Here is a 72,089-nt window from a genome sequence, read left to right on the forward strand (position 1 = left end):
TGAGTTGGGAAACATTTTAACTTGTTTAATTTGGAGAATTTATTTAGATTGATATTATTTCTTTCTAAGTATTTTGTAGAATTCACCAGTGGTATCATCTGTGCCCAGTGTTTTTATTGTAGAAAGGATTTCAACTACTAATTCAAGTTCTTTAATAGATATGGGGCTGTTAGAGTTTTTTTTTTTTATTAAGTTTTGGTAGTTTTTCTTATTGAACTTGATATTTTATCTATATTGTTGAATTTATTGACATTAAGTTTATAATACTGTTTATTACCCTTTAACATCTTAAGAATCTTATGTAATATTTTTAACTCTCATCTTGATTTTAATATTGGTAAATTTCATTTTCTCCCTTTCTCTTTTTCTCATTATTTTGGCTAGAAGTTTATCCATTTGGTTGAAGTTCTCAAAGACCTACCTTTTAGTTCCTTTCATTTGTATCTGTTGTTGTTCTGTGTTATATTTAATTTTCTTTCACTGTTACATTAATTTATCCTTGTGCTCCTTAGTTTGGGGTTAATTTTCTCTTGTTTTTCTAATTTCTTAAGATAGAAGATTAACTCACTGCTCGGCAGTCTTGATATTATAGGCATTTAGTGTTATAAATTTTTTCCTAAGTACTGCATTAGTTGCAGTTCATAAATTTTTATATGTTGTGTTTTCAATTTCCTTCAGTTGAAAATATTATCTATTTCTTTTTTTTGACTCAATGAATATATAGAGATATATTATTTAGTTTCCATATTGAAGGGATTTTTCAGATGAGTTTTTGTTATTGACTTCTAATTTATTTCTATTGCAATCAGAAAATATGCTTTTCTCATTTATGTTATGGTTATGATGAGTGACTTTTCAATTGAATCCTGGACATTTTAGATTTTATGTGAGGAGCTTCTGGATCCAATTTTAATGAATTTAATGAATTTTAGTGAGCAGTCACCCTGTTTAGGTTCAGCAGGTAGGTCTGGCTCACACTTGCGACTAATAGTTTCAATGACAATTTGTTCTTGAACCTTTGTGATGCTATTGTGGTCTGCTTTGCTTACCTGGTATACTGGGGCTTCTGCTCCATCCTTGCTGATACTGACCACTGTGGGAAAGTGTACTTCTTGTGTCTCGTACTGCCAGGTGAGGGGCAGGAGTAGTCTCACCTGTGGTCCAGTGACTGGTTTCCTGAGTCCATCTTCCAGGCTGCCTCCTCTTCTTGGGGCTTGCACTGGATCCCTGCTGGTGTGCACTTTTGGGACAAAAGGTGCTTCCTTGAATCATTTTCTGCTGGGGTTGGGGTCAAAAGTTGTTGGTCTTAAGTCATCCTCTGCTCTTGTGTGGAAGCCCAGGAGACATCAGACTTGTGTTTCCTTCTGCTACCAGTGCAGGTAGAGCAGGCTTGCCTGCTTCCACTTGGGAGTTGAGGAATGAAGATTCCTTCCCGGTATGTCTTGCCCTGCTGGTGCAGGCAGAGTGGGCCACTTGAATTTGCTGAGTGGAGGACAGGTTACAGGCCACACAAAAATGAGTCTAGGCCACACTATCTCACCTGGACAGGAATCATCCCTTTGCCCAGCACATTCATACTGTATATCAGAGGTCCCCAAACTACGGCCTGCGGGCCGCATGCGGCCCCCTGAGGCCATTTATCCGGCCCCCACTGCACTTCCAGAAGGGGCACCTCTTTCATTGGTGGTCAGTGAAAGGAGCATAGTTCCCATTGAAATACTGGTCAGTTTGTTTATTTAAATTTACTTGTTCTTTATTTTAAATATTGTATTTGTTCCCATTTTGTTTTTCTACTTTAAAATAAGATATGTGCAGTGTGCATAGGGATTTGTTCATAGTTTTTTTATAGTCCGGCCCTCCAATGGTCTGAGGGACAGTGAACTGGCCCCCTGTGTAAAAAATTTGGGGAACCCTGTTGTATATGTTACTCCCATTAGTCACTTAGTAGCTGTCCCAATTATTAGATGAATTATGAGAGAGAGAGAGAGAGAGAGAGAGAGAGAGAAGCAGAGCAAGAGAGAGACCATAGTCACATAACTTTAATTATACTATATTGTTATAATTTTTCTATTTTATTATTTGTTATTATTAGTCTATTACTATGACAATTTATACATTAAACTTTATCAAAGATATGTAGGTATAGGAAAAAAATAGTACATATATATAGTGCTCAACACTATTCGTGGTTTCTGGCATTCACAGGGGTCTTGGAATATATCTCCATAGGACAAAAGGGTACTAATGCATTCAAGTTTATTAACCTTTTTTTCTTTAGTGTCTAATCTACTTTTCAGTTATTGTAGTGTATTTGTCATTTCTGATGTATTTTTATCTCTAGATTCAACCTTTTAGTTATATTTTTCATGTGTCTCCTTAGCATCTTCCTACCTTTCTTTACCTTCTTTTCTATATAAGAGACAGTTATGTAACTGTTGTAAAGTGCTCGCCTACTTATTTTATGATCTGTGCTATTTCATTTTGATTAACATGTATGTGTGTGTGTGTGTGTGTGTGTGTGTGTGTGTGTATATATATATATATATATATATATATATATATTCCTTCATGGCCCACATTCTCCTGCTTCTTTTCATGCTTTCTTTTTATAGATGACATTGTAAGTTTTATTTTGTTGGGTGGTGGCTATTTTTGTTATTTATTCAAATATTTTTGCAGTTTGTTCTGAAATAGGCTGAGCTATTTGGAGAATGTTTGATCCTTTTGAACATTGCTTTTAAGCTCTCTAAAGTGGTATCAGGGCATCCTACAGACTTGAGCTAATTTTACCTTTATGCAGAAGAAGTACCCTTCTGAGTGTTCCACCTAATACCACATTGTTATAAGAATTTTCCACTATGGCTGGTGAAATATCCGTTATCCCTTGCCCATTGTGAGCTCTGTAGATTTCATTACATGCTCTTTACTGGAGGCTCTTCTTCCAGCATTGAGTAGTTGCTCACATACATGCTTTGATCACTACTCACCTGAAGACTTAGAAGTGGGAGGTAGACCTCTGCATATCTCTAGAGTTTCTCTCGCTCCCTTTTTCCTTTTCTCTCCCTCCTTTTTTCCTTTTCTCCCTCATTCCTTTCATCCCTCCTTCCACCCCTCCTTCCATCCCTTCTTCCATCCCTCCTTCCCTCCATCCCTCCATCCCTCCATCCCTCCTTTTCTTTCTCCCCACCCCATACCTTCTTCTTCTTCTCCCTATTCTCTTTTTCTTCTCTCTCTCTCTCCATCTCTTTTCCCCTCTCTCCTTTCTGGTAATCTTCCTTGTGAATCTAACTGTATTTGACTTCCTTGGAAACCCAACTCCATATTAAAAAAGGAGACCAATAGTCTCTACTTGAGTTCCTCTTCCCAGTACCCCAGTCTAAAAACACTCTGCAGGTGTAAGCTGAGGGGCAATTATATGTTTTACCTCACCTGTTGTTCCTCTTTTGGAGAACTATATCCTGTACTACTTTCCAATACTTAAAAACGACTGACTGTTTTATATATTTATATTTTTTCCAGTTTTTTAATATTTGGCTAAGGCACTTGGGTAAAGCCAGTCCCAGTTACTTTATCATGGCCAGAAATAAGAATTACAGGTATTGCTTTTTAAAAAATACCTTCAGTGCCCTGGCCGGTTGGCTCAGTGGTAGAGCGTCAGCCTGGTGTGCAGAAGTCCCGGGTTCAATTCCCAGCCAGGGCACACAGGAAAGGCGCCCATCTGCTTCTCCACCCCTCCCCCTCTCCTTCCTCTCTGTCTCTCTCTTCCCTTCCCACAGACGAGGCTCCATTGGAGCAAAAGATGGCCTGGGCGCTGGGGATGGCTCCTTGGACTCTACCCAAGGCACTAGAGTGGCTATGGTTGTGACAGAGAGATGCCCCAGATGGGCGGAGCATCGCCCCCTGGTGGCGTGCTGGGTGGTTCCCCATCGAGCACATGCGGGAGTCTGTCTTACTGCCTCCCCATTTCCAGCGTCAGAAAAATACAAAAAAAAAAAAAGATACCTTCAATGTTTCTTTGGCTGATGTCAAGTTATTTAACTGCTCTTACTTCATTGTGAATAAAGACTTTCTTTATTCCCCATTCCATCCTTTATATCTTTTTTCCTCATTATGCTTCTTTCTTTGTTATTACTGCATAGAGGAAAAAATTTTCAAGTGATCCTCTTACATTTCCTAGGGTTATAGTTAATATCATTACAGAACACAAATGTTATTACTTAATTTCCAAAAATCTTATCTCACATATCCTTTCATTTCATTTCATTTCATTGACAAAATTATTATTGTGAGATCACACCTAGGGAACACAGAGGCCACACACATTGGACTCCAGTGGCCACATCCTCCTTATACACAGGCAAAATGGGAAGGTAGAAAAATGCAACCCAAACTAATCAAGAAAAATCCCCAGAAAAGGACTTAAACAAATCAGATATAACCAAATTACCAGATGCAGAGTTTAAAATAATGATTCTTAGGATCTCAAAGATATTTGAACAACAATAGATAGTCATAACAAACACCTAAATAAAGAGACAGCAAGTATAAAAAAGGACAATGTAATAATAATAAGAATCAGTCAGAAATGACAAATACAATATCAGAAATGAAGACCACAATGGAAGGAATTAACAGCAGGATGGATGAAGCTGAGGATTGACTCAGCGAGTTAGAGGACAAGATAAATGAAGGCATAGAAGCAGCACAACAAAAAGAAGAGACTTCAAAAGTCTGAGGAAACTTGAAGAGAGCTCGGTGACAACATAAAGAGAAATAACATTCACATCATAGGGGTTCCTGAAGAAGAAGAGCAAGAACAAGGAATAGAGACTTTGTTTAAACAAATCATAGCTGAAAACTTCCCTAAATTGATGCAGGAAAAAGTCACACAAGTTCAAGAAGCACAGAGAATTCCATTAAAGAGAAACCCAAAGAAATCTATACCAAGAGATCATAATTAAAATACCAAAGCTAAGCGATAAAAAGAAAACATTAAAGGCTGCTAGAGAAAAAAAGGCTATCACCTACAAAGGAGCCCACATATGGATGACATCTGACTTCTCAAAAGAAACACTTGAGGCCAGAAGGGAATGGCAAGAAATATTCAGAGAAATGCAAAACAAGAGCCTACAACCAAGACTACTTTATCCAGCAAGGCTATTGTTTAAAATTGAAGGATAAATAAAAAGCTCCCAGACAAAAAAACAAAAACCTCAAGGAATTTATTACACCAAACAAATGCTGCAAGAAATGTTAAGAGGCCTGTTGTAAACAAATCAAGGATGAAAAGAATGTAGCAAAAGAGTAATACAGCTTTAAAAAATAAAATGAAAATAAACAACTATATATCAATAATAACCTTACATGTAAATAGATTAAATGATTTAAAAAAGACATAGGGTAGCTGTGTGGATAAGAAAACAGAACCCATACATATGCTGTCTACAAGAGACACACCTCAAAACAAAAGAGGCACATAGATTGAAGGTAAAAGGATGGAAAAAATACTTCATGCAAATGGAAAAGAAAAAAAAGCTGGGGTAGCAATACTTATATCAGACAAAATGGACTTTAAAACAAAGGCTATAGTAAGAGATAAAGAAGGTCACTACATAATGATAAAGGGATCAATCCAACAGGAAGGTTATTTATAATAACCATAATGTTATTTATAATAACCATTATAAATACACACCTAAAATAGGAGCACCTAAATATATAAAGCAGACTTTGATGGATATAAAGGGCGGTATCAACAGTGATACTATAATAGTAGGGGATTTCAATACCCCACTAACATCACTAGATAGATCCTCAAGAAAGAAAATTAACAAAGGAATAGCAGATTTAAAGGATACACTAGATCAACTGGATTTAATAGATATCTTTAGAACCTTTCACCCTAAAGCAGCAGAATATACATTCTTTTCAAGTGCTTATGGTACATTCTCTAGGATAGACCACATGTTAGGGCACAAAAGCAGTCTCAACAAATTTAAGAAGATTGAAATCATATTGAGCATTTTCTCTAATCACAGTGCCATGAAACAAGAAATCAACCACAACCAAAAAACTGAAAAATACATAAACATTTGGAAACTAAATAGCATGTTATTAAATAATGAATGATTAACAATGAGATCAAAGAAGAAATAAAAGAATTCCTAGAAACAAATGATAATGAGCATACAACAACTCAAAATTTATGGGACACAGCAAAAGCAGTCCTGAGAGGGAGATTCATAGCATTACAGGAATACCTTATGAAGCTAAAAAAGCTCAAAACAAAAACAAAAAAAAAAACAACAACTTAACACTGCATCTAAAAGAACTAGAAAAAGAACAACAAGTAAATCCCAGATGTAGTAGAAGGAAGGAAATAATAAAGATCAGAGCGGTAATAAATGACATAAAAGCTAAAGAAACAATACAGAGGATCAATGAAGCTGGTTCTTTGAAAAGGTAAACAAGATCGATGAACCTTTAACCAGACTCACCAAGAAAAAAAGAGAGAGGATTCAAATAAATAAAATTATAAATGAGGGTGGAGAAATAACAACTGACACAACAGAAATACAAAGGACCCTGAGAAAATACTATGAAGAACTGTGTGCCAAAAAACTAGACAACCTAGATGAAATGGATAAATTTCTTGAAACATATCTTTTAAAAATCCACCTGGAAGAATCAGAAAACCTAAACAGACCGATTACAACAAATGAGATTGAAACAGTTATCAAAAAACACCCAACAAACAAAAGCCCTGTGCTGGATGGTTTCACAAGTAAATTCTAGCAAATATTCAAAGAAAAACTAACTCCTGTCCTTCTCAAGCTATTTCAAAAAATTCAAGAGAAAGGAAGACTTCCAAGCTCCTTTTATGAGGTGAGCATAATTCTGATTTTAAAACCAGGCAAAGACAACACAAAGAAAAAAAATTATAGGCTAATATCCCTGATGAATTTAGATGCTAAAATCCTCAACAAGATATTAGCAAACCGGATCCAGCAATATATGAAAAAAAATCATACACCATGATCAAGTGGGATTTATTCTGGGGAGGCAAGGCTGGTACAATATTCACAAATCAATCAGGGTGATTCATCACATAAAAAAAAGGAAGGAGAAAAACCACATAATAATTTCAATAGATGCAGGAAATACATTTGATAAAAATCCAGCACCCATTCATGATCAAAACTCTCAGCAAAGTGGGAATACAGGGAACATACCTCAATGTGATAAAGGCCATCTATGACAAACCCACTGCCAACATCATACTTAATGGACAAAAATTAAAAGCAATTCCCTTAAGATCAGGAACAAGGCAGGGGTGCCCCCTTTCACCACTCTTATTCAACATAGTTCTGGAAGTCCTAGCCACAGCAATCAGACAACAAGAAGAAATAAAAGGCATCCAAATTGGAAAAGAAGAAGTAAAACTATCATTATTAGCAGATGATATGATATTGTATATAGAAAACCCTAAAGTCTCAGTCAAAAAACTACTGGACCTGATAAATGAATTCAGCAAGGTGGCAGGATATAAAATCAATACTCAGAAATCAGAGGCACTTTTATACACCAACAATGAATTATCAGAAAAAGAAATTAAGGAAATAATCCCCTTCAATATTACAGCAAAAAAATAAATAAATAAAGTATCTAGGAGTAAATTTAACCAAGGAGATTAAAGACTTGTATACATACTTGGAAAATTATAAAACATTGATCAAAAACTCAAGGAAGATACAAACAAGTGGAAGCATATACCATGCTCATGGTTAGGAAGAATAAACATCATTAAAATGCCTATATTACCCAAAGCAATTTATAAATTCAATGCAATATCAATTAAAATACCAATGACATACTTCAAAGATATAGAACACATATTCCAAAATTTATATGGAACCAAAAAAGAACACGAATAGCCTCAGCAATCTTGAAAAGGAGGAATAAAGTGAAAGTTATCACACTTCCGGATATCAAGGCCATTGTACTCAACACAGCTTGGTACTGGCATAAGAACAGGCATATAGATCAATGGAACAGAATAGAGAACCCAGAAATAAAATCACACTTTTATGGACAACTGATATTTGACAACAGAGGTAAGAGCATACAATGGAGTAAAGACAGGCTCTGCAACAAATGGTGTTGGGAAAACTGGACAGCTACCTACAAAAAAAAAAATGAAACTAGACCACCAACTTACGCCATTAACAAAAATAACTCAAAATGGATAAAAGACTTAAATGTAAGCTGTGAAACCATAAGCATCTTAGAAGAAAACATAGGCAGTAAGCTCTCCGACATCTCTTGCAGCAATATATTTGCTGATTTATCTCCACAGGCAAGAAGTGAAATAAAAGATAAACAAAAGGGACTATATCAAACTAAAAAGCTTTTGCACAGGTGAAGACAATAAGAACAGAATAAAAAGACAAACTACACAATAGGAGAACATATTCAACAAAACGTCTGATAAGGGATTAATAACCAAAATGTATAAAGAACTCGTAAAACTCAACACCAGGAAGACAAACAATCCAATCAAAAATGGGCAAAAGAAATGAGTAGACACTTCTCCAAAGAGGACATACAGATGGCCAATAGGCATATGAAAAAATGTTCAATATCACTAATCATTATTAGAGAAATGCAAATTAAAACCACATATCATCTCACACTAGGCAGCTTGGGGCTCATCAACAAAACAACATAGAATAAGTGCTGGTGAGGATGTGGAGAAAAGGAAACTTTCCTGCACTGCTGGTGGGAATGCAGTCAATGTGAAAAACAGTGTGGAGATTTCTCAAAAAATTAAAAATCGAACTGCCTTCTGACACAGCTATCCCACTCTTAGGAATATACCTCAGGAACACCGTAGCACTGTTTTAAAAGGAGAAATGCACCCCCATGTTTATGGCAGCATTGTTCACAATAAGCGAAGATGGAAACAGCCCAAGTGTCAGTCAGTGGACAAGTGGATTAAAAAGCAGTGGTACATATACACAATGGAATATTATGGGGCTATGAAAAAGAAAGAAATCTTACCTTTTGTGACAACATGGATGGACATGGAAACTATTATGTTAAGTGAAATAAGCCAGGCAGAGAGAAAAAAAAAAATCATATGACCTCACTCATTTGAGGAATCCAATGAACAATGTGAACTGAGGAACAGAATTGAGACAGGAGAGATAAAAAAGACCAGAGGAAAAGAGGACAGAAGGAAAGGGGATGATAGGATGGGATAAACCTGAAGGGAAGAGGGGAGGGTGCTATGGGGAGGGGGGCAAGGGAGAGGTTGAGGGGAATACAGGGGAGGGAGGATGCATTTGGGGCAACACTAGAATCCATGTAAACACAATAAATTAAAATCAATCAAAAAAAGATTATTATTGTTAAATAATAGCAGTTTGGGGTAATTAAAATATTCTTGATTTACATTTTAATTTTTCTAATATTTCATAATTAAATATGTTTGTTCTAGATTTAAAAAAGAAACTATTTAGTTAATGAATATTTTCTATTCCTAGTGTACTAAGAATGGTGAATTTTCTCAAAACTTTTTTAACATTATCTAAATCACTTTATTTTTTCTCATTTTTAATTATTAATGCTGTGAATTGTGTTTACAGATTTTCTAATGGTAAGCTATATTTATCTTCCTGGTAAAAGTCCTTATTAATTATAAAATGTCATTTATTCTTTTAAAATATAATTGAATTGAATTTTACATTAGTTACCTAGAATATTTGAATATATATTTATGTGACAGTTATATAGCTATATTTGTCACACTGAGATCCACATGCCCAAGTTTTTTATAGATTTTTTTTGCTGTAAAATATTTCCATATTGTGCTCTAGTTTGATGATGTTCTAATGAGACACTTCTGCACATAATCTTGAAAATGTGGTTCACCACCTTACAACTAAGACCCTATCTCTGAATCCAATGAGTTGTACTTTGCCTTTGATCTTAAAACAGAGCTTTCCCCAAGGGTAGAGCAAAGAATGACAAGGTGAAGACTACAAGGACTAGAAAACAGGGAGGAGCTTGGGTCAGTCTTAAAGAACATGTTAATATGGGCAGTCCAGGCCCAGAAGAATTTGATCAAGGCACTTAATAATTCATGAAAGTTCCATGTGCATACACTGTAGGAAGTCCTAGACTTTCCTGACTCTTACATTAGATTAAATAAATTAGAATCTATAAATTTGGAGGTTGGATATCGTATTTATTTTTTAAATCTAATGAGCAGCCAGAAGTGGAAAACACAGATGTAGAATTTGCCTTAAAAAATGTTAATTTGTATCCTGACCAGGTGGTGGCTTGGTGGATAGAGTATTGGCCTGGGATGCTGAGGACCCAGGATCGAAACCCCAAGGTTGCTGGCTTGAGCACAGGCTCACCAGCTTGAGCACAGAGTCGATATCTTGAGTGTGGGATCATAGACATGACTCCATGGTTGCTGGCTTGAGCCCAAAGGTCATTGGCTTGAGCTCAAGGTCATTGGCTTGGTTGGAGCCTCCCCTCCCTAAGTCAAGGCACATACGAGAAAGCAATCAATGAATACTAAGCTGCCATAACTACGTGTTGATGCTTCTCATATCTCTCCCTTCCTGTTTGTCCCTGTCTGTCCTTCTTTCTCTCTCCCTTCTTCTCTCTCTCTCTCTCTCAAAAAAGTATATATATATAAATTTATATATATTTTATATTTATATATTTATATATATATATAAATTTATATATATATATTTATATATATATAAATTTGTAAAAGTAAATGAAGTTATAAATAAGTAATGAAGATTTTGTCTATTCCTATTCCAATAATAAAGGGTAAAATAGCGCTTTATGTGTGCTTTACTATTGCCACAATGCAGTTATTTTCAAGTGAGCTAGACATATCCACAGGTTCATCATATGACACCTGATTGAAATTGGTGTTTGAAGAGTGCAAGATTGCTCATTAGCACAGGTTTTGGAAAATTATGTGTTCTGATGATTTGGAACTAGTAAATCAAACCTTGAAATTATTAGTAATTCTTCTTGAAATGTTTTTATGTGAACAGGCACACTCATTATCAGTTTTATTAAACTTAAAAACAGAAAAAAGTAGAACTTTCTCCTAGCAAATACTATGCTACTTAATGTAATAGTTGAAATTGATGGCTAGGAATATATAAATATTACTTTTTTCACTACTATTTTCATAAGCATGCATTTAAATTGTGTTTCTTTGTTTTGGGGCTTATGGTAAAAGAGCTATAATGAATATAAAGTTTTAACTTACTTTTTGATTCTATATATAAGTAACATTAAATATGTAAATCAAAATAGGGGTCTACAAGATTTTTTTTTAAGGAGATACATATGTTACTAAAATCTGAGAAACTTTCTCTAATAATTTTTTTTCTTGGTATGTGCTGTCTTTGTTTAATATTGTTTTCAGGCTTATCTTACTTTTGATTAAGATGGTTTCTGAATTTTACACAGTGTTTATCATTTACATGCTGTAAAAATAAGGCCCTGGCCAATTTGATCAGTGGTAGAGTGTCTGCCCAGCGTGTGGATGCCCCGGGTTTGATTCCTGGTCAAAGCATGTAGGAGAAGTGACCATCTGCTTCTTCACCCCTTTATCTCCTCCTTCTCCCTCACCCTCTGTCACTCTCCCCACCCCCATTCTCTCTCTCACTCTTCTGCAGTCATGGCTCAATTGGTTTGAGCGCATCAGCCCCAGGCACTGAGTATAGCTCCATGGAGACTCAGGAGTTGAAAATAGTTTGGCTGCGATCATGGCCCCAAATGTGCAGAACGTCGGGCCCAGACGGGTTGCCGGGTGAATCCTGGTCGGGGCACATGTGGGAGTCTGTCTCTCAATCTCTTGTCCTCTCACTTAGAAAAGAAGAAAAAGGAAATAATAATAGAAGTCTTTAGTAAAACACACAGAGTCTAAGTTCTTTTGAAGGAGAGTGTTAAATATCTTATCTCCACCTTAATCCATCCAGGTTTCTATCTTCAACTGCAATTATATCCTCCAGATTTTCTAGTTTAGTATTATACAATATCATTCAATATTTACTTACAATTTGTCAAATAGCTTGTGTATATGTAGTCAGGTTTTTTATTTCCTTAATATTACCGTTTCTTGTTTTCTTTCCCTTTTTCTCAACCATTTTTAGGAGGTTGATCAGATTTACTGGTTGCATTTTAAAATATACACTCCGTATCACTAATTTTTGCTTTACTTTTTAAAGTGTCATTGGCTTTTAACAAATAGTTTGTATGTACATTTTCTCCTATATATGTGTCCTCTCAGTTATTTTCTTCTGTTTTAAATTAAGCTGACGTTATCATTAGCTATGTAGTGTCATTGACTTAAAGTGTATGGGATTTACAATAATTACTTTGCTCTCTGTATTTAAAGGAGAGAGAAAGGATGATGGGAACAAAAACACATGGAGACAGAACATTATTACCAATTAGGAAAGCCTGGTTTAGAGATGTTGAAATAGAGCTCGCAGGGATATAAACAATGTCAAAATAAAGTGTTAGAAAAATAATGGTTTGTTAAATTATTTGTTCAAGAGAGTCTTCTTAAATACCTGCTAAGTCTAAATGCCTTGGTGGAGGGTTGTATCAAAATGTGTTTAGACCAATGTGTGTGATATCAAGAAATTTATACAATAGTAATTGTTGATGTTTATTTGCCAAAATGTATCACAATCAAGAGTAAAGAGTAGAATGATAGAGTTTCAGAAGACAGAAATACAAAGTCAGTTTGAAAACAAACTTTACTCTTATTTTTATAATTCTAAAAACATTTTGGCAAGATATATATATTTAAATGTATTTAAAGGCATTATCAGGACTCACTATAATTTGTATATCAAAATACCCACTGTGTGTTTCTTCAACAAATTAATTGTTGTGAACTGATTTACATATCCTATGTGCCTCATAAATATTAAATGACTAAGCTCTGAAGTGGAAGAATATCAGTATTTAAGAGGTTGCACAACTTACAGTATTTATTATGGTTGGGAAAGAAGAAATCTATAGTGCCCAAATATAATCAGTGGGAAGTTTCTAAATATTCCTCTGATCTGAAAACAGTAGGAAGTTTGTGTGTTGGATTTTTTTGTTTATTGGTTTCAAATAGCCTGGACACTTAGGTAACATTGCTGTGCCCCAAGCGTTTCCATGAGAGGAACTTAAAAAAAAAAAAAAAAAGCATATACGTTAATTGTCCTGACTGGGCAAAAACCGGGCCAGTTTATAATTATCATCACAAATACTTAACACCTGCAAGTAATTCTACTCTAACTACTAACCTAGCCTGTTAATTGGACTGTTGAACACAGAGGGAGCAGAGTTCAGACTACCAGAAGGGTTGTTTCTATTTGTAATTGCTTCCCTACAGAGAGGAACAGGCAACAATTCCTAGTCCTCCCTAACCTTAGTTTCAATAAATGGTTCAGATTGCGTCCCGCTGTGTTAGGAATACCAACTCCTAAAACTGTGCCTTACATAAATAGGCACGTGATGTATACTTATTATGGATTAATTTACTGATAGAGACAACAGGAATGGCCTGAATTCTATGTATTATATAGTAGGACAATAGAGAACATAATGGCAAAAGTTTTATGCTCTTCCTATATGCTACGGTTCAAGTTTTCTTAGAATATCTCTTGACATTTGACTTTAGAATTGTTTTCCAGAGGAGTAAGCCAAAGATCCTGAGATTTGGTCTCTACTTTTTTATTAACTTCTGTATGCTTAAACTTACATTATTAAAAATCATAGTAGCTTAGAGCTTCATAGCCCCTTCCTATGGCTGTCCTTCCCACAAAGAGGAAACTTTGAGCCCCAATTGATGAATTGGCTAAGGTCACACAGGTGCCAGACCTGGCTGTGCTGGTCTTCCCGCTGCAACTTTGAACATAACCTAAGTCAAGGCTTTCACAGAGTCCAGAGCCCAGTGGCTTTATCCTAGCCTAAAACACTAATGTCTTTAACACGATGAAACAATAGATCCCCAAAGCATAAAATGACCTTAAAATTATCCAGTTAACCTCTTTCCTCCTTATTTCACAAATAAGAAAAATGAGGACCACTTAAGAGTAGCAAGTTCTGGCCCTGGCCGGTTGGCTCAGCAGTAGAGCCTCGGCCTGGCGTGCGGGGGACCCGGGTTCAATTCCCGGCCAGGGCACATAGGAGAAGTGCCCATTTGCTTCTCCACCCCCCCCTCCTTCCTCTCTGTCTCTCTCTTCCCCTCCCGCAGCCAAGGCTCCATTGGAGCAAAGATGGCCCGGGCGCTGGGGATGGCTCCTTGGCCTCTACCCCAGGCGCTAGAGTGGCTCTGGTCACGGCAGAGCGACGCCCCGGAGGGGCAGAGCATCGCCCCCTAGTGGGCAGAGCGTCGCCCCTGGTGGGCGTGCCGGGTGGACCCCGGTCGGGCGCATGCGGGAGTCTGTCTGACTGTCTCTCCCGTTTCCAGCTTCAGAAAAATACAAAAAAAAAAAAAGAGTAGCAAGTTCCCCCTGAATATACAATAATTTATATATATGTATATATGTATGTATATAAAATGATGCTATCATCAATGAATAGTGAAATTATGATGTATTTACACTCTGAACTAAGGCAGGAACATATTAAATTAATACATTTTAAATAATTCATTTTCCCATTGATCACTTATATATTTAAAGGTTTATGATATTTCTATTGTGTAAAGATTTAATTGTTTCTATTCTACTCTGAGACATTCCATAATTGAGAAAATGCTGCCATATTCATTGTGGAAATAGCTGAACACAGAAAACTATTTATCTCAAGGGATCTGCAGCTCCATGAAGCCAGCAAGGTATCCTTAAAGCAGTGAATTTCCCGTTTCTGTCAAAAGCATTAAATACAATACACTTCAGACATGTTTCTTCCTCTCTAGATATCACATTTCAAATAACAATAGCAAAATCAGCTTCTTTGCAACGTGTTTATTTTTTTTAGCTCACTACCATTCTCTAGGAATTATTATCCGACTCGCGGTCACCAATATCCACATTTTTTTTCTGTACAATATTTTTCTTTGTGCCATTAAACATGTTAATTGGCGGTGCTTTACTGTTATTTTCCAGGGATTTTCTTTGCTACTAATACCCCGGTTCCTAACTCTGCTGCTGGTTCATTACAAAGACAATGGAAGGTTTTCAGACAATATGTGGTTGTTGGAAGACAAAGACAATATATTCTTTCTCAAAAGATCCTTTAATGGTTTTTTTTACCACAATGTGAAAGCATCTAGTCATGCTATCAGAAATGACCACCAAGTGTGTGCATGCCCATGCAATGACAACTACCGCATTGTGACCTTTCATAGCTTATAGACATTGCAGGCTTTTACCCTGAGGTTTGAGATGTTTGTATTTGAAATAGGAACAAATGAATATCTCTGAAAACACACTGCATTACCCTAGATAGCAAGCCATCCCCATTTATTCTTTATTTATTTATTTTTATTTTATTTATTTATTTTCAGGGACAGAGAGAGAGTCAGAGAGAGGGATAGATAGGGACAGACAGACAGGAATGGAGAGAGAAGAGAAGCATCAATCATCAATTTTTTTGTTGTGAGACCTTAGTTGTTCATTGATTGCTTTCTCATATGTGCCTTGACCGTGGGCCTTCAGCAGACCAAGTAACCCCTTGCTTGAGCCAGCGACCTTGGGTCCAAGCTGGTGAGCTTTTGCTCAAACCAGATGAGTCTGCACTTAAGCTGGTGACCTTGGGGTCTCGAACCTGGGTCCTCCCCATCCCAGTCTGATGCTCTATCCACTGCGCCATCACTTGGTCAGGCCATTTATTCTTTAATAAGGAGAAAAACACATAACAAAAAGAGAACTCTCCACCTTCCCCCACCCACACCCTAGTTCTTGATGAGTCTAACATGTTTCCTCTGTTGTTTGGGGCTTTTTTCCTGAATTCTGGGATGAGTTTTCTTGTGTTATGTTTAAGCAGCCCCATATCAGATTTTTATTTGAATTCAATTTTATGAACTACATCACGCCTTTACTCCAAAATTTCAGACCTCTCAGGGTCAATGCAGCTTTTAAGAAAGCCCCCTATAATGTTAACAGTGTAGCTTATTCTGAGTGGCAGTTCACCAACATTGAGGTTGTAAGCAATTTTAGTTAAATTGACATGTTTTTTTAACTTGTGTGCTCATTAGGCAAAATGTTCTCCTGTTTCTCTATAGAAATTACAAGAAGTTTCTCCAAACTGGAGATTTACTCTTGACTATAAGCCCAATACATTCTCTCTTTGCCCTTGAAATGGTGGTACGAGGACTCCTGGACTCTTTAGAATCAGCTGTTGGTTGGCCCACAGCAGAGCCCCAAGTTGGGGTTGGAATAAGCTGAATGGGAGGAGGCAGAAGATACTGGTGAGCTGTGTATACACTGCCTATTGCACATAACCATAAGCAGACAAAGGATGTGTGTCTTATTCACTGTTTTAGCAAAGAGTTTGATAACATAGGTAAAAAAGTCAAACTGTCTACAATTTAAGCACTTTAGGAAATAAAAAGGTATTATCCTTCCTCTCAACAACATTATTATATATTATGGCAAGATTACTATGTGACCGCAAGAGATGGGCCTCAGAAACTAGGAGTGGCCCTCTGCATATAAGCATAGCAGGTTTTGCAGAATTACTCCTCCATCCGTCCATACCAGTACTTTTGTTGCCAGCGGAAAGTGTTCTTCCACAGTCACGGGAAAAGCATTTCAGGGACCGATGCATAGGAGGATGAGGTGTAGTGGAAAGGTTTATTGAAGTAATCAATAATAAAGGATTTCCTCCCAGGTACCCAATGTTTTACCCACAGCCAGGTGGCTTAGCTCCATCTCACTGCAGGAGAAGTCCTGGGCTTGGTGAGCATGAGTGCCCACCAGGAAGGTAAGGCGTCAGAATGGGAATGCTATCACCCTGGGCTCTGGTAGTCTAGCATAGTGTCTGCTCCTAGCTGAGCTCCTGCTAGTTCTAGGCTGCCCGACCCAGACCCTCCCCGGGGCCCACACTTGGAGCTGTGTGGCTGCTACAGAGAGAGAATTCGTGAATGACTGAGCAAACACACACGTGCTACCAAGAGGAGCCTTTATGAAGCTTTGATTGTATTACCTTTGGGCTTCAGAGAGAGCAGGCTTTCTTTTCAACAAACCAGTCTCTTTCCTAATCCTCTGCGGGTTTATCTTGGACCCTCCTCCTAACCAATCCATTTTCTGGATCTTCCAGGGCTTTGTGTCCCTTATCCTATCCAATCCTTTGCCCAGATTATGCCAGGCTAGACTCCACCCCTTTATGTTGCCTTTGAGGCTCCTATTGCCTGTGCCTTGCGAAGAAATTTCCCCTTCACTGGTTCTCCCTCCCCTCTGAAAATTACTGGAAGGGGTCACTTACCTCCCCCCCACAGGGAAGTTGACAATCTCATTCTTCCTTCCCATTTGGAGAAACAGAGGGATGTTAACCCCTTTGGTGGGGCAATGCTATGATTCCCTGGGGTATGTGGAAACTCTAGCTTCCTAGTTAATCTGGCTTAATGTTTGATTCAGCTCCCTAGTTTATTAGGCTTGATATCTAATTTCATTTGTTCCCCTTGTTAATAACTAGCTAGCTACCTATGGTAATATTTTAAATCCCAGGTAACGATGTTGGGTATATTCTGCTCTTTTTTCTTTACCTAGGGTGTGGGTCATGACGTAGGACTTGCCAATTATATTATTCAATTACAGTAGTCACAGTGATGGTTCAGGAGCAGGCATGTGACTCAGTTGGGTTTATCAGAACCTATTCAAGATGCTGTTAAAACTATGGGGTAAAACATTCTCATGCTTTAGGATTTATAAAATTATAAGGCTGGTATTTTTTCATTTGAGCCCAGAGAGAGTATGTTATGTTACAGTAACAAAAGTCCCCAAATCACTAAATGAACACATATAAGATTTATTTTTGTACTGATCTGTCACACAAAGCCAACAGTAATTCCAAGCAACTCTCCACACGATGACTCACGTATCCAGTCTGATTACATATCCCATCAGAACCGCACCATCTGGAACAAACGGCCTCTTTTGTCAATGCAGCTGGGGAGGTCTGAGCAAGAATTTTTTACTGGTTCAGCCTGATAGTGACACATGCCATTTCCTCTTGCCTCCCACTGTTCACAACCAGTGACAGACGTGTCTAATGGTAAGAAAAGTGTAGGCAAGTATTATGGCTTCTGCCACAGCTTCTGACTTTATGTCACCATCCCATATCTATATTATATGGAAACAGCATGACAGGGAACCCTGGGATCAACTAGCAAAATCAAGAGTGGTAGATGAAGATTTCTGATGAAAGCAGTTGAAGCTGGGACCCAGACAGGCTGTAGCCTTCATATAACTCTGGCTCCCACAGACATCCAAAAAAGCAGAAGCCACTCATGTGTGTCTCATACATAAGAAATAGACATCCACCCTATCGCAGATGAGGCATAAAAAATGTAAAAAGAAAAAAAAACATGACTAAGAAACCCAGTGTTAAAAATTGTCACGAATTCATGCTGCTGTTATAGAAACTTATCTACATGTAGCTTTCTGTTCTGTTACGTGGGTGAATAAGCAAGGTTGGCAGAAGGAAAAGTAGGCTTTTATCATTAATTAGAAACTAGGAAAGCAGAACCCGACTAACCCTTTATTTAAACTTACTTATCTTCTATGGAAACATTTTGGATGTGGCTTGTTGAGATATACTGATATAAGCCGTCAGAAGGAATTATATCAACAAGCTGTTTTCTGACTTTGAAACTATCTTAGAGTGTTTGAGTCTATATAGGATACATTGTAAAGGGAGTTTCTAGTCTGTAAAGTCTAATAATAACAACAATGGCTTTGACTGAGTGCCTACTATTTTCTAGGCACTGTGCTAACTGATTTACTTAAATTCTATCTAACATTTGTAATACTTCAATGTGTTCAAGAATAATATTGTGTTATACAAATCAGAATATGGAGGTATAAAGAGGTTATATAATGTGTAGAACACTGATGAATAATTATGATTTTATGGGTACAAATTAACAATTTGTGTGTAAAACTAGATTACACCCAAATATTTCTATTTTAAAACACCTAACATTACAAATGGCATTGAAGAAATAACTTTTGAAAAATTATATTTCGATTTTTAAATGAAAAGTTTTAAATTTTGAAATAAGAAAGGCAATAAGTAGAAACTTCTCTTTTTTTCCTAGAACTGAAATTTTATAATGTATCCTAGCAGTGAGCAAAATACTGCATAAGATATAAGTAGTACTGCCTGGCTTACCTGTTGAATTCTGGCTTACCCATTTCATTAGCTGCAGGGCTTTTGGCAAATTAGTTAACATTTTAAATCTCAGTTTCCTTGCCTGTAAACTATGGAAATGATAATATGATTATATCTATTTTCAGGCTTACTAGAGTTATTAAATTAGAAGGTGATTCATATAAAAATGCTTATGAACCTGTCGGACACATTACAGAAGCTTACAGAATAATGACTGTCCTCATCCTCACTGTCATCACAGTCGCCATCGCTGTTGTCGTCATTGTCATCATCAGAATCATAATTTTTAGTTATAATTTTTTTCCAACTAAAGATGCTGAAGCTACTGACATGGGTCCGTGATCATCTTTCTAATGATCTGTTTTAATTTCTGGAGGATAGCTAAGTTCTAATTCATTTAAATGTTTTGTGAGGTGCATTCTTCCTTCTCAATTTTGTAAATAGGGACTAAAAAAGAACACAATGATTCAAAATTAAGACACTTAGGCTAATGGGATATAATTGCAACTTAACAGGTAGGAATTAGTGCTTCTTCAGTCATAGACACAGGATAATTAGAATGTTTGGTTCAGAGTTTGGACAGCTCTGTTGTGTTGGGTGAAGTATCAAAGAATTCAAATAATGTGAGGGGAAAGGCTCCTACTGTTTTCTGTAAACAAACAAAAAAGGCATTTATGGTTGTTTACAGGTATTCTTGGAAGTTCAGCTTTATTTAGTTGCAAATCTACTACATTTTTTGGAGTAAAGGAGATAGTAGGCAATTAAACAGAAGAAGGGGGGGGGGAATCAGAACATGGCAGTGATAAAGTAAACTAATGAGGAGTGAATTCCCAGGCACAAAAGTCACCTAGATACCAATAAAGTATTTCTTTGGTGGGAAGTGGTGCTAGACTCCTTCTCTTCATCTTATTTGTGAGGTTAGATTAGGTTTCTTCTACCATTTCCCTTTCTTTCTTCCCCTTTTCTCTCCTTTACAGACACAGTACCGGAGATATATATATATATATATATATATATATATATATATATATATATAGATATAGATATAGATATAGATATAGATATATATAGATATATATAGATAGATAGATAGATATATTTCACAATTACATAATATATATAATTACATATATTACATAATTACATAATATATATATTACATTTCCTCTTTGCCTGTGGGTCATGAATAATTATATGGTGAAGAAAACAGGGAGCAAGTAAATTGGCAATTACACTATAGATGAATGCTCTTGTGGGGGCAAGTCAGTGAGCACATAGGAGTATATGGGGAAGGCTTTCTGGAAGAAGCAAATTCTCTACCCAGGTTCACAGGGTGAGAAATTAAGTATGTTGTGATCAAAGATGAGGAAAGGAAGATGTTAAAGAAAGAGCAAACTGCATGAATAGAAACAGACTGTTCTAGCCTGCTGGGTCCTGGGCACCATCCCTTATTGTTAGAACACAGAGTTTGGGTTTGGTGACGTATTAAAGTTAGAAAGGTAAGGAAAGACAAGTCTGGTGTTGCTCTGACAAGAACACACTTACATTCTAGAAAGGTCATCTTAGCTATACAATGGAGAACGGATTTGAAGGATGTGGAATGAGTTTAGTAATAGGAAGACAAATTAAGGAGCTGTTGCAGTTAACACAAGTAAGTGATATAGTGGTCTGAGCTAAGGTCATGGAAGTAGGAATCCAAAATGTATATGGATTCAATAAATGGTAAGATGGTAGAATCAGTAGAACTTACTGATTGCTTTTCAGGAGTAGGGGGCCGTGATTTCATTTGTGGTGAAGAAGAATAAGAATTCAACCATGCTGCCTAGGTTACTGATTAGAGACAATGGGTGGACCTATTCATGGACACAAAAAGCCCTGGGGGGGGAGGAAAGTGGATGATTTCTCATCATGATGGGAAATCAGGGCTCATGAAAGAATCTGGGTCGGAACAGCCAAAGAGTCAAGAGGTGAAGCAGAACATTGTCAGAGCACCCAGGGATGAGGGTATTTGACAAATATATGAGGGTATGTACATTGCAGATGAGGGTTATAAGGCATTTGTGGGTTCAGAAACAAACAGAATATGAGGAAGAAGAGAGAGTGAGTACAAATGTCTCTTCTCTCTCTAATTCTAAGTGGTATGTAACAAAAGAGATTCCTACTACAGGGTTGTATTCAGAGTGGGGTGCCTGTCCTTGCAAACAAAATGCAGGGAAAGAAACTAAAAACTCTTGGAAAGAAAGGGGATTGTTCAAACATAACCACAAAGCTCATGTGATTACTAATGGACACCTATATAGCTTATGAGTGAGAGAGAAAAAGAAGAGAGAGAACAAGTCCCAGGACTGAGAAGCACAAGTATAAATTTCCATGAAAATATTCTTCACTGCCAAATGCTGGCCACTCTCCTGGCACACTGTCATCTTTCATCCCAGTGGCAAAATCATGCCACCTGGTCTGCTGCTTTAGGAGCTCAGTATCTGGGTTGGCTAGAAACCACTTGGATGGTTAAAAAAAAGTCAGAGATAGATGCTCCAGAGAATAATGTTCTTGTTCCAAAAAGCATACAATTGACTGATAATAGTAATAATAGTAATAAAAAGCATACAATTGACTGATAATAGTCATAGTGCCACTAACACATTTTAATGATAATATTTATTAAGAATTTTACTTGCATTAGCACTTGATGCTTACAACTGCCCAATAATGTAATTACTATTATTAGCTTCATTTTGCAGCTGAGAAGATCAGAAACTGAGGTTTTGGGATATTAGTGAACTTGACCAAGCCCACACTTCTGATCTGTGATAGAATGAGGAGTTGACTCAAGTTCATCTGGCTTTTTCACTTTGACATAGTGATGGGAAGAGTTTGATCATTACAATAAAAGCACTAAGAGACAACTCAAATTTCTCTAACACGTATTATGCTAAGTGCCTTGTAGTTATCATTCCATTTAATCCTTACAACAGCCGCGAGAGGCAGGCACTGTTCTATACCTATTTTATAAGAGTAGACTCAGTAAGGTCAGGGTACTTTTTTTTTTTTTTTTTTTTTTTTTTTTTTTTTTTTTTTAGAGAGAGAGACAGAGAGAGAGAGAAGGGGGAGGAGCAGGAAGCATCAACTCCCATATGTGCCTTGACCGGGCAAGCCCAAGGTTTCGAACCGGCGACCTCAGTGTTCCAGGTCGACGCTTTATCCCACTGCGCCACCACAGGTCAGGCCGGTCAGGGTACTTTTTTAATGTTATAGAGTTAGTGCACTACAGAGCTAGGGTTTTATACAGTCTGTCTGGTATAAACTATCTCCTTGATACTTATTAACCTGTGATCCATATAAGTGAGGGGACTATGGGTTGTGAGTTGGACAGAGGCAGAATGTAGTAGCAATAATCATAAAAAGTGATATCGGTCTTCCTTTGACTGTTGCTGGAAGGTGACACACATCTGCATTGGTTACCTGCTTAAGAGAGATAAAGTATGGCCACAGTTGATCTGAGAACCTCTAATGTGCTATGCATAGTGGTATACTTTTGAAGTGATACGAGTCAGAGAGCCCCTGGGGAAGTAGGGGATTATACCTCTAGAAACTGAGACCACTTTTTCAGCTGAAGGATGTCATGGAATAACCTTAGCATCTAGCTGAGAGCCTGCACAATGGTGTCTGGCTCAGGGTTTAATATTAGAAAGTAAGTGTCTGGATTGGCAGTTGGGACCAATGGAATAGCTAAGACATCCAGTTTTTTTTTTAAAGTGAGATGAAGGGAGATAGACAGATTCCCTCATGCACCCCAAATGATCCACCCAGTAAACCCCATCTAGAGCCGATGCTTAATTATTGAGCTATTTTTAGTGCCTGAGACTGACACTCAGACCAACCAAGCCACTGACTGCAAGAGGGAAAGGGAAAGAAAAGGGGAAGAGAGAGAGGGAAAGAGAAATAGATGGTTACTTCTCATGTGTGCCCTCACCAGGGATCAAATCTGGGAAGTCTATATGCCAGGTAGACAGTCCATCCACTGAGCCCACTGGACAGGGCCCTGAGACATCCTTTCAAGGGTTTTTTTCTTCACTGAGTTTTGAAGAAGGGTACCACTCTTTCACTCCTGGATCAGTCAGTGTTTCAATCATGAAAAACCTCTCTAGATAGTCCTTTCCACTAGAGAAAGAGGAAGGGAAGCTAAAATTCTTCCAAAATCCCTACCACCTGCTGAGAGAGCTATTATTGCCCAGGATGAAATAATTTTTTATCTAAAAACTGAAGCCAGGAGGAAGAAAGCTTTAAAAAATTATTACCATACAATTTACACTAAATAATAAATGAGGAGGGGATTCTGTTAAGGAGGCATATTAGAGATTTTGTTGGCTTAGTTTTCTGGGAGTTCTATGGATATAGCCCATAGATATTTTGGGTTTTTATTCCTTTATGAAATAATAACAGTGGCTTCCAGTACCCAATTCTGCTATATTATCCACCTCTACATCACTTGCAAGAGGCAAAATAATAGGCTTTCAACATGAACTTAGGCTGATATGTTTTCCTTGAACTTCAGAGAGACACACACCAGATAAGGTAGAAAATACATTTAAAAACAATAACTCTAAAGACATTTTTGTCTCACTTTCTCCTGATTTATTTTCTATAATTCAACTGAAATTTATTAAGTACATTATTCTCACCAGGCACGCACTAGGTGCTATGGGTGATAAAACAATGAATTAAATATAGCCCTTAAACTCAAGGAGTTTATAATTTATTGAGGGAGACTATTGAGTACACGTGGTAGCATAATCCAAAGCAGACTATACTAGTTGTTACTATGACAAACACAAATAAAATGATTAAAGGGGCAAAAGAGTAGCAAACAAAATTTGAATGGATGAGTGGGTTGTTAAGACTTATGACCCCATATCTCTAACCACTCAGTTGTTCTGTAACTTTGGGCAATTCTGAACTGCTCTAAACCTCAGTTTCCTCATTTGTAAATTAAAGATAATCAGAGAAACAGTTTGGTTGAAAGTGGTGTGAAGAGTAAGCAGCCAATTACTATTTGGTGTTTCTCTTTAAAGGGGCGTTGGAGAAGGTTTTTCCAGGGTGATGACATTTTCGTTGACTTTTGAAAGGTGATAGTGTTTTTCATAGGGGACAGGTGTGGGGAAGATTTTGAAGTGAAGTATACAGCATGAGCAGAGGACTGGTTGTTCAGATTCAGGTGAAGCTGGAAGACATGATACCCCACTCCTTCCTCCTGCCCCCCCTAGGATTTTGACTAATTGAATGACCTTTGGACTTGTGCAAAGCAGTTACATCTAATGACTAGAATCAAAGCTGACATCTTGTACCTAAAATGTATGGAACTTCTAACCTTCACTTTGGGTTAATTGCTAACCACAAACTCAATCATTTGATCCGTTGAGACAACTGGAGTCATAGGAAGCAGAGTGGAGGGTTAAGTAGAAGCTTTAGGGCAGATGAGTTGAGCTGGAGTTCAACAGGTGAGCAGGGACAGGGATATGGGACAGTCCTCAAGGGTGCCCACAGATAGTTTAAGGTGACTACATGTCTGGTAGACCTGTTTGTTAGAAGGGCCAACAACAAATAGACTACTTTCAAATTCTCTGAAAGGCAAGCTCTGGCCATGTTTATCAACCTTTCTAGATGGATGGACATGGAGCGTGAGAAAGAGGAGAGAATGCTGAAGTCCACGTCATCGGTTATTTTACATGTAGAGCAGACCCACCGTAGCCACAGCCATAAACAACTCTCACTGACTTCAAGTAGACTTTATTTTAATCTGATGTTGAAAATCATCCCCATGGTGACTAACACCCACATTTTCATCTCATTGTCTCCTCTTTCCTTAAAAGGACTTTTCAGTCCAGCCATGGTCATCGAATTGTGCCTCTTGGCTCATGTTGCTCCTCACCTTGGAATGGAGGCTACCTCTTCTCATCGATTGACAAGCTGGATCATGCTGACATTCCCTCCATGTCCTTCCTATCTTTGCTTGGACTCTTTCCCTTATCACCTGCAACTCTTACCTCTGAAGTCAATGTCCGTGTCATTTCTCAGGTTTGAGAATCCACTGCCTCATGGAGGGAATGATCTGTTTACCTTTGCAGCTCTATTTCATTTCTTAAGCTGAAATCTGAATCCCTTGAGATGAGAAAGGGACAGACACCTGTTTTCCTCTTCACAACACTTATCCTAGGGTCCTAGATATGCCCTTGAGGGTTTGCCAATTAATTACAGACAGGATCGAAAACATCAACACAATCAGCAAAATCCCCAGTTTTCTATAAACCCAGTACCCTCCCCTCATTTTCCTCGACACTTAAAATATTTTCTTGCCAATCAATACCTGTCTCTTTTTGTTTATAATCCTTCCCCTTCCTCCTCACTACAATGAAACTTTATTTGCCCACAAATAGAAAATGAAGGAAAATTATTTAACCAGAAAATGCCATTGTAAATGTATGCTTAGCTCCTGCCTGTCTTCTGCATGTTGTTGGTGTACATGAACTTTTTAAACCACCATAGAACAAGCGGGTATGCTCCAGTGCACATTTCCTCCACTAGGGAAGAGAGAAAATAAAGCCCAGAGATGTTAATTAAGTTCCCCAATGTCATAGAGCTGAACCTGGAGCCCAGATTTGTTCAATTCCCATTTCAAGGTTCAACCACTATGCCTTTAGTAAGAAATGACAAACTTGGGGCTGGTGGCAATGTCACAGTTCACATATCCTGTGGAAATGTAGATCTCCTTTCAGCAGGGTGAACAGGAACTGTAAAACAAACTCTTAACACCAGATTCTCAGAGCAACACCAAATTCTCTATAACCCCAATGTATGAGCAACCTGTGTTCATGTAAACCTCATTCATTCTCTCCTCAATGGCCTTGTAGACACTGATTGTCAATTAATGTTTTTGTTGCCAACGGAAGAGGCAAGACCTAAAATTAGCCCCTCACTTCTTATGACTTCAGGGCACCTAGCCAAAGTATTATTTATGACTGTTACAGACCAGTGAACCAAAGACAGCCGTAACACAGAAATGGGTCAAACTGCTCTTCATCCTGGAGGCACCAAAAGAAACCGAATGCTCTTAAAATAGATGACACAGCCTTTCACCAAGTTCTTACCTTTATACATTTAAAGGTTATTAGAAAAGGCAAAAATAAGGAATAAAAATAATAATTATTGAGTTATATACCAGAACTTCTATATATACTCTTCTAATCCTCAAACAAAGGATCTGGTATGAATTTGGCATGTATTATTTATCAAGCAGAACAAATATGAAAAGGTGTGTGGTGTGATTTCCATTTTTCTAAAGGAAAAAAACCCCACAAAGTTCAGAAGTTGAGAAACTGGTGAAGTTCATTGTTGACCAAGCCAGTGTGTTATAAATGCATTAGGTTTGCTTGCTTGCACTCTGCCTGGTTGGTGCATGAGCACAGGGCAGCACCATGTGTGTACCGTCTATGGAAGGCTGTGGGTGCTTGCCCTCAGGGAAGCAGATCACAAATTGTGGTTGCCTTCTCACTTGGGGGGGTGATTGTTTGCTGGAGAAGGGGTCCCCCCTCCCCACTTGTTTTGCTGGAGAGTCCAGAGAGTCCGGAGAGAGAGAGGGAAGCAGTATTCCCTGCCTGCTTGCTCGTTCACCATTGCACGATTCTAATAAACAGAAAGGCCCACCATTCTCTGGCTCCACAGTTCCTTTACTGTCTGCCCGAATCCAATGGGAATCTGCATGGCCATCCATTGTTCATTTTTATTATTATTAGAAGGACTGCAACCCAAACTCACTTCTGTCTCCAAATGTCATGCTTTCCCTGCCCCTAATTGTTGTACAATCTGAACAGATTGTCACTCTGTTCTATGAGCTCCCATAAAACTTTATCAAATTCTGTATTATAAATGTATTCTATTTTAATATTCTCTTTACATAACTGTTGTCTTTACATAGCTGTGAGTCTTCAGCTCTAGGTTCTGGCCATATCACTTATGAGTGTTATGGAGGTGGCCAAGTCATTAATCAACACTATGCCTCCCTTTCTCATCTATACAATGAAGAAATGGTGGTTTCTGCTTCACAGCATTTTTGTGAATAATTCCATTAAATGAATATGGGCTTTCTACTCAGTAAGTGCTCCAATAGTTATTATTATCCAAGGACCTAAGAATACTAGCAAATGGCAAATCATGTATATTCATTTGGCAGAAATCATGTCTATCGTGTAGACCTCTAACATAGTACCCAACAAAGAGTATCCATATAAATATATATTGGTTCAGTGAGAGAGGGAACAAGTTGTTTCAATGTTTGGATGCAGTAGGTATAGCCTTGGTCCTTCCCAACCCATGGACCATGAAGCCTGAGGACTAGCAGGCATATTGTAAGACATTTGTAAAATAAATGTTTGCTAACAAAAGTAGTAACTCCCACAAATTGATATAATATATATATTGGTGGCAGAGACAGAGAGAGTCAGAGAGAGGGACAGATAGGGACAGACAGACAGGAAGGGAGAGAGATGAGAAATATCAATTCTTTGTTGTGGCTCCTTAGTTGTCCATTGATTGATTTCTCATATGTGCTTTGACTGAGAGGCTACAGCAGACTGAGTGACCCCTTGCTCAAGCCAGCGACCTTTGGCTCAAGCTGGTGAGCCTTGCTCAAACCTGATGAGCTCACGCTCAAGCTGGTGACCTCGGGGTCTCAAACCCAGATCCTCTGCATCCCAGTCCAATGCTCTATCCACTGCGCTACTGCCTGGTTGGGCTGATATATTATATTTTTAATGCTGTATATAGATACAGTTGTGATCGCTGAAATACAAAATTGTTTTAAGGTGTTAGTTAAGTCTTAATAGCTCCTGTCACTCATTCTTCTATCAGTGGTTAATACAATTAGGACTATATCATGAGGGTTTTCTATGAAGTATTTGAGCATTAAAGGAGAAGGAACACATACATATAAAAGGTTGAAAAATACTCTTTTAAGGCTTTTGAAAATTGGTTGTCAGTAATAGCCATGATTCCTTCAGATTGTTACCCCACAGGGTATGACAACACAGAATTTGGGTTTTTTTTCTCATAACCCAGAAGAGAGGATTGTGTTCATTTTTTTAAAAGGCCAGAGCAGAGAGAGTCATCTCTATTTCCTGTTAAACTTATTCTTATTTGCCACTCTTTATATTAATGAAATGATATGAATGTGAGTTTGGAAAATACTTTGAAGTATATAAAAAAAACACTCCCACATTCATAGAAATGAAAACCCCTTTAACCCTAATTTTTCTTACATGGCCCCCTTTTTTTTTGTTGACTACCATGATTGGCCACCATGGGGGTGGGGGAGACACTTTATTTCAATGTTGGCCAAGGGGAAGAGGGAGAGGGTGGGGGAGAAGCAAATGGTCATGTCTTCTGTGTGCCATGATTGGTAATTGAACCCAAGATGTCTATACACCAGGCCAATGTTCTATCTAGTGAGTCACTGGCCAGGACTGCTTTCAAAGTTCTTAACAGTTTTCTGGGCCTTTGTGAATCCCAGATTAATGTCTTGCTTTTGAGCTCTATGAACATGATTGTATCTTGGTTCTTTAATTCTATAATTATTTCTTGAACATCTGCTGTGCCCTAGGCACTGTGAAAAATAAATTTAAAAATATCCCTGACTTCATGAAGCGTATATGCAAATGTGTTAAATACAAAACAAATGAGGTAAATAATTAAAATATACAGTATGGTAGTTAGTGATAAGTACGAAAAAAAAATAAAGTGTGGTAGGGAAGTATGTATCATGGGTAGAGGTTCACTTTTGGTTAGGTGGCTAGTTAAAGTCTCAGTGAGAAGTTGATGTTTGAGTGAAATGATGGAAATGAGCTTCAGATAATGAGAAAGGGCCTCATAGGTGGAGGAAACAGCTAGTTCAAATGCAGATGCCTACCTGTGAGATTGGACTGGAGTACCTGAGGAGGGGGAGGTGAATAGGTAATGAGAAAAGGTGAGACCATGAGCCAAATTGTATATTGTTTTGCAGCCTTGATAAACTCTTTTATTCTGTTTTACTTTGAATGTATCAGGAAACCATTGGATCATTTTGAACACAGGAGTGACATGAACTATGTGAACTATTTAAGTTTTGATAGGGTTATTTTTAGAAGCCATCCTTTTCCTTCCTTTTTATTTTATTTTATTGACTTTAGAGAGAGAGAGGAAAGGAGAGAGACAGAGAAAGAGAGAGAGAGAGAAGCATTCACTCTACTTAGTTGTGTATTCATTCGTTGCTTCCCATTTTTGTCCTGACTGGGGATCGAACTCTCAATCTTGGTGTTTCTGTTTGACACTCTAACCAATTGAGCTAACTGGCCAGGGCCAGTGTCCCATTTCTTTGATTAAGCTGACATGATTTGATCTTTTCTACTTATAGTACATGAAGAATTCTTAACTAAGATATAACTTGTCTCTAGTTTTTGAACCCAAAAGCCAATCACTGGTAAAGAACTTTGTCTACCTTTATTTCTTCAATAGCTTTTATTCCCCCCGTTTTTAATTGGTGTGTCATAGGGTGGTTTGTTTATGTCTGATTATACTCAGCAGCACAGCCTGTTTGGCCCTGGGATTTGAAAGAGATTAAGGAGCCAATGAGTTAACCTTTAATAGCAGTGGAAATGCCACATTTGCAATAGGATCCCAATCTGTTGGGCTCATGGGAAAAGATTATGTAGGAAGGGAATTCATTTAAACATCTGCAAATCTTTTAGCCGATCATATCTCCAAACATGTAGCTATTAAGTTACATCATAGAAGATTAACTGAATCACAAGAGAAATATATATCTTGCTACAATGTGACCACAATTTATTTATAAAAATGGACACCTTCAATTACCTATTAAAAACAAAATTTCAGAGTCAAGTTGAAATTGGAATATCTCTGAGAGTAATAACTCATCTCAGGTTAGTTAAATTTTAAAATCGAGTACTTTTAAAATATTATAAATTTAGGATATTAAAGAGGGATTAGCTACAAAAAACAAAACACTGTCCTTTTTTTAACAATTTTTTTGAAGCATCAATGCCCTGAGCACAAATAATGTATCCATATAACTATAGTGCCAATTCATTGACTTCGAAATTAGAAGGCTGAAATAACCTCCCTATAAAATGATATGATAGCTTCTTTGTAATTATGACCAATAATCACTAACATGTGACTTGCATGTTAAGTTGGAATAGTTTAGGGACCATCGGATGATTTTGCTTTATAGACTGAAAGCAGAGTGAATATTGCGGGAAGGCAGCTGGGGAAGAAAGGGTTGTGACTCCAGTTCTTTATTATTTAATCCAATTTGATGCCTACTCCTTTTCTTCTCACCTGGGGCCCTCCATTGTAAGGTGTGCAATTTTAAAGAAAACTGGAGGGTAAAACGAATCAAATGAGGCTTTTGCTCCCAGTACCCCAATCCGCGCCAACTGAGAGTCACAAAGGGAACTTAGTCTTATTAAAGGGCAGTGGGTCAGACCACAGAATCCACAAAGCTGCTCTCCAGGCTCAGTGTTCTTGCTGGGTATCATTATCATTGAAACCAGCAGTCAAATAACTGCAGCACATCTGTTTCCAGAGAAAGGCAGCAGTGAATTGGATTTCTGAGATGTCGAAAACTTAAAGCATCCAAATGAAGAAAGTGCTATTGTCAAAAGCAGGTCTCTCTGCCCTGCTCTGTCATCCTCACCTTCCATTTTAATTTTTTCCTCCCATGAGTTTTACTGCTTGTTCCAAATTGAGCCAGCCATGGAATGTTTAAAATTTATACCGTTTCTTTAAACACATAGTTACCTAGCTCTTCCTCGGTGCTGTTGGTATTTTGGACAGCATGATTCTTTGTTGTCAGGACTGTTCTGAAAATGTAGGATGTTTAGCAGCACCCTTGACCTCTACCCATTAGAAGCTGGTAGCATCCCACAGCTGTGATAATCAAATTTGTCTCCAGACATTGCCACATGTTCCTAGGTGGAGGAAAAGCCACTCCAGGAACAGAACCCCTGCTGTAAAGGTTAAAGCTGGTGAGCTGATCAGTGCCCTTGGTAAGACAGTTCACAACAACCACTACTTCAAAGCTTCTTTCTAGCAACAGAAGAGGACAAATACAACAGCATGCACAATATCCCTGGCTGAGAAAAACTCCATTCTTTCATGTAGAAAGCTAAAATTGACATTATATTTGTATCTCCTTGAGATGCGAAGCTAAGACCATTATACAAAATCCTCAATCCTAAAAATCACAACAACAAAATGTCCCAAACTAAACAACAGCAACTTCAATTCTTAGTAAAGGGATAGATGGCATTGATCTGGAAAGTCGGGAGTCTGGTTGGATGGTTCCACTGAGTCATTGGATGACTTGTAACAATACCTGGAACCTCTCGGTGTCAATGGCTGTAAGATGCCATTTGGACATGCAGCACTGAAGGATACTATCCATAAAAGGCTTAAGTGCTGGGAACAAGAGTCCTATATCAAAATAAGGTATCACAGATGTATTTGTCACCAGTCACTTGTCCAAACACTTAACTTGTCAATGGTAGAGTAACATGATCCCAAGGAGAAGGATGGAATGTAGGGAAGAAGGCTCTACCTATTCAATTTTACTACTAATAAAAGTATTAATAAATCTTGAACATTTGCAATACAACACTTTACACTTCCTCTACACTTTACATGTATTAGCTCATTTTATCCTTATATCACTTTTGGTGGCACTTACTGTTTTTAAATGGTAGTTGAAATAGTATTAAAAAAATGATTCGTCTCCCATTTAACTGACGAGGAGACTGAGACATAGAAAAATTAAATCAACTGACCAATATCACATAGAAATCATGTTACAGAGACAAGATAAAAGCCAGTAAGTTTGGCTCTTCACCACTACAATAAAAATGTTAAATCAGCCAACGTGTATTGTATACCAGGTGGTATGCTAAGTTTTGGACAAAGATGCACAAGTTGTGGCTTTACTACCAAGTAGCTTACACTCTGGTATGAAGTCAGTTATATAAATAGGTAATTTCTATTTGAGTATGATGCTTTTAATGTAGCAGCAGTTGCAAACTAAGGAGTGAAACACAGGAGGGATGACAAGCTTGGCATTAAGGGTAAAAGGAGACTTATAGAGGAGATGGAGCCAGTGCAAGGCTTTGGGGGACAGATAAGTATTCACCAGAAAGACTTGTTATGTCAAACGCAACAGCAAGGTTCGTCATGGTTACCATTGCTCTGTCTGTCTTTGTGCCCTAAGGGTCCATTGTGAACCAGTCCATTCTTTAAAGCCCAACCCATTTGCTATCTCCTTTATGGGACGTCTTCAGAATACAATCATGCTTATTCTTGTTCCAGATATTGATTTCAGCACCTGTTACTTTCTGCTTTGTATTAGTTAGTTGAATTTCCCTCATTTTTACCAATTGAATTAACTGTAAGCTTCCTGAGGGAAGTGAATCAGAATTTGTTCACTGCTGTGCAGTAACTTGTGATAGATTGTGCTAGTTGTATGTTGGATTAAATGATGAGGTAAATAAAACATATGGATATAATACCATGTAAATATTATACCAGATAATTCATTGACTATATCCTATTCTTACCTGTCCAAATCTATGTCTGACACATGGAAAGGCCAAAACTCAAATCGTCAATTTGGAGTAAGGAAAGGTTTACGGATGAGAAGGCACCAATCTAGAAGATGGAAGCTGTAGTGGCTCCTCAAATCCATCTAAAGAAAGTACAGAGTTCAGGCTTCTTTTATGTCAAAAGAAGGGAAAATGGGAGGAGCTGTTTTGGAAAACTCAATCTAGCAGGCACAGTTCCTCTAAAGATCAGCATGTTTCTGTGCAAGACAAAACAAAAGCTATTATTCTGCAGGCCATGGCAACAGGAAGACTTCAATATGGAGTCAGAGAGACTGAGCATTTCACTCTGTTACACTATTTTTAGAAAATATATTTTCCAAGGTAAGTCAAATATGCATTTGAAGGATATATTTTGACTTCTGGGACAAATGATGTACTGCAAGATGAATTAGAAGAAAAAAGAAAAAAAGAAAGAAAGAAAGAAAGAAAGAAAGAAAGAAAGAAAGAAAGAAAGAAAGAAAGAGAAATGAACACAAATCAGCTCCCTATCTGGGATCTTTGCCTTTATGTAGTAGAGTGATGATTCTCAAACTTGAACATGCTTTAGTCCACTTTAATTGTTACACATTGACCTGCAGATTGCTACGGAGTCCAATGCCGAGTTTTGGGATGGGGTACAGGAACATGTCTTGTCATCTTAAATGATTCTTTGGAACCAGTTTTTGAAAATTGGTTGAGTTATAAAAATAAACAAAAAGTTTGGACTTAGAATGAGAAAGAACTAAGAACTAGTATCTGAATTTAAGGGCACTGTATTGGCCAGCCAAAAAAAGCAAACTCATTATCTCATTACAGATTCCTAAAATTCCAAGAGCCAATTCTTAGGTGTAGGCTTCACCCTCCCCTACCTCTTATATGAGAAACACTGACCACAGGCCCACATAGTATAGTTTTAAAAAGCTTCTGAGGTGAAAATAATGAGCAGTTTAGGCTGAAAGTTACTGTGTGAGCGCCCTAAGAGTGGCCAAATGTAAATGTCTCAGGATGATTAACACCTCGGCAAGCTGGTTTTCAGTCATTGCTAACACCCAAATTAAATTAATTAATTTGTTCCTTATTAAGTGACAGCCAGGTAAAGCTGGTTCCCTGTGGGAGTGAAATACACACAAAGGACATTTTAGTAAGAAAACTCAACGTGCACAATTTGGTAATGCATAGGAAGGGAAATGCCCAGTGGGAGAAGGGGGTTCAAAGAGAAAAGAAGGAAGGAGTGCAGAGATTTTAGAGGCTAACAATGATGCCAGACAATGTCTGACTTGAGATCCTCGAGTTTCTTCTAAGATGGACATAAATGGATGAGAAATGTGTTGAAGGCAGCAGATGAGAAGCAGGTCATGGGGGAAGGTGGGAAGCAGAGTTATCAGGGTCCTGTGGGTTGCCAGCTCTGGGCCCGGAGCTAAACTTCTTCCAGAGGGATTTTCAGGTCTTCAGGGATGGGGTGAATGTGAGCAGGGCTACTGATTTTGCTCTGGAGGAATAAAAGAAAGCAGATATCTGAGAGAGGGTGGTGTTTAAGGAAGCATGTGAGCTGTTTTCAAGTGGGGAAGGCGTGTTTGAAGAAAGAGACGCTGGGGAGGTAATTACAGCTGTGGCTGCAACGACGAAACTAGCTTGTTCTTAACTGCTATTTGTGGCTAATCACTTCAAAATAACAAATGAATAGCACAGTAAATGTTAGCAGGATAATTTTCTATTAATCAAGAATAATGAGTGAGTAAACTAATTCCCTCTTCAAACATCCCGAATTTTAATGCTGCTGCATGTTGCTACTTCAGATTGATTACACGGTGATTTAGAGGGAGTGAGACGTAAGGAGACTCAAAATAAAAGGCAGGATATTATTATCTCCTGCCACATTCATTATATTTATGTAAAATATCAACCTGTCCCATGTGAATTCTTATAGAAGGTGAACATTGCCTTTCCCAAAATGATCTTAACCCAGAGAGATAATGCCCATATTTAAGCCTATATGTGCACATACACGTGTGGGGGGGGGGGGGGGGAGAGGGAGAAAGAGAGAGAGAGAGAAGGGAAGGAGAGAGAGAGAGAGAACAAGAAGAAAATGAAGGGAGAAAAGGGAGGGAGGGATGGAGGGAGGAAGGAAAAAAGGAAGGAAGGAAGGAAAAAAGGAAGGAAGGAAGGAAGGAAGGAAGGAAGGAAGGAAGGAAGGAAGGAAGGAAGGAAGGAAGGAAAAAAGGAAGGAAGGAAGGAAGGAAAGGAGGGAGGGAGGGAGGGAGGAAGGAAGAAAGGAAGGAAGGAGGGAGGGTGAGGGAGGGAGGGTGAAGGAGGGAGGGAGGGAAACTGGTCTGATTGTAAACTGAAGCCACAAAACCTAAATGCATAAAATCTGGAGTAACTCTTAACTGTTTTCTTACCTTCATTTGCTTAAATCTATTGACATTTCATTTATTCATTCATGTTAAAAAATATACGGAATTTGGTTATTTCACATTATTATTGGGCTGACCTCCACAGTCTGGGTCTTGATTATTCATAACTCCAGACTTTCCAAGAAATTAGATGTAGTCTCAACCCTTTAAGGAATGTATTGCATAATGTAGGAAAATCAGCCACATATTGAACAAAAGCAATAGGTGAGATTGTATGTAATCGATCTGCAGTGAAGTGGGGAGAAATTTCTTAATGACTGCAGTAGTTCAAAGAAAGAGGGTTCCATGGTGTATGTGGGTTTCTGGGTATAATTTGAAGACATAGTGGAATAGATACCTTGTTTGCTCCTCCAATTCATTCACCACTTTTCTCTACTTAATTCTGTACCCTAGGATGCTGACCTGTTTGAATTACATTAATGCAGGGGTCCCCAAACTTTTTACACAGGGGGCCAGTTCACTGTCCCTCAGACCATTGGAGGGCCAGACTATAAAAAAAAACTATGAACAAATCCCTACGCACACTGCACAGATCTTATTTTAAAGTAAAAAAAAAACAAAACAAAACTGGAACAAATACAATATTTAAAATAAAGAACAAGTAAATTTAAATCAACAAACTGACCAGTATTTCAATGGGAACTATGCTCCTCTCACTGACCACCAATGAAAGAGGTCCCCCTTCCGGAAGTGCGGCGGGGGCCGGATAAATGGCCTCAGGGGGCCGCATGTGGCCCACGGGCCGTAGTTTGGGGACCCCTGCATTAATGGGCTCCTTCGCCTTCCAGCCTCCTGTGACCTTTGTCCATCAAGGAGCTCCAAGAAGAGATCAAAAGAAAGAGGGTGAAGTTGGGTCTTTATCCTCTCTCTCCTTTTGAAGTTAATTTTGGTAGCTTTCCGCCTTCAGAGATCACAGCTTCTCCAACGAATTCCCTCTTCTTTCCCTCCTGTTGTTCCCACGACTATGTCCTCTCTTCTCCCCTTTACCCTAACAGACAGCTTCTCCAACGAATTCCCTCTTCTTTCCCTCCTGTTGTTCCCATGACTATGTCCTCTCTTCTCCCCTTTACCCTAACAGAGGCGGCAGAGGTGGGGCAGGTTGTTACTATCCCTTGTGACTTCCCCACAGTCTGCCCACATGTTTGTACCTGAGCCTCGGGAGCGGAGCATCAGCCCGTCTCTCCCTGCATACTCTCCTAGGGAGTTTGAGAAGCAAGCAGATGTTTCCCTGGATAATATCCCCCCATGGCTTTCCTTTCAGCAATGCCTGTCCTGGGCCAAAAGCAAATGAAGTGTTCTGAGGTTCTGACTATTTACTTATTCATACAGTAACTTATGTGTTAAGGAACCCAATCTTGATGAAGTTGCAGGTGGCAATGGCATCTACTCCCTCAGAAGCCAGGAGGACGATAGGATGCTATAGGGATAGACAAGTCCATAGCTTTTCTCCAACAGTTCTCACCAATTTGTTTAGCTTCATGGACAGATCACGGTGATAACTCCCTGTCATATTTCCCAGTAGAAGAGAACTTTGACAAGCTGAGCAATAAAAAAGGAGCACCCTTGAGGATGGCTAAGCCATAGAAACATGTATAAGACTGATTGCATGCCAGAAAATCAGCAAGACCTGGTTCAGCACCTCTATCATCTTCTAAGTTAACCTGTACAAGACACTACGTTAAGTAAGGCAAATCCCTCCCATGAAAAGGGTTTGTTATTTTTCCCAATGCAATTTTTTTTTTCTGAAGAGTTTTGAGACCTTTGATCCATCAAGGTGTGGAATGTTATTTGAGTTAGATAGCTCCAGATTAGAACTCCAGCTTTAAAGTGTCCTACCTGTGTGTCCTCAACAGGTTTCTGTTCCTAAGATTAATTTTCCTTGCCTGAGAAATGGGCGCAATAAAACAACCTTTCAGGTAGGGACTAAATGTCATGTTGATAAAGTCCTTGATTATAGAAGTCCTGATTATAGAAGACAGAAGAAAATGCTATTTAAAACAGATACAGGTATGCAATGCATCCAACAACCCGACCACAAGAATGGTGGGAAGAAGGGAGACAAACACAGGTGTTAAAGCTACTGTGGAAGTTCAGCCTCCACCCACGGGGGCTTCTCTTTAATGCTTGGCTCCTACAGGCCCTGGGTACCTATTTCTGGTGACAGAGAGCTTTTTACCTATTCAGTCATTGATTGAATTTTACAGTAGCTCCAGGCATGAAAGTGTTCTCTGTGGTGACGAAGGCAGAATGGCAGAATGAGAGGAGTGTAAGTTTTAGAGTCGATCATAAACCAAGATGAATGTCATTTATGCTGCTTACCAGCGGAGTGGCCACAGCAAGCTCCATAAACATCTCTACTTTTATTTCCAAGTGTAAAATGGCAATTTTTAAGGAAAAATGAATGAGATGAAATATAACACGTTCAAGTACACCTGTTTACTCCTAATGGGTCCTTCATGTTTTTCGTTGTTTTTTTTCTTCCTTCTGTTGAGGCAGAATCATGTCTCCTTATAGCTCAGCCATGTTCCTTTCTTCTACTCTGGCTCAATATGGTCCTGTTTCATGATCAGTTACTTTCTCTCTCTCTCTCTCTCTCTTTTAAAATTTGTCTCTGTTAATAATACATAACTTCTGAGTTCTAGCCCATTCTAGGACAAGACTCAGAGTGCCGAGGAAGATGCAGTGTTTGTGTATGACCAAAGGATATGAATTGGCTTTACATAACATTCAAATATCAAGGTTTGAAAAGTAAAGGGCCTTTGAGAGAGTGTACTTTTAGCAGTAAACATCTCCATGACCTGCATTCTCAGAACAGCAGACATCACATGAAGATGAAAGAGAATACATTTCTTCTTCTGACAGTCTCTCTTATTGTAGCTGACGCGCCTTGAAACACAGGCTGTACGAGACAACAGGCTGGATTATTATTATCCGCCTCGCAAACCATGCAGGCTAATTTTAGTGACCCATTTGCTATGCTTTCATCCTTCATTTGTATACTTGGCCTTGCAAATAGAGTAGTTGGAATAAACATTATAGCCATATTTATGGGTATTCTTGCTAAGTGCTTCTCGTGAAGATGCATTATCAGGCATTCAACATAAACCACAGAGATCGAGTTATTTATCCTGATTAGCAGGCGAACAGAGGGAAGTAGGTTTTTACCCACTATCCCAGGCCTGTGAGAGCCTTTATCTAAATTTAAGGTAATGCAGAGAGAGCAGTCCCGAGCTGATTAATTAGAAAGTTATGGAGGGAAAGGGGAGTTAAAAAACCCATATGCTGACTCTTAATGGCAAGGTTGAATAGAAAGGCTTGAGCTGCCAACGAGCTGATATATCCTGCATGCCTCTAATACGTCACAATCTGTGGTAAGATAATTCCCAGTCTAGTATTCTGTAATGTCTGTAACGTATAGATCTGTAATGTGATGTTCAATTGAGGGATGGGTGTTGTTACGCTCATTTGTAGATAAGTAAGTGGAGGTTCAGGGATAAAGAAATTTGTCTAAGGACAGGGAATTTGAGGCAGGATTGGCACTCAGCGTCATATTTGCATGACAGTCAGCCCATCTCACTACCTCAGCTACCTCTGCAGTGCCTGGTGGGCAGGCAGAACACTGGGTAGAAGTGAAGACATTTTCTGTGTCTGTATCAAAATAGAATTGACAGAGTAGAGTCAGAAAAGGTCTAATCTGTGGGCTTTCAGAAAACTTAATCCCACCATAAAAAAGTTAAGCCAAGGGAAAATATTCTGCTGACTCACTGGGAATTAATGAGAATAAGTAGAAACTTCCTAGATGTCCCACCAGACCCACAGCAAGAACGGGGAATGGGAGTAGAAATAATGTTAGGGAAGAGTAGAAGAAAGAAAGGGGGATGGAGAATGAGAGTAAGAAATGAAGAAGATATTGAGGGGAAAGAAGGGGGCTCTTATATTTTCCCCAGTGCTTCTGTGTGTCATATGTGTTTATTCTTATTCTAGAATTATATGAATAATGATTTTTTACCTTTGCCAAGAAAGAGTGTTCATAATGCCTCTGATTACTTAAAGTAGTTTGCAGGTCAACTTCAATATAGGCCATGTCTATGAAGAAGGAAGGAAGGAAGGAAGGAAGGAAGGAAGGAAGGAAGGAAGGAAGGAAGGAAGGAAGGAAGGAAGGAAGGAAGGAAAGGAGGGAGGGAGGGAGGGAGGGAGGGAGGGAGGGAGGGAAAGATCCAATACAACTCTAAAAGGTTAGTTATAATATCAGAATAATGGCTGAATTGTCTTGTAAAAAGCAAGCATAGGCCAAACATATACCCACTACTCCTTCTGCAATGACTGAATCAGGCTTTGTTGAATACTGATGGGAAGTTGAATCATAGATCTCTGTTACTACTTTCCTGTGACATTGGGTGGGGCCATTTGTTACCAGTCGCCTATTGTTCATGTCTACAATCAACAAGTAATCCTGTCTGAATAGAGAGGAAAAATCCAATTCTGTCAGGTTATGATACATGGTCAGCAAAATTGAATATAACTCCAACACTCAAAGGAAAGTAGTCAATAAATCTATGCAAACTCCTGGTTAAAAATAAAATACCTTCTGGTTGTTACTCCTCCCCCTTAAACAAGTACAGCTTGATTTCTATAATGACACTAATTCCAATGTATTTCATTTCCTAATTCTCTCTATGATGAGTCATCTTGCAAAATAATCACTAGGCGAGTCGTTTGGTTTTAGATTTCTCATTAGGACATGAATGCACGTTGTGAACTTGATAGTCTAATGCTTGCCTCTCTGGGTAGCCCACTTAGCTCCGTCAGCTCCGTCAGCTCCATCAGCTCCATTAGCTCTCTCTACAGTCCTACAAGGCTGTTCATGGTGCTTGTGTTGTTGCTAACTCCCTGATCTACTGCACTGTTTCAGTTATACTTGGCATTTGGATAGTTGGTTGGAAACCTAGACTGCCTCCTTAGTAATTTTTCTATTCAGACATATTCCATTTAACATTGCAATGACTCACCTCCCCCCCCCCCCAGCTTTTTCATGTTTATAATCCATTATACTTATTATAAATTGGCAGGCATAAGGGTCAACTAATGTTTTTCTGACATTGGTGATTTTCACTCATTTCTAACACGTTTGAACCACTGTGGTTTGTTGAATGGTTGTGGGGAAAAATTTAATGCAAGCTTTGGAGCTGTGTGTGTGTGTGTATGAATGTGTGTGCATGTGTATATGCTATTGACAGGTCACATCTTTATTTCCGTCAAGGCTGGAGAAGGCCCCCTTTCTATGTGTTTGTCCAGAGACTTAATGTCAAACTTTCTTAAATCTTATTCTGGATCTTAAACTAAAGCAGGGGTTCCCAAACTATGGCCCACAGGCCGCATGTGGCCCCCTGAGACCATTTATCCGGCCCCCGCCCCACTTCCGGAAGGGGCACTTCTTTCATTGGTGGTCAGTGAGAGGAGCATAGTTCCCATTGAAATACTGGTCAGTTTGTTGATTTAAATTTATTTGTTCTTTATTTTAAATATTGTATTTGTTCTCGTTTTGTTTTTTACTTTAAAATAAGATCTGTGCAGTGTGCATAGGGATTTGTTCATAGTTTCTTTTATAGTCCAGCCCTCCAATGGTCTGAGGGACAGTGAACTGGCCCCCTGTGTAAAAAGCACTGTGACTTGATTATCTCATGACCACATCCTGGCTAATGAACTTCACAACCTTAAGCAATTTGGTCATCTTTGAGAGATGACCCTAAAAGGCTATAGCCATTATTTTTTTTCTGGATTTTTGAGAAATGTGTGAACCAAGATAAGTAATACTAGCTGCTTCAGTAACAAACCTTGAAATTTCATGACTTATCCAAATAAAATTTTGCTATTTCTTGCTTCCATAGTCCAATGAGAATGTCCTGGCTTGGACAGTTGGTCTCAGCTGTTGCCCTTTAAAGCAGGGTCTCTGAAATCTGGACTTCTTCTATCTCCTCCGGAAAGTTTGGGCTCCCCTAAGTCCTTGTTGTGCTTCATCCATCTCATCAATGTGGAGGAAGGGGGAGGTGGGGAGAGGAGGGAAGAGGAAAGGTATTTTGTAAGAGAACGAGATTTTGGAAGCAATTTTTAAAGGCCATTATTGAAAGAACCATATACTATTATTTTACTCACTTTTTTTTATTTCTAAACCCACATCTGAGTCACATTTTCTATAAGGCAACTTGAAAAGGTAGTTTAGTGATGTGGCCAAGAGAAAATAAAAGGTGTAGAGAGTATAGGGCAGTGTCTCATCTGTGCGTTCCCCATGCTTAGAATTATACTTAGCACCAACACCAGGGATGCTCCAAAGGTCCATCCAGTCACTGCTTCCAACAGGATCTCTGGGTAATTTTTTTTTTTTTACCATCTCACTAGATGTGGCACTCTCTGATATAATACATATGGTTTAAAATAACAAACTATTTTCTTCCTCTACTAATATACAGTGGTAGAGCAGGGATGGGCTAATCACAGCAATATCGACATTTGCGTAATTACAGAAGGAAAGCACAGAGAATTCACTGGTTTGGTTTGGTACCTTCTCCCTGTGTCTTCATGTGGACTTCTGACTGTACCGATCTGTGTCCAAATTTCTCCTTCCAAAAGAAACCAGTTCTATTGGATTAGGGCTCACTCTAATGACCTTCCTTTAACTCGATTACCCTTTTATATACCCTATATAAAATAAGGTCACATTCTGAGATACTGGCAGTGAGAACTCCAATGTGTGAATTTAGGAGGACACAAGTCAACCCAGGCACTGCATATGACCTTTTGATTACACTTAACCCCAGATACCAACATTCCCACTCATACTTTTTTCCTACACTTGGTTTAAAATCTCCCTTGCTTTGCTCTTACCTCAATCTTAAGCTTTGAAAAGCTACACTTTTAATTTGGTGTTGTCTTTACACACTTTTACTCATCTGAGTTTTACCAAGCCACCTACACTTAAAACCTTTCTAAATTCCATCTTTTATTGTGTCTAGAAGCAAGAGGCTTTTCTAGGATGAAGGCGCTTTCTCTCTCTCTCTCTCTCTCTCTCTCTCTCTCTCTCTCTCGATTCCTTTTCATTTCTGCTTGTAAACCAGCCATGTTTTTATCATGAGTTGATTTCTTTTTTGCAGTGCCTGTTAAAGCAGCCAGTGGTATCCAATACACATGAACAGTTTGATTTTTCTAATTCTTCCCTCTGGAGCTGCTGGGTCAGAGGCATGTGGTTTGCCTTCAACATATTGCATTGATCATTGCACCAAATGTTTTGCCACTGAATGACACGAATTCTCATTGTTTTGAGCCTCTATTATCAATCACCTAACCTCCAAGGCAAATATACTGCACATTTAATTTTTGTATCACAGCAGCACCCTATATCTAGTTAATAGTTGCCATATTAGGCAGATAATAATACTATTAGCTGCTGCAGAAACAGCAGTGAAATTTTAGTAGCTTAGCATTAACTTTATTTATTATTAATGAAAAGTAAACACTTAATATAATCACCATCAGCTTTCCTGGGTGGTTTCACTACATAAAATCCAGGATCTCTTCATCCAGTGATTCCAGTGGGCCTCAGAACTCTCCCCTGGATCCACACTCTCCAAGCCCACCAACGAGAAAGAACAGAGCCTGCATGCAAAGGAGCAGGTGCAGGTTATTAAAGACAAGCTCTGAAAATGGAATGCATCACTGCCGCACACATCGTACGGACCACAGCTTAGCCCCATGCTTCTGTCTAACTTGAAGTGGGCTGGAAAATGAATTTCTCTTGAAAACAATGATTTGGTGAGCACATAACTCTAAGACATGGGGGAATTAAATAAAATAACATGTAGGACCCTTGGCATAGTTTGTGATTTACATAGGAGGCATTCAATAAATATTGGTTACTAGCAGAGAAAGCATTTTATATATGGCCAATTTCAATAAACTCCTGAGCAATCTCTATTACATATCTGCACTGCTTAATCAAATATATCATTAGAAATAGGATGACATTTTCACTTACCGAAATTCTGACAGCCCACAAATCCTAAAATTTAGGGTCCACTATGAAGAGCAAAAGAGTGAGACGCATTTATTTTTATTTTTGTATGCATACAGACCTGCGTGCAATTGTCCACACATGCATATGCTCGAAGAGACCAGCGAAGACATTTCTGTAACTTCCTTTTTTTTTGTATTTTCCTGAAGCTGGAAACGGGGAGAGACAGTCAGACAGAGTCCCGCATGCGCCCTACCGGGATCTACCCGGCACGTCCACCAGGGGGCGATGCTCTGCCCCTCCGGGGCGTCGCTCTGCCACCACCAGAGCCACTCTAGCACCTGGGGCAGAGGCCAAGGAGCCATCCCCAGCACCCGGGCCATCTTTGCTCCAATGGAGCCTTGGCTGCGGGAGGGGAAGAGAGAGACAGAGAGGAAGGAGGGGTGGGGAGTGGAGAAGCAAATGGGCCCTTCTCCTATGTGCCCTGGCCGGGAATCGCACCCAGGTCCCCCGCACGCCAGGCCGATGCTCTACCGCTGAGCCAACCGGCCAGGGCCTGTAACTTCCTTTTAATGAACCTTTTTAGATACATCTTTAATTAACTGTAAGGCTGCTTTCCACTTAGACTAGAGAAAGAGTAGATGTGACAACCACGAACTGGTCCTTTATTGTCCTCACAATGAGAAGCATTTCCTATATGAAAGTGGAAGCATTTCCTCCTTCTCTTCCCTGTTCTGGAACATCAGTGAGAAGTCCCTTTGCCTGGAGTTTAGAAGCACACACTCTCTTGGCGTCTGCCCCCATCTGGAGTAGGTTGTGTTCATGTGTTCCTGTGGGCTTCTAGTGTGTTGAATGTGTGCATGAGAAACACAGTTTTATCTTTGAAACAAAATGCCATCTGATCTTTATAGGATCAGGCAAAGGGAAGACTGCCAACCAAAAGTAATAACAATGTTAATGAAACCAATGGCTGGGGAGAAATTTCTGGTAAATGTCAATCATGAGGAAAAATGTCAGAAAAAGACGTTAATGTCCCCTTATAGAAGAAGCCTCAGATGGAAGTTGCATTTGAAGCAGTTGGCAAGGGGCGGGTTTTCATATAATAATGTTCTATTCAAATTAGATCCATGATGGGCACACAGGGTTCCCCAACACGTTCATTTGAGTTCTCTACTGATTTCCAAAGTAAAGATTCTAGATTAAACATCAGGCATGCAGCAATCTGTTCTAAATCCCAAGAAATGCCACAGTCAGTTGTGTGCACCACTACTTTTTTTCGTGATTTCTCCTACTTTCTTAAAAGTTTTATTTTTGTTTTATCATGTTTGAGGATTACATTGCAGTTTAGTATTTGTATATTCTACAAAGTGATCACCCCCAAAGTCTAATGCTATCCATCACCATACAATTGATCTCTTTCTCCCCCCCTGCCCCCCCCCCCACACCTCAGCTCTCTTCTCCTCTGGTAGCTACCAATCTGTTCTCTGTATCTATGAGTTTGTTTTGTTTTATTTGGTATGTTTATTTTGTTTTAGAGATCACAAGTAAGTGGAACCACACAATATTTGTCTTTCTCCCTCTGCCTAATTTTTTTTTAGCATTATATCCTCAAGATTTGCCTATGTTGTCAAAATTATGATATTGTCATTTTTTATTCCCAGGTAGTATTCCAATGTATATATGTACCACATCCTCTTTATCTGTTCATCAGTCATTGAACACGTAGGTTGTTTCCATAGCTTGGCTAACATAAATAAGACAGCAATGACCATACAGATACTTATATTTTTTATACTTAGAGTTTTTATATTAATTGGATAAATACCCAGAAGTGAAATAGTGAGATTATACGGTAATTCTAGTCTTTCTTTCTTTCTTTCTTTCTTTCTTTCTTTCTTTCTTTCTTTCTTTCTTTCTTTCTTTCTTCTTTCTTTCTTTCCTTCCTCCCTCCCTCCCTCCCTCCCTCCCTCCTTCCCTCCCTCCCTCTCTCCCTCCTTTCCTTCCTTCCTTCTGTTCTTTCTTTCTTTCTCTTTCTTTCTTTTTCTTTCTTTCTTTCTTTCTTTCTTTCTTTCTTTCTTTCTTCTTTCTTCTTTCTTTCTTTCTTTCTTTCTTTCTTTCTTCTTTCCTTCCTTCCTTCCTCCCTCCCTCCCTCCCTCCCTCCCTCCCTCCCTCCCTCTCTCCCTCCTTCCCTCCCTCCCTCTCTCCCTCCTTTTCTTTCTTTCTTTCTTTTTCTTTCTTTCTTTCTTTCTTTCTTTCTTTCTTTCTTTCTTTCTTTCTTTCTTTCTTTCTTCTTTCCTTCCTTCCTTCCTTCCTTCCTTCCTCCCTCCCTCCCTCCCTCCCTCCCTCTCTCCCTCCTTTCCTTTCTTTCTTTCTTTCTTTCTTTCTTTCTTTCTTTCTTTCTTTCTTTCTTTCTTCTTTCTTTCCTTCCTTCCTTCCTCCCTCCCTACCTCCCTCCCTCCCTCCCTCCCTCTCTCCCTCCTTCCCTCCCCCCTCTCTCCCTCCTTTTCTTTCTTTCTTTCTTTCTTTCTTCTTTCCTTTCTTCCTTCCTTCCTTCCTTCCTTCCTCCCTCCCTCCCTCCCTCCCTCCCTCCCTCCCTCCCTCCCTCTCTCCCTCCTTCCCTCCCTCCCTCCCTCTCTTCCTCCTTTTCTTTCTTTCTTTCTTTCTTTCTTTCTTTCTTTCTTTCTTTCTTTCTTCTTTCTTTCCTTCCTTCCTTCCTTCCTTCCTTCCTTCCTTCCTTCCTCCCTCCCTCCCTCCTTTCCTTCCTTTCTTTCTTTCTTTCTTCTTTCTTTCCTTCCTCCCTCCCTCCCTCCCTCCCTCCCTCCCTCCCTCCCTCCTTCCCTCCCTCCCTCCTTCCCTCCTTCCCTCCCTCCCTCTCTCCCTCCTTTTCTTTCTTTCTTTCTTTCTTTCTTTCTTTCTTTCTTTCTTTCTTCTTTCCTTCCTTCCTTCCTTCCTCCCTCCCTCCCTCCCTCCCTCCCTCCCTCCCTCCCTCTCTCCCTCCTTCCCTCCCTCCCTCTCTCCCTCCTTTCCTTTCTTTCTTTCTTTCTTTCTTTCTTTCTTTCTTTCTTTCTCTCTTTCTTTCTTTTGAGGAGTATGCATACTATTTTCATAGTGGCTGTATCAATCTCCAGTCTTACCAACAAGTTTATGAGAGTTTTCTTTACCTCTCCTTCAATGCTTCTTATTTCTGATCTTTTTGAGAAGTCATTTTAGCAAGTGAGAGATGGTACAATCAGGGGTCCCCAAACTTTTTACACAGGGGGCCAGTTCACTGTCCCTCAGACCATTGGAGGGCTCCCACATACAGTGCTCCTCTCACTGACCACTAATGAGAGAGTTGCCCCTTCTGGAAGTGCCGCAGGAGCTGGATAAATGGCCTTAGGGGGCCAAATTGAGGCCTGCGGGCCGTAGTTTGGGGATGCCTGCTTTTGGTTTTGATTTGGATTTTTCTAATAATTAGTGATCTTGAACATCTTTTCATGTGTCTGCTGGGCATCTGTATGTTTTCTTGGTCATCTGAAAATGTCTCTTCAGATCCTTTGCCCATTTTTTTTTTTTGTATTTTTCCGAAGCTGGAAACGAGGAGGCAGTCAGACAGACTCCCACATGTGCCTGACCAGGATCCACCTGGCACGCCCACCAGGGGGTGATGCTCTGCCCATCTTGGGGCATCGCTCTGGGGCAATCAGAGTCATTCCAGCACCTGAGGCAGAGGCCACAGAGCCATCCTCAGTGCCCAGGCAAACTTTGCTCCAATGGAGCCTCGGCTGCAGGAGGGGAAGAGAGAGACAGAGAGGAAGGAGAGGGGGAGGGGTGGAGAAGCAGATGGGTGCTTCCCCTGTGTGCCTTGTCCGAGAATGTCGTTTTTGAGTTGTATGTGTTTTTTATATATTTTGGATATTAATCCCCTATTGGTTAGATAATTTGAAAATATATTCTTCCATTCAGAGGTTGCCTATTTATTTTAAAGATGATGTTTTTCACTTTGCATATCCTTTTTAGTTTGATGTATTTTCTTGTTTATTTTTGCTTTGGTTTCTCTTGCATTTGGATTCAGATCCACAAGAACATTGTTAAAATCGATGTCAAGAAACTACCGTCTTTGTGTCCTCTAGGAATTTTATGGTTTCAGGTCTTAGGTTCAAGTCTTTATTTCATCTTTAGTTAATTTTTGTGTATAGTGTAACATAGTGGTTTTAGTTTAAGTCTTTTACATGTGGCTTTCCAGCCCCTCCCCCATTTATTAGATTGTTGTCCTCGATTGTGTATCCTTGGTTCCTTTATCATAAATTAATTGTCCATATATGTGTGAATTTATTTCTGGGCTTTTAATTATGTTCCTGTCATTGGTTGTTGTGTCTGTTTTTGTGCAATATCATACTGTTTTGATTACTATTGCTTTGTAGAATAGTTGGAAGTCAGGGAGTGTGATGCCTCCATCTTTGTTCTTTTTTCTCAAGATTGCTCAGGCTATTCTGGATCTCTTGTGGTTCCATTCAAATATTAGAATTGTTTGTTCTATTTAAGTGAAATATATCAATAAAATTTTGATAGGTATTGCATTAGATCTGTAGATTGTTTTGGTTAATATAGACATTTTAATACCATTAATTCTTCTAAACCTAGGAGCATAAAATATCTTTCAATTTTGGAAGGCCTTCAGATTTTTCTGAAACAATTATAACTACACCAGCTTATTATTTTTATTTGCATAAAATGTCTTTTTCCATTCCTTCACTTTAAATCTCTGTGTCCTTATTTCTGAAGTGTGTCTCTTGTAGGCAGAATATACATGGGCATTTAAAAAAAAAAAAGTCTTTTCAGCCACTCTGTATTTTTTAATAAATAAATTTTTATTAATTTTAATGGGGTGACATCAATAAATCAGGGTACATATATTCAAAGAAAACATGTCCAGGTTATCTTGTCATTCAATTATGTTGCATACCCATCACCCAAAGTCAGATTGTCCTCCATCACCTTCTATCTAGTTTTCTTTGTGCCCCTCCCCCCCCTCCCCCCCCCCCCCCCCCCCCCCACGTAACCACCACACTCTTGTCCATGTCTCTTAGTCTCGTTTTTATGTCCCACCAATGTATGGAATCATGTAGTTCTTGTTTTTATCTGATTTACTTATTTCACTCCATATAATGTTATCAAGATCCCACCATTTTGTTGTAAATGATCCGATGTCATCATTTCTTATGGCTGAGTAGTATACTATAGTGTATATGTGACACATCTTCTTTATCCAGTCTTCTATTTTTTTTTTACAGTGATTAAAGCCTTTAAGCAAACTCTTGGCCAATATAACAAGAATCCATAAAAGAGTAGTGTCCTTAATATGTTCACCAAGTCCACGTTGGCACCAACACCATTCCAAATCCCTGCGAATGCAACCCAACCCCAGTTCAGTCCAGAAAAAGTCCACATCCGGGAAAAGTCTGCATGGCACTGGAATTGTTGTCACAATTCTATACTTTGCAGCTCACGTCCAAGATCTAATGACCGCTGCTTTTAGCTGGTAATGATTCAGGTAGACTGGAACTCCATTTCCACACATGCTGCAGATGGCTTTTCTAGTCTACACTCTGTATTTTGATTGGTGAATTTATTCTATTTATATTTAGGGTAGTTATTGATAGGTATGTACTTATTGCCATTTTGTTAATTGTATACTAGCTCTTTTTATAGTCCTTCTTCTTTCTTCCTCTCTATTACTCTTCCCTATCATTTAATGACATCTTTTAAGTGTTCTATCCAGATTCTGCTGTCATTTTCTTATATGTATTTACTATAAGATTTTTCTTTGTGATTACCATGAGGTTCACATATAACATCCTATTTATATATCAATCTCTTTTAAGTTGATAGTAACTTGAATTTGAATACATTTTTAAGCTTTACATTTTACTCCACCCCTATATTTTATATTTTTGAGGACATTTTTTTACTTTTTTATTTTATGTGTTCTGTAACTAATTATTATAATTTTAATTTCACTAATTTTTCTTGTAATCTTTATGCTTGCTTTATAAGTGATTGTTTCATTACTTTTACTATGTATTTACCTTTGTCAGTGAGATTTTTAACTTAGCATGTTTTCTCATTATTAATTAGAACTTTCTTTTCAGCTTGAAGAAATCCCTTTAATATTTTTTATGAGGCTAATTTGATAGTGATAAACTCCTTTGACTTTGCTTATCTGGAGAGCTATTAATCTCTCCTTCTGTTTCTAATGATAACCTTCATTTTTCCCTTTCAATACTTAAAATAAGTCATGCTACTCCCTCTGGCTTGTAAAGTTTCTTCTGAAAAATCTGCCAATAGCCTTATGGGGTTTTCCTTGCATATGTCAAATTGTTTTTTCTTACTGCTTTGAAGATTCTCTCTTATTATTAAGTTTTTCTATTGTAACTGTCTTGGTAAAGATCTCTGAGTTCATTTTCTTTTCTTTTTAATTTTATTTAGTAAATTAAATTTAATGAGGTGATGTTGAACAATAGGAGAACATAGGTTTCAGGTAAACATTTCCATAACATTTAAGCTGTTAATTGTGTTGTGTGCCCATCATCCAAGTCAAGTCATTTTCTGATGCTGTATATTTGTCCCTTTTTACTTTCCTCACCCCAACCCCTCCTCCTGGTTACTGCTTCACTTTTATCTATGTCCATGAGTCTCATTTTTATATCCCACCTATGTGTGAAATCATATAGTTCTTAGCTTTTCCTAATTTATTTATTTCACTTACTATAATGCTCTAAAGTTCCATTCAGATTGTCATAAATGGCAATTTATCATCATTTCTTATGGCTGAGCAGTATTCCATTGTATACATGTAACACTTTTTCTTTACCCAATTATGTATCAAGGGGCATTTTGGTTGTTAACATGTCTTGGCCACTGTGAATAATGCTGCAATGAACACAGGGATGCATGTGTCTTTACGTACCAGTGTTTTCATGTTTTTTTGATAGATTCCCAGCAGAAGGATTGCTGAGCCATATGGTAGTTCTAGTCTTCACTTTTTGAGGAGCCACCGTCCTTTCTTCCATAACGATTGTACCCGTTTACATTCCAATCGGCGGTGAATGAGGGTTCTTTTTCTCCACAGCCTCTCTAACACTTGTTAATATCTATTTTGTTGATAATAGCCAATTTAACAGGTGTGAGGTGGTATCTCATTATAGTTTTGGTTTGCATTTCTCTAATAGCTGTTTGCATGTATCTGTTGGCCATCTGTATGTCCTCTTGGGACAAGTGTCCGTTTAGGTCCTCTCCCAAATTTTTAATTGGATTATTTGCTTGTTTGCTGCAGAGCTTTGTGAGTTCTTTATATATTTTGGATATTAACTCATTTTTGGAGCTGTTGTTTATAAATATCATCTCCCATTTGACTGGTTGCCTTTTCGTTTTGTTGTCAGTTTCTTTTTTTGTGCAGAAGCTTTTTAGTTGGATATTGTTTCATTCATTTATTTTGCCTTTATTTCTCTTGCCTTTGGGGTCAAAGTCATAAAGTGTTCCCTATGGCCAAGGTCCAGGTGTTTAATACCTATTTTTTCTTCTATGTAATTAATTGTTTCAGATTTTATATTTAGTCCTTTGATCCATTTGAATTAATTTTTGTGCAAGGGGACAAAGTATAGTCAAGTTTCATTCTTTTGCATGTGGCTTTCCAATTTTCCTAGCACCATTTATTGAAGAAGCTTTCTTTTTCTCCAGTTTATTTGGAACTCTCTGGGCTTCCTGGACCTAGATGTCTCTTTCCTTCCCCTTATTGAGGTACTTTTCAGCTATTATTTTTTCAAATAACTTTCCTGACCCTTTTTATCTATCTTCTTCTTCTGGGACCCCTATAATGAAAATGTTATTTTACCCGACGTTGCCTCAGAGGTCTCTTAATGCGTTTTCACTTGCTTTAACTCTGTGTTGTTGTTGGTGACTGGTCCTGTCTGGGTACGCTTTATTGCTTTGTCTCCCAGCTCACTGATTCACTCTCCTATTTCCTCCACTTGACTCTTCAATTCCTTTAGTGCATTTTTTAGGTTCAGTGATCATTTCTGTTTGGTACTTTCTTATGTTTTCTATTTAAGTTCTCACTGTATTCCTCCATTCTTCTGTTTTTGATGAGCATCTTTATGATTGTTACTTTACATTCCTCATCATGTACATTATTTATCTCCATATCCTTTTTTTTTTTTATTTTTTTTTTTTATTTCATTTTTCTGAAGCTGGAAACAGGAAGAGACAGTCAGACTCCCACATGCGCTCGACCGGGATCCACCCGGCACGCCCACCATGGGACCGACGCTCTGCCCACCAGGGGGCGATGCGCTGCCCATTTTGGGCGTCGCCATGTTGCGACCACAGCCACTCTAGCGCCTGAGGCAGAGGCCAAGGAGCCATCCCCAGCGCCCGGGCCATCTTTGCTCCAATGGAGCCTTGGCTGCGGGAGGGGAAGAGAGAGACAGAGAGGAAGGCGCTGTGGAAGGGTGGAGAAGCAAATGGGCGGTTCTTCTGTGTGCCCTGGCCGGGAATCGAACCCGGGTCCTCCGCACGCTAGGCCAACGCTCTACCGCTGAGCCAACCGGCCAGGGCCTATCTCTATATCCTTGAGATCCTTTTTTGTTTTAGTTAGTTTGTTAGTTTACTTCTTGCAGCATATTTCTTTGTCTTTGCATTTTGCTTGACTCTCTGTTTTTGTTTCTATGTGTTAGCCAAAACGAAACCAAACAAAACCCTTCTTTAATCATGAAAGAGTGGCCTTGTACAGGCCCTAATCTTTCTCCTTCAGCCTTGGCCTAGTTCTTGGTTTTCTCTGGAAACTTTCTGACTGTCTAGTCCACCGGAGTTATTCTTTTTTTTTTTTTTTTTAAATAAATTTTTATTAATGTTAATGGGATGACATTAATATTTCAGGGTACATATATTCAAAGAAAACATGTCTAGGTTATCTTGTCATTAAATTATGTTGCATACCCCTCACCCAGAGTCAGATTGTCCTCCGTCACCCTCTGTCTAGTTTTCTCTGTGCCCCTCCCCCTCCCCCTAACTCTCTCCTTCCCTCCCTCCTGCATCCTCCCTCCCCCCACCCCTGGTAACCACCACTCTCTTGTCCATGTCTCTTAGTCTCATTTTTATATTCCACCAATGTATGGAATCATGTAGTTCTTGTTTTTTTCTGATTTACTTATTTCACTCCGTATGATGGGACTGATATTTTCAAACAATAGCTCAGATAAGGGCCTAATATCCAAAATTTACAAAGAACTCATAAAACTCAACAACAAACAAACAAACAATCCAATAAAAAAATGGGAAGAGGACATGAACAGACACTTCTCCCAGGAAGAAATACAAATGGCCAACAGATATATGAAAAGATGCTCAGCTTCATTAGTTATTAGAGAAATGCAAATCAAAACTACAATGAGATACCACCTCACCCCTGTTAGATTAGCTATTATCAACAAGACGGGTAATAGCAAGTGTTGGAGAGGCTGCGGAGAAAAAGGAACCCTCATACACTGTTGGTGGGAATGTAAAGTAGTACAACCATTATGGAGGAAAGTATGGTGGTTCCTCAAAAAACTGCAAATAGAACTACCTTATGACCCAGCAATCCCTCTACTGGGTATATACCCCAAAACCTCAGAATCATTGATACGTAAAGACACATGTAGCCCTATGTTCATTGCAGCACTGTTCACAGTGGCCAAGACATGGAAACAACCAAAAAGCCCTTCAATAGAAGACTGGATAAAGAAGATGTGGCACATATACACTATGGAATACTACTCAGCCATAAGAAATGATGACATCAGATCATTTACAGCAAAATGGTGGGATCTTGATAACATCATACGGAGTGAAATAAGTTATTCTTGATATGCCCTGTCTTGAGGGTGTACCAAGACAATGCTCCAAGAGGAGGAATCTCATTAGCACCTAGATTCAGGTTGCTTGGAAGCCAGACCCTCAGGCAATAGCTTTTTAGTATGCAAATTTATCCAGTCCTCTGAGGCCACAGTCAGTATCCCTACTAATGTTCAGACCAGCAGATAAGGAGGTAAATCCTAGGTGACAGTCCTTGAAATTGGGACTCCAAACTATTGCTTAAACTCCTTTCTGAAAAGTATCACTGAACTGTAGTGAAGCCAAGGGGGGGACCTCCCTGCTTTCATTCCCTAAGAGTGCCTCCTTAGCCCCTACATTTGTGGGATGCTTGAAGCCTGTTTCTCAGGCTAAAGCTCCTGGCTAAGTAAATAGTCCCTTTTCACAGGAAGACTGAGGTCATGTTTTGTTCTGCTGGTTTGTACAGTCCTCCTGGGTTGGTGGACTGCCAAGAACAGTCTTTTGGATTGTTACAGTGTTATGGAGCTCAATTACACCAGTATCCTGGGCCACCAGGGCCAGGAGATAGAAAGCTTCTCTTCTGTGTATTCCACACATCCACTGGCTTTAGCAAGCCTACTGTAGAGGGTGTGGAGTGGGGTTTACAGATTTCAGGAAAATATCTTGACTGAGCATGCCTGCAGGCTTCAGTGATGTGGTATGAGAGTGTCTTGTCTGTGCACACACACTCAGTTTAGGCTAGGGTTTGAAAATGTCAGAAACGTTCATGCTTGTCTGGCCCACCCAGGCAGTGGGGAAGTGTTGCAACCACCCACCCTATCTGGTTTTGGCAAGCAGTGGGATAATGCCATGAATGCTCATCTGTCTGTCTGTCTGTCTGTCTTAGCAGAGTGGTAGGAGGGTGCCAAGTCCAAGCTCACCCAGCTGAGCTAGCTGTTTAGGCAGAGTGTAATAGCAGCCCCTGCCAGTGCCTCTGTCTCCAGTAAGCCTTTAAACTAACCCCTGCTCCTCTAGCTGATGTTTTAGGTTAGAAAATAAATGTCCTCTTATATCTGGGTGCTTTTCAAACTTTTGCAGTTTTTGTTTCGCTGTGTCTTGGGGTGGGTGGAACCACATGTGAGCCCTTTAGGAGAGGAACCTCTCTTTCCTATAGCACTTTGGGTCTTTTCTAAGCCAGATGTTTTGGGGGCTTATCTCTTTGGTGCAGTTCCCATGGGTTGGAGTCCCAGATGTGGGACACCAACCCCTCAATCCTCTGGGAGAAGCACCTCACCACTGCATGTGGCCCCATTGAGGGTGGTGCACTTTTCCAAGACTGAGTCTCTGCCTCACCTCCCTCTCTTGGTGTGGTCCTTTGATCATTAGCTGTGGGGAGCACATCCTTTGGTTTTCAGATCATTTTTAGAAGGAAGTGATCCAGATGTAGCTGTAGATTTGGTGTGTCCATGGAGGAGGCAAGTTCAAGACCTTCCTGTACTGCTAGTCTTGGGACTTTTCTCCAGAAACATTGCCTGTGATTCTATTTTTGTTTTTGTATGATTCACTTTATCTCATTCAAGTGAAGTGTTATTTCTCTGAGGACCATTTTCATAATTTTAACAGTTAAGACTATGTTTGGCATACAGTAGTACCTTGAGAAGCACAAAGAGATCATCAAATACTTAGAACCTTGATTGTACATTAAAAATGTTCAAATTACTTTTGTTCTATTTAATTAACTAATAAGGGCCCTGACCAGTTGACTCAGTTGATAGAGCATTGGCCCAGCATATGGATGTCATGTTTTTGATCCTGGTCAGGAGAAGCAACCGCCTTCTCTTCCTACCCTCTCCTCCTTCTCTCTCTCTTTCTCTCTCATAGCCAGTGGCTCAGTTGGTTCAAGTTTCAGCTCCAGGTGCTGAAGATAGCTTATTGGTCCCGGCATCAGCTCAGATACTAAAAGTAACTTGGTTGATTCAAGCATTGACCTCAGACAAGAGTTGCTGGGTGGATCCCAGTCAGGGTTCATGCAGAGTCTGTCTCTCTATCTCTCTCCCTCCCTCTCATTTAAAAAGAAAAAGAAACAATATTGACTAATAAATACCATTTGAGAGTAATAAAAGTCAGGGCATCAGAAAAAAGAGTCAAACTGAAGAAAGAGAAAGGGTCATAATGAGGACCAGAAGATCATTATGTTAAGTCAAAACACTAAATCATTAGGGGTCAAAATAATCATAGAAAATACTTTAATTGAGAACATTTTAGAAGACACCTGACCTGAAATAAGGTTGAGCCAAGCTTCATCCTAAGACTTCAAGAATCAGGTTGGTGGGGCCATAGGGGTCTCAAGGTCATCATGTAAAGGATTGGAAAAATCTCTGTCCGACTTCTAGTTCGGTCATGGAAAGCAGAATAATAGGTCATGGCAAATTGCCTCAAGGCAATTTGTTTAATGTAATGATCCAGACTGCAAAAGTAGACTTACTTTTACTTAAAGTTGGGATTTTCAAGCACAGAACTATTGACATTATAGGTCAGGTCATTCTTTGTTGTAGACGCCAGTTCTTGTGTTGCGTACCTGAATTCTGTCCATTACATGACAGTAGTACCTCTCTAGTTGCAACTACCAAAAAATGTCTCCAGATATTACCAAGTGCCTGGAGGAGCAAAACTGCCCCTGATCAAGAGACACTGATTTAAAGAAACTGGATCCCAAAAGGTGGGAACAGCTGGGCAGTTCCTTCCATTTTTCTCAGTGCTTCCATGAAATCTCTTTGGTCTGAACAAGTTTTCTGTACTGAATTTGCTGTACCAGTCACTATGAATTTATTCATGATTTTCTGCTCCATTTTTATTGCCCTTTTATATTTTGTTTTTCTCAAAATCACCCTGCATTCTTTCTCCCATCCATCATTTTAGATTTCAGCTTCCTTGTGGCCATATTCCTCTTATAGCTTTTACTTTGTTACAATGAATTAGCCTTTTAGTCCTTCTCTTCGGAATAATGGCCACATCAATATTTCCAGGTGTGTTGGGTCCAATATAGAAACCCTAAGACTTCTTCATCAAAACCCAGGTCATCTTAGACTGACAGATTTTTAGTCACAGATACTTCTGTGATTGAACTCAAAATACATGAGCCATCTGCTGAAGAATGTACTATGTACTTTGTTTTGGCTCTTTTGACCTCATGCTCTGTCTTGAAGTTCTAATTGTATATTGTGCATTATGACCTTGTACCTGTAAGACTCAACTCTTCCTTACATAGGTCTTTCCTAACACTAACTTATATTCAGCACCTTCTTAATAAAGTCTAAGTACATTAGTGTTTCTTTATTTATTTGGAATTTTGCATTCCTTCTAAATATGCCTGTTGTTTTTTATTAGCATTGTTATTTATTGTTACAGTTCTTTGATTGCAAAGTTACATAGGCTATAAGTGAACTACTTGACTCCTACTTTTCCCATAAGCCCTGTTTGTTGTTGAGTGTGTGAATGTGGGGAATTCTTTTCACTTTGCACTTATCACTTTATAACAGGGATACTTGAACCTGAAATAAACCTAAAAAGAGATTTCCTCTGACCCTCATTTTCCACCCATTCTGTACACAAGAAAACTGAGACTCACAGATTATCACAGTGATATAATTTATGTCCTGCTTTATGTTGTAGCCACAAAACTCACAGCAGCTTCCTGGCAGTGCATTGCCGTAGCTTAGATTTGCTGCTAAAACTTTTTTTATTTTAATCTCAGGTTATTATTACCTGGTAAAAGAGTTCTGATACATTAGCGGTTTTTTACTGAAAGCCACCTCCAATCTGTTTGGACATAGTCAAGGTATAAATAGTAAATAAGTAATGAACCAAGAAGCAGAGAGGTTTTTATGGCTTATTGAGAGCAGCGTTGGGACTGGAACCTAGTTTCCAATTCCCAACCCAATTCCCTCTTCAGAGCGTCCTGTCTCCCCCACGCTTTTGCAGGCCTTTCACTTTACATCACTGTGGCCCTGAAGACTCAATAAATAATCACCAAGGCATTGCTGGGTTTCCTCCCAAATGTTTCACTTACGTGCTGAGCAAGGCTGAAATTTAAAATCAGAAATATCTGCCTTGCCATTTTACCTGTTCTATCATTAGTAGCTAATTAACAGTAGATCATTTTAGGTCTTTTCTGTCTGGCAGTATAGGTTAGACACAGTGTTTCACAATCTTCAGTTTTGTTTAGAGTAACATTGTTTCTTTGAAAATCTAAACAACGGTAAAAACTTTTAACCTGAGTCTCGCCACCAAGCTCTAATTGCCAAGAAAAGAATACTGTTGGAGATTAGTTCAGTTTCTCCCCACCAACTCTCTCTCCACTCATTATCATTTTTGTATAGTCTCAGCAAAAAAATATTCCACAAACAAAATGAAGGTTCAGAAACAGCCTTTTTTTCTTTCTTTCTTTCTAAGTCTTGGAACACTGGCGAAAATCCATGAAAAAAAATTGTATGAAAGAAATTTATAGCTAGTTGAATTTGAAAAAAGATAAATAAGTGGAAAGAGATTGAAAAAAAAATAAATGAACTTAAAAACGAGTTTACAAACACTCTATCTTCAGGCAGAATGTGATCTGTAATTGAACTTTGGTGCTTAGGCCTGGAATTAGCCCACAAGGACTTTAAAAATTTGAATGTCTTGCTGACATTATGTAACTGGAAGATTTTACATAATCATCTAAATTTCTGACTGCTTCTTTCTCATGTGTACCTGGACTGGGGGACTCCAGCTGAGCTGGTGACCCCTTACTTAAGTCAGTGACCTTTGGTCTCAAGCCAGAGACCATGGGATCATGTCTAACCACCATCAAGCTGGTGAGCCCGCACTAAAGGCAATAACCTCGGGGTTTGGAACCTGGGTCTTCAGCATCCCAGGGCAATGCTCTATCTCCATTGTGCCACAGCCTTGTCAGGTGCTGGCTGCTTCTAAAAAACGTCTGGAGGCCCTGGCCGGTTGGCTCAGTGGTAGAGCGTCGGCCTGGCGTGCGGGGGACCCAGGTTCGATTCCCGGCCAGGGCACATAGGAGAAGCGCCCATTTGCTTCTCCACCCCCCCCCTCCTTCCTCTCTGTCTCTCTCTTCCCCTCCCGCAGCCAAGGCTCCACTGGAGCAAAGATGGCCCGGGCACTGGGGTTGGCTCCTTGGCCTCTGCCCCAGGCGCTAGAGTGGCTCTGGTCATGGCAGAGCGACGCCCCAGAAGGGCAGAGCATCGCCCCCTGGTGGGCAGAGCGTCGCCCCTGGTGGGCGTGCCGGGTGGATCCCGGTCGGCGCATGTGGGAGTCTGTCTGACTGTCTCTCCCCGTTTCCAGCTTCAGAAAAAATACAAAAAAAAACAAACAAAAAAACGTCTGGAAACCTTAAAGACCTGTGTTTCAGCATGGCAGCCATTGGCTAGAACTGAACTAGAGGGGATACCTGCTTGAATAAGTACACAATCCAGTTTTTTCCAATCCCCAGAGTTGACTGCCATCCAGGACGGTACCCATCTGGTTCCCATAGCTGTTTACACGCATGTGCCGTGCAATGGGGCCTTCTTAGCTTTATTAGACATGCTTTCCTAGTGTCTCACACTTTTTTTTGTAACTACAGAATATGCCAAATGTTAACCTGTAATTATACCTGGAGGTGCAAGTTTCAGAGATTCATCTCAAAGTTTCCCGAGTTACTCTAGTTCATAAAAGTTTTCAGAACTCTTACCTGCTACTTCCATTCATCTTGTTACCTCCCTTTGATAAATCTCTGATTGGCCCTGAACTGAACTGGACAGCGCAGCAGCAGCGCAGCCTAGCACAGCCAGGGCTGTCAATTTTTATTTAAGTGACAGGCTTCATTTGAACCCGTCCAGACATGATTGCTGCCAGGTCCAATCCCACACCATGGTTTTCCTTTCTTGGTGCAGCAGACAAAATGTGAGGCTTGTCTAACAAAGTTTTCCACTAAAAAGAGGGGGGGAGTCTATAAAGAATAATTTAATAAGGCATGGAAGACAAATTACATTTTTTATAAAAAAGATTTTTTTAAAAACTCAACAATTTATGGTTAAATCCTGAACTGACTGCATTGTTAATTACAACACTAATGGCTATTTGCAAGTTTAGTTTTTCAAAGAATCTTCTCTGATTGCCTTTGATGCTCAGAACTCTGCACTTCGCTGCCATTTAATGCCTTTGTTTTAGTTCTCAAAGGTAGTTTATTACTTCAGCTTCTTCTTTGAAAATTATCTTTCTGGTCTTGCTCCTGACTCCTCTTAGAACCTGCAAATTATTTTGCTAACTGTCTGTGAATTCATTGATGTATTGCTATGTTGGCACTTTGTGCCAAATTTTGTCCTGGAAACTGTGTTTGTTTTTGTTTAATATTTTATTATGGAAATTTCAGAAGTACACAAAAGTAGAGAGCTTAGTATAATAACCCCCCCCATATGCCTATTAACTAGCTTCACGACCAAAATCATATAACTGATCTTATTTTGTCTATCATGCACTAAATATTAAATAATTTTATTCATCATAGAGATATATGATTTTATTATATTTCTAGGACAATGACTTATTAACCCAATACTGTTCTCTTAACTGTTCATTTATATATATAGTATATTTATATACTATATATATATTCATTTATATAATTAATATATATACATACTAATTTTACTAGAAAGATTTTTTTTTTTTTTTTGACAGAGAGAGTCAGAGAGAGGGACAGAGAGAAAGGGAAAGAGATAAGAAGCATCAATTCTTTGTTGTGGCTCCTTAGTTGTTCATTGATTGCTTTCTTATGTGCCTTGTTGGGGGGTGGGGGAACTACAACAGAGTGAGTGACCCCTTGCTCAAGCCAGCGACCTTGGGCTCAAGCCAGCAACCTTGCATCAACCTTTGACTGGTGAACCCATGCTCAAACCCGATGAGCCCGTGCTCAAGCCAGTAACCTCAAGGTTTCAAACCTGGGTCCTCTTCATCCCAGTCTGACACTCTATCCACTGCACCACCACCTGGTCAGGCTAGAAAGGATTTTAACTAATATCCACACTGTGTCCAAATGTCACCCATGTCCTACACATATATTTTTTCTTAAAAATTATCATGCTGGTTTATTTCCTGTTTGAAACAAACAGCTTTTTTGAAAAAGTGGTAAGAATACTTAACATTACATTTACTCTCTCAAATTTCTGGGTGCACAATTCAGTATTGTAAACTATAGGCACAATGTTGTACAACAGATCCTAAAACTTACTCATCTTGCAGAACTCAAATTTTGTACCCATTGAACAGCAACTCATCATTTCCTCCTCTCCCAAACCCCTGGCAGCCACCATTCTACTCTCTTTCTCTGTCTGTGTTTGACTCTTTTACATATTCTACACGTGGAATCGTGAAGTATTCATTTGTCCTTCTGTGGCTGGCTTATTTTTTACTCAGTATAATGTCCTCCAGGTGTATCCATGTTGTTATATTTGCCATAATTTACTTCTTGTTTAAGGCTGAGTACTATTCCATCATTTATATATACAACATTTTCTTTATCCATTCATCCTACAATGGACATTTGGGTTGACTCCGTATGTTAGCTATTGAGAATAATGCTGCAGTTCACATGGAACTATACATACCTCTTTAAGGTTCTGCATTCAATTCTTTTTGGCTATATATCCAAAAATGGGAGTGCTAGACCATGTATTAGTCCCTAATAATGTGGCTGATCACATTCCCATGATATTATAAATAATGGATTTTCGCCCTGACCTGTGGTGGCGCAGTGGATAAAGTGTTGACCTGGAAATGCTGAGGTCGCCGGTTCGAAACCCTGGGCTTGCCCGGTCAAGGCACATATGGGAGTTGATGCTTCTAGCTCCTCCCCCCTTCTCTCTCTCTATCTCTCTCTCCTCTCTCTCCCTCTCTGTCTCTCGCCCTCTCTCTCTCCTCTCTAAAAATGAATAAATAAATAAAAAATGCCTATATTATAAAAAAAAAATAATGGATTTTCCTTTCTCTGTATTTTCTGTAAATAATAAATTAGCTCTGGAGCTTTGATAAGACTATGGTTTTGATTTGGTGAAGATATACCATAATTCATTGTAGGTCATGATGGCTACTGCTTATTTTACCATTTCAGTGGAAACAACACATCTTCCTCTTTTGGTGATGTAAAGAATTAGCCTCCTTTTCAGATGTTACCAGACCAATCCCTCCATTATGAATTTACCCTCCAACTTTCATTTAATAAGCTCTTGGCATGCTTCTTCCCAAGAGTTGAGAAACAGAATTATAACAAAGGAATACAATAAAGTTCCCAAAACAAACATAATTCTGCATCTCCTTTACAGCCCTGGTATTATTTTGGTTTACCTTCATTTTCTGTTTACATTTCCCCTGTTATTATCTTCTCATGATTTTTTAATCCATGAACCTTGGTTCCCCCATGTCTCCTTTATACAATCAACTCTGGGACAGTTTGCCAGCTCAGAACCTGGCTTTGCGTCTGACCTCTGCCACTGAATTTCACTCAGCATAATACAGGATTTATCTTTTCCTGGCTTTCTTACCAACTCCTGGCTAGGTCAGCAGCATCTCCTGACCCTTGCAGTCAAGAGAAACAAATAAGAAAATAGTATGAAGATATGTTATCCCCTTTTGGCAAGTAAAACCAATGCACAGAAAGGCAGAGGGGCTTTTCAAGACACACAGCAAGATGACAGGGACTGAGCTGAAGATATATCGTATATTGTCAGTCTCAAGGGACCCTCTGAAATCAAATGGTTATAAACTTAATAGAGTAGATTCTCCTTTCAGGAAAATAAGCAATATTTAAGCTGAGTTAATTATGTGACTAAAAAATCATCATCATTATTATCGTTGTTTGTTTTTTTCATTCGTGCTCAGGACAACAGCCTCTTGCTGCCTAATTTTCTAGATCCCCTTTTGGAACAATTCCATGTTACAAGATCAATTGGAATGTTAGGGGGATAGCTATGGGCCACTTCCCTCTTGGCTTTCTGGTGTCCCCTACAGCTGTCACTGCCCCTTAGCATATGGAAATAATATTGTCACAAATGAAGTAAAAAGAAAAGATGGAGGAGACAAGAGAGAAAAAGAAGATAAAGAAGATGGCAGAGGGAAGGGAAGTAGAAGGGGAGGGAAGAGGAAGGGGAAGGAGTCTTGTGATTGATTTCCAGTGTGGCCCTGCTTAGAAATACAAAAACGCACAGAATGACCACATTTTCTTGATCTCCTATAGCCCTAAGTTTATGTCATTATCATCATCATCCATCATCATCAGTAATAACTTTATTTATTCAGCATTTAGAAATTCTTTAAGAATTTACTATGTGCCAGGCATAATAATGGGAGAAGAAACAGACATAGTTTTGCTATCTTAGAGCTTAAAGTCCACCAGGTATGGCCAGCAATAATCAAACATGTAAATAGATGTGAAATGATAATAGTAACACATGTCAGGAAGAAAAGATTTATGGTACATAACAGAGAGAGTCACTGTAATCTGTGGCATCAAGAGACAGGCTCCCTGAGGATATGACATCTGAGCTGAAATCTCCAGGATGATTAAGATTGAGGAGACAAGAAGGAGGTGAGTGGCATCTAGTGATAAGCAATGTGTTGTGCAAAGGTCCTGTGGCAGGAAAAACATGGCCCATTAAGGCAATTAAAATAATAATGAGATTGTGGAGTAAATTAAAGGTATACTGGTATAATGATGGCAAAATGAGCAGGGCCTTGCTAAAAATAAATAAATTAATAAGTTCTAATAGCAAAGAGAAGCCAGGGGGAATTTTATTAAGCATTACTTGGTGTAAGGAAAACAACTACCATTGAAACTATCATAAAGAACCTGACCAGGCGGTGGCACAGTGGATAGAGCGTCAGACTGGGAAGTAGAACACCCAGGTTCGAGACCCCGAGGCTGCCAGCTTGAGCGCAGGCTCATCTGGTTTGAGCAAAGCTTACCAGCTTGGACCCAAGGTCACTGGCTCGAGCAAGGGGTTGTTTGGTCTGCTGTAGCCCCATGGTCAAGGCACATATGAGAAAGCAATCAATGAATAACTAAGATGTTGCAACAAAAAACTAATGATTGATACTTCTTCTCTCTCTCTCTGTTCCTATCTGTCTGTCCCTATCTGTTCCTCTCTCTGACTCTCTCTCTCTGTCTCTGTAAAAAAAAAAAAAACCATTGGAAAAAAGTGATAACTTTGGTCACCTAAATGAAGGGATTAGTTTGATATCAGACAAAAAAAAAATCAAGGAGGAATTCTTTGGAGAGCTAGCTTTTGGTTGAGGACATCTGCTTTGGACAAATGTAAGAATTTATACAACCAGTCCTGAATTAAGCTAAAACAGATGGCATTATTCAGGTAGGAGGTGGCTAGTGAGAGGAAATAGCTGTGGAGTCCATTTGAATCTAGTGAGCAGGATCAGGTTCCGTATCTGGAGCCTACCTAACCCCTCTGCAATGCTCCCTGATTTACAGATCTATCCTTGGGTAGCACGCTGGGTACACAGATCAGGCTGCTGCTGGGCAGAAAGGATCAACGCCAGAGAGCTCCAGCTTCCTGGGTACTCCTAGTGAGTAAGGGGAATGAGATTCTAGCACGTCTCTGAAGCATCTGCAGCACCCCACTTGGGAAGCTGTGCTCCACAGGATTGGATGAGTCAGGTGGAGTTGGTAACTGAGGTTCTAAGCATCTCAAACAGCGAGAGTCCTTTGCCATGACATTCAGGGGTTATTACCATTGCAGGGCTGGGCTCAGTCCTAATTCCACAGAAACAGTACTTCTATTAGCTGTGTTATATATATAAATAAATGTATTAAAATATATATATATATATATATGTAAATTTGTATTTTTCTGAAGCTGGAAATGGGGAGAGACAGTCAGACAGACTCCCGCATGCGCCCGACAGGGATCCACCCGGCACGCCCACCAGGGGCAACGCTCTGCCCACCAGGGGGCAATGCTCTGCCCCTCCGGGGCATCGCTCTGCCGCTACCAGAGCCACTCTAGCGCCTGGGGCAGAGGCCAAGGAGCCATTCCCAGCGCCCGGGCCATCTTTGCTCCAATGGAGCCTTGGCTGCGGGAGGAGAAGAGAGAGACAGAGAGGAAGGAGGGGGGGTGGAGAAGCAAATGGGCGCTTCTCCTATGTGCCCTGGCCGGGAATCGAACCCGGGTTCCCCGCACGCCAGGCCGACGCTCTGCCGCTGAGCCAACCGGCCAGGGCCTATTAGCTGTTTTATATACTGGGCAGCGCTATATAAATGCTAGATTTTCTTTAAATAAAAAAGAATTTTTAAATAAATATTTGAAAGCCACTGGTCTTATAGAAAAGATTTAGATCTGGGATTGGGGAGGCTTGACTGCTTCTTCTAACTTCCCCTAAGTGATTAGAGAGGTTCAGTAAGTCACTTACCCTTCGGGTTTCAGATTCTCAGTCTGTTCCACGGGATGACTGCCTAACAGTATCTTAGAGGGTTGTTGTCAGAACCCAGAAGTGAGGGCATTGGGAAGTGTTTTGCATAACACAATGCAAGATATCCCCCACTCTCCGTTTTTCTTTTAAGTTATAAACATTAGTTGCAACACAGAGGCTTTCAGATGATCAAAAATCACTTAGATATCCCTGGAGAGAGAAAGTGCTATTAGAATGAAGCTGACATTAGACATTTTAAAAACTAATAATGGAACACAACTTACTTTGCAAGTTTGGTACACTGTCATGGCCAAATGCATGTTTCTCAGAAAAATCTCTGTGTTAGGCTGAAATTGCATCTCCAGGGACGTAAGGACAAGTACTTTGTCATCAAAGTACTGTGGCAGCTCCTGCTCCTAGCTGGACACCAGTGAATAGCTCTGCATTCCCGACTCTGGCATTGTTTAAGAGATGATTCCTGTAATGGCTGGTACGTGCTAAAGCCCAGGGAGGGGAGTTACTAGACGCTTCCCTTCTCATAGGGAATACGATCATTTCAATACTGTGTCATGCAACAGAAGTGGCATGAGTTCCCTGAATTGTTCCATTCAATGCACTTCTATTTAAATTCAGCACAATGCTCCCCAAAGCATCATGCCACATATCAGAAGCTTGCAAAAGTAGTACAGAATTCATCAGAATCACCTAGTCAATTCTTCCTCTACAATTTACCTTATGAGTGGATTGTTTTAAATATCATGGGAAGAGCAAGATTTTTAGGAATCCCGTTAACTGGATGAAAATCTTCTCTTTGCCAATCAATGGCCCTAAGAATTTGGCTAGCTATTTTACCTCTCTCTATCTTTATTCTCATCCACAAATAAGTAGAAATAATAATAACAATAGTAGTATATTATTATAATGTAGTCCAAAATCATCATCATCATCTGCCTAATAGACTTACACAGTGATTACATGAGATAAGGAAATTGCTTGACATTATGAAGGGCCACACAATGTTAGATACTGAGAATGTTCCCAGATCACATTGTCCTGCTTTTGGAACATGCTATAATATAATCAGAGACTGTGTGTTCTTTGTTTAGTCGTTCCTCATACAATGCTATCTATATGAGTATGTGTGATTTTATCTTGTTGGGGGGAATGAAGTTTATATGCCAAGCTAACTAGATAAGGAAGCTGAGATGTGCAGGGTAAAGGAACACCAGGAGATGCATTTGTACAATTTATAGAAAAATGGAATGTGCTGAGAATGCCTTTTTCTTCTTTTTTTAATCAAGAGGGACTCTTGTTTTTCTGCTGTCTAGCATTCCAGCTTTCTGTAGGGGATTTCTTCTCCCCCCCTTCCCATCTGTGGCTGCGGGGGGCTCCCCATGGCAGTTCTAACACTTGCTGGTGCTATGGGAACCAGCCCTGGGCTAGCACAGTCCATACCCAGGTCGCAGTGGAGGAAGCAGGGCGGGCAGGTGCGTTTAGTTAGCAAGCAGTATTTCCCCCCGGTAAATGTTTGGGGCAGTGTGCCTTCAGGATTATGTTGCAGAGAGTATGTGAATAGGAGGCTGGCAGAAGTACCCTTTCTCACATGTAAGGATTGAAGCAAACACATGAAAGGAAGAAGAATGGAGGTCAGCCCTGAGTTCCTACACCCACTGTGACAAAAACCGCATCTTCCAATACACTTTTCAGTCACAAAAAACAGTGAGGTAACCCTGTTTTTGCATTGAGCCTCTCTCACAACTAAAAGAGTCTTGAGTAAGCAACTTTTTAAAGATCATATCTGTATTAAAGGCCAATATATAGGCGTTTACAGTTCTTACACATTGCTACTTTTTAATGTCTTACATATACAAAGTAATTTTAACTCCAAACATCAGATGTGAATTGGGAATGGTGAGTGACAAATAAGTGTACAACTTAAAAGAATTATCATGAATTTTGAATTTAATCTCAGGTATATCTGGTCAGAATTGTATTCTAGTCTCTACTCCCAAAAACTGACAACTTATACTCAAAGGACCTGTGCAGATATCATAATAGACGTTCAACAGTCTGATTCTGAGATTTTGTTTCCTAAGATCTTATTAGATTTTGAAGTTTGTCCATAAATATGCATATGATGATTCTTCCTTTCAAAAATAGCTAGTGTCTATTACTTCAAAATACTTTTCAAATATGATCTCAGAGATCTTATCTGCGGCCCTCATAATTAATTCCAATACATTTGAACAGGAAGGGATTTGTTAGATGGTATCAAGTAGTTTATAACAATTTCTAGGAGGATTAGGGGATTATTCTTGGATGATTCACAGATAGGAAGAAAAACTAGGGAAAAATAGGGTTCTGGGGAAACCGCACCAGCCCCACGCTGCTACTCACAGCCTGTGGTGCTCCAGATAAGGTGACTAGCACCTTCACCACTGTTGTCATAAGAAGCAAGTGCCTACGCCCCTCCTCCTTGCAAGTAGCAACTATCTCCTCTGGGTGCCTACGGATACCCATTTTTTTCTTCTTCCTTCTGAACTGCATACAGATGTATCCGTGTGGCCCAAGGTAAGCTGTGTCTGGAGGCTTAACTTCAAAGGAGTCTACAAAATAGAGTTAGATTTCCTAGCTTCTATGATACAGGAAGCCTGCTAGAAAGTATTTAGCATAGGTGCTGAGTGGGCGAATCTGCAGGGTCCTCTGCGTGTTTTGTCTGATTCTTTGACTCAGTAGTCTTACGGGACAGTATTTTGACTCCTATTTTAGAGCTGAGAAGACTAAGGCTCTGTGATGGTGGGGCCAGAATGAGAAATTCTCTTCAAGCAAAGCCATGTTTCTGTCACCTGCTGCTGCTCTGTCTCCTCATTATTCCTAGAGCTTAAGTGGCATATTCTACTAATATTTCTTCCCATTACTGTTTCAACATAGACCAAGATAGTTGTCAAAATTGTCACATTTCAAAAGGCATTTATCATCCACATTAGCCACTGTTCAGAGATTAGCATTTGAAGAACAGAATCAACAACTAGATTAGAGCTGTCTCTGCTCTGTGATTGGGGGATTTGCATAAATGAAATGTTTTAGGACTGTACACCACACAAAACAATTCTTCGTGGTTGTCACTTGACTGAGTCCAATTTGACATTTTCAACAACACTATTGTCAAAATAGTTAATGCCAGTCATAGTCTTCAAGGAGGCAGTGATGATGTACATATATAATAGTTAATAGTCCTAACAAAATGTCCTGTAAATGTATACTATGATTTGGTTCTGGAAAAAGAGCCAGGTTTTTGAGTTTTTTTTTAATCTTAAGATTAAATGGAAGACATTTAAGAACAAAAAAGGGAACTGATTTATGTTAAAAACCAGTTTCTCATGCATTTACTTATTTAAATATTCCACCTATAGATAAAATGGTCGATTCAGGATCACAGATGTGTCTAAGAAAATGAGAGAATTATTGTAAGAATTGAAATATAGGACCATTTCACCTGAATTTCACCTTTGTACCAATTCCCTTGGGTTTAAATGTGACCCACAGAAGGTGAGGAAGGGAAATAGTAAAACAAACAAAATATCTTGGGATTGGTAAACTGAATTTTACCTGTCCAAAGCCAACGTTTATCTTGCCGTATAAATAAAGCTAGAAACACCTGTGATCTTCACTTAAGTAGTTAGACTCTGACAATAAGAGATTACTAAAATTTAAATAGTAAAGCTGTATGTAGAACTCTACTTTAGCCTGAATCTGTTAATACACTACATCTGTTGGTAGTAATTATAAAGAAGAGGGCACCATTATTGTTTCAAAAATCTGTTCATTTCTATTCTAAATGCCAGGAGACCAACCATGGCTTTGCTAAATAATAACCTGTGAGCAGGAAATAAGGGAATTTAGGGCTCTGAATAATCTGAAATGTTTATGCCAGGTATATACACAAGATAAGTCAGGGGAAGTGAAAAGGAATTGCATGTAAGTTCTGCCAATTTATAATAGTTGTTTAATTGTCCTGTCATTATTTGTAAATGATGATTGGTCCTGAATTTCAGAGTTTTCTATTTTCTGGTTCATAAACCCATCCCTGCCCATTGACTGTAAACTCAACTACTAACCATCCTTTACACCAAAGAACCCCTGTGAGTCAGTTTGCTGTGGAACCAATATCAAAGTTTTTTGGTAATTTGGTTAAACTCCCATGTGGGTGGGGGGAGGGACACAAGGGCTCTATATCTTATACGAGCCTGTATATTACAGTGAAAGCAAGATGTAGAACAAATCTCTAGTGCAGAGCAAATCTCCAGTGTGCAGTCATGCATTCATAAATTCACACAAAAAGATAACTTGTCCCGCAATTCAGGAAATTCCCGCTCTCTGCCCTGGGGCACTCTGACAAGCACCTTGCATAGAAAGCTCTTTTCAAGGTGGATACCATGAACTCAGATGGCAGGATCATTAGCATTGTAATGAGCCGGGTGGCAGGGTCATGGAGGAGACAGAGGAACGTGAGCCTTGGAGGCTCCAGAACCTGTGCTGCATGCAGATGACTGGACGGCAGAGTTTGCTGGCATCCTGAACTTCTTAAAGGTAGGTAGAGCTCGGCCATGCAATTTTTCTGAACACATTCTAATTTTTAACATCTCTAGGCTAATTTAAAAACTCTCTGGTGCGGCTTTTGACAGCTATATGAAGTGCCCGTAACCGCATCTGAATGTCCCAGGTTAACTTGCTTGCAGTAGTTAATTTTCTATTTAAATACTCTTGAATTACTTGGAGTGTACATTTCTGATGAGAGTTCATTGGGTTTTATCTAATCGATCCTAAAATGTCAATTGAGTTTGAACAATGTGAAAACATATGTTTTGCAATTTATACTCACTTCTTTTTTAAGTAACTAACATGAAGACAATATAACACATGCCTACATCTTCCTTTGCACCATGTATGGAGTTATTTTTTCATATCGAGAATACTTTGACTTTTTCTTTCTAAGGCAAATGCAATGGAAATTGATCTTTACCATTAAGACATTATTTTCCTTGCTATAGAACCCATGGCACCCCCTCCCCTTACACACCTGCTACTGGCTACCTTATTGGTTACTCGACTCTTTCGTATGTTTAGATTTCATTCCTGCCTGATCAGGCGGCGGTGCAGCGGATAGAGTGTCGGACTGGGATGCCGAGGACCCAGGTTTGAGACCCCGAGGTCACCAGCTTGAGCGCAGGCTCATCTGGTTTGAGCAAAAGCTCACCAGCTTGGACCCAAGGTTGCTGGCTCGAGCAAGGGGTTACTCGGTCTGCTGAAGGCCTGCAGTCAAGGCACATATGAGAAAGCAATCAATGAACAACTAAGGTGTCACAATGCACAACAAAAAACTAATGATAGATGCTTCTCAATTCTCCATTACTGTCTGTCTGTCCCTGTCAATCTGACTCTCTGTCTCTGTTAAAAAAAAAAAAGATTTTATTCCTTCAGGGAGTGAAAGGCTTTTAATCGTTTGTTATAGGGCTGCATACATACATTGGAGGTATGCTCAAGAGGTATCTGTTGACAAATGGTGCCGTGAAGGGAGAGACCTTTGAGAGACCTCTAATACTCCGTACTCCTGCTTCAATGTGGGGTAGGCAGGATTTTGTGGCTCTTTTAACTTTGTAATCCAGACTTCTGGGGCAGAAGACTTATATGTTGATTCTGGATGTACTATACTTTGAGACATCCACTTTGACAGCTAAGGGCAGATGTCTTAGTGCTACCCAGCTGCAGCCTCATAATCACCACCATGAGAAGGCCTATAGGAGCAATGCTATGTAAGTTTATTATGAATCTTGAGCTCTAGGTGTCTGCCAACCCCATCCCAACACATACATGCACATACATAACACACACACACATACACACATACACACACACATACACTGAGCCCTACTATTTACTTTGTTTCTTGGCATTTAAGCAGGAGCAGATGTGCTGTGAATAGACACATAGCAACAGGGTTGGCATACCAATGGACCCAGAGGTGAGACATCTGGTGAAACAGATGCCACATGGCAGGGGGACACAGACTGCCCAGAAAGTGCTCATCTCCCACACACAGTGCCAAGGATCTGACCAGTGCCTGCTTGGGCACCATGCTTTCCAAACAGATGGGATAGATGTGAGCCAAGAGTGTATGGAGAAAGTCCTCAAATTGCCTGTGAGACGGGAGGTGGGCGGTGTCAGAGAACTTGAAGCTGCCTCTTCTAAAAATCAGCTCTTCACTGTCACCTGGGCACCATGCATTCATCAACTGCTGCCAAGCAGTTGTGCCTGTTTCACCACGACAGTGTGAGCCTTTAAATGAATGTCCTACCTTGTTCATGGAGATGACAAGAAGATTAATTAGTTAATGGTTAGCAACACTCCTGTGAGATAAATGGATGAGAGAACACTCACAAAGTGTATTATTAATAATGAAATGAGGTCACACTCCATAAAAGCCCTGTGAAAAGTCCCATTTTCACTGGAGAACAGTCATTTTGTATTAGAGTCCCACTTCTTACTGAAATATTTAACAAGCATAATGCAATGTAATTTGTGTTTTTTAACTAGAGGGAGAAAAAGTTCATATGGGAGAAATTTTGGGGGAAAAGCATTAAATTCACTCATCTTTTTACTTCTTTTGTGTGGACTGGAAGCAGGGTCACTTTTCCCCAAGAAGAATAAGCTTACTCATTCATTGCTTTCATGCTTTCAATCCTTTGCACCCATTAAATTAACTACCAAATACAAAGAAGAAAAACTAACTGTAAGGGAGACTTGAATCTTCAGATGTGCAAAAGTAAGGTATTAGACATGTTGGTATAAAATAACATCCTTGACTAAATAGATTTCTTTATTTTTAGGTACATTTGACACAAGAATGAGGCTAGCAACTATTCTCAAAGTGAGAGTCTCCAGGGGCCGGCATTCAACAGAAGCATTCACCAGATAAACAGCAATGAACCCAGACAATAGGAACTTAAAATTAGCATAATCTCTTTCACCAAAGAATCTCTGGACTTCCTTGTCTAACTTTTTGAATCTGAACTTTCTATAGATGTTTCCTGAATTTCATCCCCCTTTGTGAGACAAACCAGATCACCTTAGCTTAAACATCTTCTCTTGTACCTTAACACCTGTTGCTTTATTTATCTTTTACCATATTTGCCATTTTGTCCTTAACGTTTCATTTAGGATATGTGCCTTTTGTTTCCCCAAAGTGATCATAAGCTTATAGGAGTCCGATTCAGTATTTTATCCCCTCCCACGTCTCAGTGACATTATCTTCCT

This window comes from Saccopteryx bilineata, chromosome 7 (assembly GCF_036850765.1).
Source record: "Saccopteryx bilineata isolate mSacBil1 chromosome 7, mSacBil1_pri_phased_curated, whole genome shotgun sequence".
Taxonomy (NCBI): domain Eukaryota; kingdom Metazoa; phylum Chordata; class Mammalia; order Chiroptera; family Emballonuridae; genus Saccopteryx; species Saccopteryx bilineata.